We start from the raw sequence: 72,089 nt of genomic DNA, 5'->3' as shown, positions 1-72,089 counted from the left end.
TAAACATTTTATAATAAGGAAAAGTGGAGAGTACTTTTGCACAAGGAAGTCATACCTCACAAATTTACCAGTGATTTTGAAAGGTGCTCAAGAGCAGGCAGATGTGGGAAATACAGGTTATGTAGTGAGTGCAGATTTTAAAATAGTTTTAACAGCATTCATCTTCAAGAAACTAAGCTGGAATCATAGCATGGAAGATACCCTCAAAAATTAAGATCTGATCCAAGTATAGAAACCAAGAGAAGGAAAAAACCAAGTGATTTTACAGAAAAAGGAGATGCCCAGGATCTGTGCTAAGGGTTGCATTGTTCAGTATACTAATAAATGATTTAGAAAAGGAAGATTATTTTAAGGAAATTACATTTTCCATTAATTCAAGGTTTTAAAAATGAATATTCATATTACTTGCTGATTGGGTAATGAACTGTCAGGGAAATGTAAAGCATAAAAATGCAGGATCATAAACAAAACCTGTCCTAATGAGATCTATGCAGTGGTGGGCTGTAAACTAAATGTTGCTACTATAGAAAGATATCTTGGAATTAGTGAATAAGTCCATAAAATTCTGATCAATGCTCAGTACTGGTTACAAAGATAAATAGAGAAAGTCTTAGACTAGAGAAAAAAAGTAAAATCGTTGTTATGCAATTATTATAAATCTGATCGGTTGCCATTTTTTTTTAATTTGCTATTCATGTCAAAAGAATACAGGTACAGAGGCAACAATTCTAATCAAAAGTATAGATTTCCTTCTATATCAGCAGAGGTTAGGTAGGCTAGAACTAGTAAGTTTGGAAGAGAGAAGACTCAACAGATTATACTAGAAGTCACTGGTGATGATTGTAAGTCAAAGAAGGTGAATAGGATGCAATTATTCAGATGTTTATAGACAAAATTAAGGTGCAACAAATGAAGTTACTTCCACTAGTGTGGAAGTAAAAGGAAAGAGGGGTACATGCACTGTGTGTAACTGCTTAAGTCATAGAATTCACTGTAAAGAATGGTAGAGAAGCCAAAATCTGAACTGGCTAAAAAGTAATATTAAAAAATACAGTAAAATAATAGATCCATGGCCTTAAATTACAAAGATACAGATGTGAGTTCAGGAAATCTGTGGACTGCAGAAGGCTGGAAGAAAAGGCAGGTGACATCATGATGCCTTCTCCCAAGCCATCCACTGCTGTCGTCAGGGAGAGACAAGGTGCTTCACTCTGATCCAGTACTGGTTGTTTTAACATTATGTGCTCAATTGTATCATGCCAAATATCTGACCTTCTGTGGGAATCACATAAAAAAAATAATTTCCTTCTGACAATAACCAAACTTTGAATCACAAGTCTAAGACATTTTTTCTTTGAACTTCTTCTTGAGGCCACATTCAGATAAATCCTTTTCACTAAAGGCAGCAAGAATACTTCTAGTAATTTTAATGCAGAGGTCATAATTCTCCCTTTAGCATTTTATCACACATGTGTCCACACTACTTTAAAACAATACTGAATAGAGAAGGACCCCCCTGGAGCCTTTTACAAGTCAGAGACAAAATTATCCTTGATTGCTGTGGGTGCAAACATTTTACTCAATAGGAAGGGATGGGCTTTCAACAATTGATTTAAAGACAGGGAACTAGAATATGCAACGTATTATACTTCATGGCTAGTTCTGAGAAACTATTATCATAACATTTTACTACATTGCTTTCGTATTACTAAGTGTGGGCAGAAGTACAGAGTGCCTCAAAAGGTATGACGCTATTCCCACAAAAAATTAGCATTGTTCTTTTCTTATCTGTGAAGGCTCTGCCCAGGTTCCTGACTGATAACTCCACAAGCACATTCTGTACATTGCGTCTTATTAACCAAGGAGTAACATTTAAGGTAGGAAGTTTACTAGAATTACTTCTTCAGTCATGCCAACAGATTTTATCAGATATGTGAAGAGGGCCACCCCATATGGACACTTCTCATGAAGTCTGCACAGGTGAGGAGACTATCATAGCATAAAACTACATTGAAATCAAACTTGACCAGCTTACACTAAATACCTTTGTTCTCCTAGCTATCTAGACAAGACTGATATCAAAGAGTAATCCCACTAAATGAACGTCCTTTCCTATCATTTGAGGGATAGCTTCGTATTCACTGGGACAGGCTACCTTTAATATTGACAGCTGTGGAGAAAAATCTCAACCCAGTCTTGCGTTTGCAAACTCTTTGACCGAGTGCCCACAGTGGGCTGAACTTTTCCTAGGAGTCCATAAGACCACTGCCACGATGCAAAGACTTATTTTGTGAACCCTGGAATCTCGTGGCCCAAGCAGTAAAGCACTGCACATAACAACATCTGAATCACTGAAATCAGTAAGGGTAGTTGGTTACTCTTCACCCAGGTAGACTGTAAGGACTTCATGATTAGTGTTGAAGAAGCTGATCCTCTGACTTTCACAGAAGACATTTTGTAAGGATTTTGGAAAGTATTTATCTTATAAATCATCTGTCCATTAAAATAAATAAATAAATAAAGATGACTGGCTGAAAACATACTCTCTGTGACTTAATTTATATTCTCATTATAAAGAAGATGTAGCAACACTGGTACTGTACTGTGCAGTGGTTTTAGATTCAGTGGACTTTACTTAGGTCTTTCACATAAGAAAGAGAACTATCCTATCCAAAATTGTAAAGGCCATGTGAAGTGGATGGGAGCAGCTCATATTACTGTATAGTGAATGTATCCAGTAGCTTATAACTTTACAACATTTCTTTACAGAGATAGCAATGTTTCAACTGAATGCATCATAAGAAACAAAACACACTCCAAACAAGGGAGGAAAATACTTTATGATCCCAGAAAAGAAACCTAATTCATCAAAACTCTTCTTTGCAGCATGTTGTTAAACATAAAGCTGTTTACAAAGTACTCAATCATGCATATTATACAAGGCATGGTGACTTAGAAGACTGAGAAATGTTCACTAAGAGAGTAACTCTCATTGGAAAAGTAATGGGGAATAAGATCAAGATCTCTTTTCCTGCAGACAGGCCACACTGTGAATATGTATTATATAAGCTAGGAGATAGCCAAAACTCCTATGATTACAGAAGGGTAAGAGAGAAAAAGGGTGGACTTGTATCAGGGGGCTGATCAACAGCGTCCATCAGTTCTACTGCAGCTGTTTAAATTGTGGCTGCTGTCAATCCTCTACACTTCTCTGCTGCGGTTAGTCTGTTCAGACCAGATTCTTACTCCTTGTGTCATAATACAGTAGGTCTGACCAATTTCAGCAGAATGAGTCATGTTCTCCTCCAGGGACCCTGACATAGTTGATTGGCCATCATGCAGCTTTTATGGCTGGAGAGTATCTCTTATTTTAGACAAACAGACACAGAGAAAACAGCCATGAGACAGTCAGTGGTCTGCACACACCTTCGTCTTACTGTTAAGGGGTGCCAGTAGCTGTAAAACACAAATTCATTAACTGCTCTAGTCTGCCTCTTTGCCTGTCCTCTCCATCCACTTCAACCCAGAGACCTGTCTTCAGCCTACCTCTTCAAAAAAATTTTATGTTTATCTGGCTTTGTGAACCAGGGCAACTTTCCCAGAGAATGGTGTTTTCCCAGACTTGTTTACCTGTCGGGGGAATTTGCACTAAACTCTCACTCCAGTGATCTGGGAATATAATACGTAGAACAGCATTGGAAAGAGAACTTTTTTTTTTTGAGGTGAGAGGTGGTGAGGGGGAGTGTATTGGGTTAGGGGTTTTTTTATTTGTTTGGGGGGGTTTTTGCACTTGCTGATGTTCTAACATCTAAGACATCTCAGTATAATAGTTTTGAAGTTTCCAGGCTTCCAAGAGCTCCCATCTGAAACAAGTTATTACTATTTAATATAGATAGCATAGAAATGCTTAAAGGCTGAGGAGAATAGGATGAAGTTCCTGTCTCACTACTCATTACTATCTGCTCTTTTGTGAGGAAGCAAGGTTGCAGCCAGGGGACTAAACCATAGATGTATGAAATTTTAAAGCATAGCAGAAATCTGAACAAGTAACAATATTAAGATATCATATTATTACAGGTAACATACACGTGTAATTCTTAGGGGAAAAAATACATTGTTAATGTTTCCTTGATTCTCTTCAACATATTCAGGTAGAACAAGTTCTATCTAAAATTTGAAATTGATGTCCAAATTTTACCACAGTCTCAGAGAGAAGTACAGTCTGTCCTAATTTCCAGGGCTGTCTCATGTAAACTACATAAATTCATTAGGTGATACCCTTCTTAGATTAAATACTTCCAAGGTATTGCCTTTAGTCTCCCATGTATACACAGAAGTGGAAAAATGGATGCTTATCCCTCATCTACTCCTCTCATTTAATGGGTTAGTTGGATTGGTATTTGAACTCAAATGTCCCTAGAGAAGACCCAAATGTTAATTGTGGCTAGGATTACAACTAACCACATCTGATGCTATGGTAGCATAAGTGCATAATTGTTTAGCTGCTAGAATATTCACCCAGGAAGTGAGAGAACCAAAATTTAGCTCTTAATTATCCCAAGGGAGCAAACATGCATCTCCAGCACACCAATGGCACACTACTAAACAACAGGATAACTTAGAGAGGATCCCTGGGATGTGCAGTAGAAGTGCCAAGGCTAGGAGAGCAGACTGGACGTGTCCTTGCTGCAGCCCATGTTTGAAACTGCTCCCTCAATTTGGAGGGGTCTATTTTTGGCTTCTAGCCCCAACTTCCAATGCCACTTTTATTCACAAGACAGTGACAGTTTAATATAAACACCTATGCATTTCAAGATTCAGATGCATAATACCTGTTCTGACCTGATCACTGTTTTAGCATCTGGCACAATAATTTTTTATCGTTCTTGGTAATATGGAAATAAGGAGATGAAATGGACAAAGACCCATGTTATGTCCACTGAACAGAATGGTAGAGCTCCAATTCCAGTGAGATCAGCAATCAAACTTAAATTACGAACTCAGATCCTCAAGTTAACGGCAAAAGTGATATTAGAATAGAGGAATGGTTGGTAGGATTTACACACAGACAAACTAGTCATACTTCTGAGACATAACTTCGCTTACACAAAGCTGTGATCAACAAAAATAACACAGAACAATTGGGACTATTACAGTCCTATTTCTAAAGTCTAAAAAAAGGCATCCTGAATTTGGTACAAGCCACATGCTTGAAACATGGGCAAGATGCTTTGCAAAGTGCCAAAGGTTCAATTAATCCTGAAACAGCAATGTCATCAGAATCCCATTTCTTTTGTTTTACCTATCATGTCAGATTGTAGCCATTAATGTAAGGTCTGTGTGACATTTAGACTTCTCCTTACGTACGGAGCAGCATAACTTTGATTTTTTGTGCTGTCACAGGTACCTTTTGTGCTATGTAAATGGTAAAAAATTAGATGGAATCCTCTTACCTATTTATACTTTCTATTTAGTATAAATATGAACAATTCTACACTCAGTATTAGCACTGAATTCATAGAGAATGAAATTCTCTCTCCATAGAGACCTGGATTCAAGCACATAAAATATTTGGTGAGGGCATGTAAGTCCAAGATGCTGGATTCCAGAACCTGCTGCAGCAGCATCCTCTATTGAAGTCTGAGCTACTAGAAGGACGAGCATCCTTGATCACGGGGCAGGAGTAAAGTAAGATTATGATACTCTAGATGAAAATGTTTTGCAGATGGGTATTTTGAGGGTCCTTCAAGGTCCAGGGAAGTATAAGTCCAGCTGCAAAGTCATGGCTCCTGTGTTGATGCAGGACTCCTTGAAACAAGCACATACTTGCAGTTGAAATGAAACTGCAGCATTGGTTCTGGAACTGACCTGTGAACATCTCAGTCATCAGCACTGTGGCTGGAAAGCAGGGAGGCAGGAGTGGGTCCACAAAGCCTCATACAGACAGGTTAAATCTTGTTATTTAGTATAAAATAGATAAGTCAAAACCCAGGATACCTCTTTTCCATATGAGTGACTAACCACCAGACTTTAAAGCCAGGTTTGCATGGCTCACTGACTTGTGAAATTGCATGCTTCAGCTCCAACAGAAGGGTCTGTAAGCACTTTGTGTGCCTTCTTGCTGCTCTGCTCTTCATTCTCTGCCAATGTGTAGCCTGGGGGGGTTCACATTTCCCTGAGATATGCATATGAATTCTTTCAGGGTGAGAAGCAAAATTAATTAAGTGCTTCCTTTGCAACTGCTATAATCCCCAGACTGTTATGTAAAGAGGTCCTTGTCCAGTCAATAACTTTCAGAAGAAAAGCTGAACCATGCTCAATTACTTAAGGGAATGGTTTCAAGTTTCCACTGCAGAGGGAGGGGGAGTAAGTGACAGATTTTAAACAGGCAGAAGCACTTGTTGGCAGACATGCATTGAGCACCTCAGAGTTGCCATCTAAACGTATATATCTGACTTCTCTAGTGACTCTGAGCAGGGCTCTGCATAAGTATAAGGATTTAGGGTTCCATGTGAAGTATCTGTTTCCCCAGTCCTGTCAGGGGAAATAAACTGAAACTTTTGAATTTCATTCTAAACTTTGGACTCAAAACAGTTAAGTTCTATGGTGCCTCATTTATAAATAACTACCTATTTTCTTCAACTGAGTGCTGTCCTCTTTTAGTCTATATCAAGCACAGTGTTTGAAACATTGGTATTTTAGAGAATCAAGACAGAGATAAGATTTAACTCATGGCAATTAACATGAAGTAGTTTGCCATATTTCCATTTTGTGAGAGATAGGGAGGGAGAAGATAAAGCCAAATAACATGAACTCTCAGTGCCATTTCCCATGTAATGTCTTCTAATGCAGATGCCAATTCAAAGAAGCAGAATGTGCCACAGACTCCGATTTGTAGGTATAAAGTCATAGTTGGGACATGTTTGTGAACAGTATATATTAAAAACAGGTAGCTTTAAATAATGCTGAATAAATAGTAAGCTGGTTTTCGAATCAGAAAACCAGAACCAACAATGTTCTACTCTTTCAGCTGAGTCTTAATAGTCACTAGTCAGAACAGAAAAAAACAGAAACAGAAAAAACCAGCATGAGAATCATGTCTTCCAAGTTCTCTATAGATTTGGAATATATTGTCTCAACAACCCTTCTTCCCATTAAACTCAGGCTCTTGTTTGATGATATAGTAAACCTAGATTATGGATTTTAGTACCTTGTTCTAAAAATATCTTGGCTACAGTATAAAAAAACCTTTCACACAGCCTAAGCTCAATTCACTGTGAATTTGTTAAAAACAAAACCAAACCTGGGGTTCTTGTCTGTCAGGCTTTATGCAGAATCGGGTATTGTCTGTTACTCCACTCTAACTTTGTGCCAGATCAGGTAGCATCTTGCAGCACCTGCAGCTGCCAGAAAGTCAGCATAGAAGCATAAAGTCAACATACTTTGTTTGTTGTGTGCATAGATGTGATTATTTGCCCATACCTAATCTGTATCCTATTTGTAGTGCTGGGTCACCTGGTAAAGCAGAGGCTCTGTAAGAGTTATCACGAAAGCAAACTCTTATTTATCCAGCAAGGGAAGGGAAAGGAAATACAACAGAGTTTAAACAAAACAGAAATTAATTACAAAGCCCACAGGAGCTTAAGGACATCTTTTACGAATATCTGCACTCAATGGTATTGCACTTGTTATACACCTGGTTCACACACTCATAGCCACTGCATATAGGCAGAGAAGGTCCAAAGAATCAATCTTGCCATGTGAGGATATCATGACTGCTTGACACAGCATGTCTGGCACTGGACCAACCACATGCTGACTCTGAGGGTCTCCTCAGAACAGCCTTTGCCCCTGGGAGTTACCACTTGGAGAGTACCATGTGAAATACCTTCATGATTTGCCCTTCACATTTGTGTGGATGTGAAGAGAGAAGTGCTATTTCACTAATTCCAACTCAGAAGAACAATACCCTCTTCCTCTCTTTGAAAAAGGTTGTTAAATGGAATGGGGGAAAAAAAAAACAAAAACAAAAACAAAACACATTTTCATAGTTATGAACCTATTAATATGATTGTGCACTGGTAGAATGCATGTGTTTTCCCTTATTCTATGTAGATGGATGTTTTCAAATGCTTTGGAGTCTTGGTCCAGTTTTTCAGAAAATCCCTTTATTTTCTCATCAGGCTTCCTATCAGGAAAGTATCTCATTTCCTTCAATTTTTCCTCCTCTCTCTCTCCCAAACACATCCTATGATATTTCTTCTGATTAGAGAAGTTGATGCATCACTCCAGTGCTCCGGTGTAGTTTCTAATGTGTACAGTTTGGAAAGTACCTTAGGCTGGCACACTGCTGGATCTGTTCCCTTGTAGATGAAGCAAATCAAAGTGAGACAAACTTGAATGCCCTGCTGCTGTGGTTTCTGATGCCTCCTGTATTCACAGAAAAACAAAACAAAAATAAACCTCTGCTAAAAGCTGCTCTGGGTAAACTGAGCAGAAAATATATATTGAAGGCATTAATGAAGCCAGTAAAAGTAACCTACCCAAAAAAATAGATTTTTTTCCAGTGTGCTGTATTAATTTGAGGTTAGTGGTTAAATACAGAAGATTTATATCAGAGTTTCCACTTAATGAAAGTATTTGTGTAGATGATGTCTGTTTAGTTACTGCTAATAGGGATTTTGCAAGACGTAATTTTCAACAAAGCAGCAAACTATCTTATTGACACTATTATCAAAAGTTCAATAAATTAGGAGTGTTGATTGTGATACAACATAACTGTCATTTCTGATTTCTTATGGTTTTTTTGAGGCTGGAAGAGGAATGCATTACTAGAGAAACAGATACATCTGCTGTTCCAAGAGCACAAATTGCATCTATGACCTGAACATCCTGTACATATAAAAAATAACCAGCTATATAATCCCACTCCATGGTAGATGTGATAACATACAGGAAATATGAAACTGGAGAAATCTTATGGTTCTGCTCTAATACAGTTATTATGGTGTCATTAGAGGAGGCCAGACTGAACACAGGAGACAAAAATGAGGAGTCAGGTAGACATCCCTTCTAGTTTTGTAGGAATTACTCAGAGATGCCAATGTCTGAGGTGTTCAACCCTGACCATCAGGTGGAGTTTCTGCCTTTACACTCCTATCAGCACCACAGTGCTTCCTCTCTTGTGTTTCCCAGAGAGTCAGGCTGTTAACTTGGGGCCTGGTTTAAACTGTTCCTGTTAAAGCCCTACATTGTCCATATTGCCCTTAATCACATCCTTTTCTTTGTATACTTCCCAGGTTCTTGCCTTGTCACAGCTCCGGGCTGTTCACCTCTGCTTTACCTTCTCTCTACAGAAAAAAATGCCAAGAGGCATTTGTCTGCAACAGCAATTAAGTATTTAATAGCAAGCGAAATTATGGATTTGATAAAGTTAACAATGTAAATAAATCAAATATTATTTGACAGGACATCACACAATGTTATCAACAATAAACTATAATGCTGTAAAGTTAACAGGGCACACAGTAAATAGATTAGAAACCAGAAGGTCTTGAAATGCAGCTATAAACATGGAGTAATTTCTGAGTAAAGTGCCACAGGGACAATCTTTTACCCTAATTTTAATGTATATTTTAATTAACTAATTAAACCAGAAAAAACCCAAACAAACAAAACCCAAACAACCTAGAGATCACCACAGTTTGCTTTTGGCATTAATGTGAGAGGAATATTATAAAAAAAGATGCTGGTTTGCTGGCATTGTTTTATTTCATTTGCTTAGGTAGTTATATGATTTTTGTCATGATCAAAAGTAAAATCATGTACTTAAATAGGACAACTAATGACCATTCTCCCAGGACTAGAGGAGGGGAACCAAGAGGAGGGGACTTCTGGATCTGAGCCCCTGGTAAGTTAGACATCCCAAAGTGATTGTTGTTACCACAAAAAATTATAATAGAGTTCACTGACATTAAACAAGGGGATAACAGTTTAAGTGGGAAAATTCTCTGTGGTATGCTGCAGTTGAATCAGACTTGAAACAGGAATTAATATACAGCAAACAAATTGCCTTTGTCATGTATGAGGTCAGGTGAACAGTCTCTTCTGGTCTTAAAATATATTACTTTAGGTATAGGGGGAAAAAATTACTGTCACAAAGCTTTATCCAGATCCGAGAGAATCAGTGGAGAGTACAAGGAATAGTAATTAATTTTCTAGTTATTATTTTAACAAGAAAATTGCAAAGCAAATCTCAACAATTTTTCAGATAATTCAAGGTTTTCCAAACTGGAAATACAAAAATTTCAACTTTTTAAAACTTTGCATTCCTGTCTTTTCCCTTTCTGTCTCCCCTTAGCCAGTGAACGAATTATGCTTGGGGATTTTACTCCATTTCTAGTCCTCTTCCCACCACCGCCTTCTCTCTCTCTCTGTTATTCTCAGGAATTCCTCAGTTTTGAAAATATTACAGAGTAGTTCAAGGAAAACTGAAGGTCTCCACTCTGGAAGGCCCTGGATGTTTTCCCCAAGCCCCTCTCCAAGCAGCATTGCTCTCACCAGCTGCCAAGACCCACACAGGGAAACGGCAGACAAGCAGCAGCCAGACACCCACGGCCCCAGCAACACCTTCTTCCTTCCCTCTGCACCCTCTCTGCTGGCAACCAGTTGGAGCTTAGTTTAGGAGCAACTCCTGCAACCCACCACCACTTGCACTTTTCCCCAAGGAAAGGGATCTGGAAGTTTTATGGAGTGATTTGAAGTGGTCAGAGCACTTTGCAAAATCTGGGCATCTGTATTTCTCTCCTTTCCCCTCTTTTCTATGACATATTATATGGCAAATGCAAATTGTCTTGAACAGAAGAAAAAAAAATTAGGAACCTTTAACACGTCTGTAGAGTGAAATCCAGACTGTCTGACAAAAGGACCAACAATAAGTTAAATGATTGTTATAAACCAGGACTTAATCATATACTCACAAGTTAAAAAAAAAAATCGCAGTGTTGTCTTCGGACAGTTTGCTAATACCCAGTATGAAAAGTTTTCTTTAGAGTTCTGTGGGAAGAGGGTGGGAGAAATGCAGAGTCTACCATTAGAGACATTTAGGAGTAGTTTTATTAACAGCTGGACTATTGAATCTGTGAAAAAAATCACTCCAATCCTTTTGCTATGTATTTAACAGATGAAACATTTAAAAGAAAAAAGGTATCACAGAAAGAGTTATCTTATACTAGTAAAATCTGACATTGAGGAATTTGGAAGGTGTTTTATATGGATTTTTGTGTTTTTTAGCTGGATGGCTAAAATATACTACATTAATTTTGAGTCTGCACTTACAGACTGCAACAGAGTGGAGAGTAAACAATTAGGCTTGTTTGCTCTCTGAATTGTGATACTCTGGGTCTTTCATTGATTTAATGCTTTGATTTATTTTATGCTTTGACAGCACCTGCCAATCCAAGATCTCAAATGCTTTACATTAGTTAGTCAGCGAAACCCACAGAATATTTCTCCCTCTTGAAGCCACATACAGTAATGCTGAAAATGCAAATCTTTGTACATACTAATGAAAAAAATGCATAGTAATGAAAAAAAACTTTTGCTGTGACAGGTGTTAAGAATACTATCTTGTATACAGAGGTATAAAACAGTAGAAAAGTTGATAGTTACAGTTACCAGCAATGCAACATGTAAAAGCTATAACCACTCTAGCAGTAACCACAACTGAGATATAGCTTTTCAGAGGTGCCCAGTGGCCAGTTATTCCTGTGCCTCTTCAAGTAAATGCCCAAATACAAACAACCAAGCTGTAATTCCTTTTAAAAGCCATCTGGTGGTTCCCTTCTTTAGCTTCCAAACCAAGTTCCTTCCAGTCAGAGATTACAGGATATGAAAGGCTTGCTTCTGCTGTGATGGTAATAGGAAAATGTGGCAAGGAAAGGATGAGAGAGAGCATGTGCTGCTCCAGGTAATGCTAATGAGGGGACCACTCATTAGCACAGTAGCCTTCCCTGTCATAAATCTGCCCTGATCTGTTAACGTTTGCTAATATGTAGTTTACTGTAATAAATTAGAATAAACTGTACCAGCTAAATTGCCTGTGAAGTTGCAGTTTCTCTTTGCAAGACTGAAGCTGCCTATTTTAGTTCATTTGCTTGTACCGTTTGGTCCTGCTCTGCTCTGTGGGGCTCCCTGCCCCAGCTCCCCCTTAACAGATCCACATGAACCCAGGAGGTCGAAGCAAAATGAAATCCCAACTATTGAGTTTCACTTGGTTTCATTCTGAAATCATGCAACACCAGACACCTTATCTTTAGAATAGGTACTGGACGAAGTTACCCAAAATAGGTTTCTAAGAAGATTCCAGCCAGCCTGGGCTGGGATTTGGAGTACATGGGTCCAGGCTGAAATGTTAAGCTTAGACAGTACTGATTAGAAGTACCTCAAGCTCTTTTACAAGTGGATACAATAAAAAAATTAAACAGTTGCTCCTGAAGCTGTTCCTTTCCTTAGGATTAAGTTTGACATTGCAGACAATAGTAAAAGGAAGGGAAAATTACTGTTTTCGTTTGGCTGTGAATTTCCTCATACCATCAACACTCACATGATACACATGAGTGGATTCAAGAAACTAAACAAGAAAAATTTCTCTTCCCCCCCCCCCGCCAGGTTCAGTATGCTGCTGACCCAGAAAGCTGAACCAGTTCATTTAAGAGTCAAATGATTCACTCAAGTCACCCCAAACATCAGTGATTATGAAAGAGGAGGTGTCCTGCTCCTCTGACAAAGGAGGAACAGAAGGAACAAAAGTTGAGAGGTAACAGGTCTTTCTGTAAAGAAAAATTGCACCCTCAAAAATCCTATTTATTATTTAAATAGTCTATGATCAACGACATCTTTATGTAAATATCATTAATAGAATCCAGATGTAATATCACAGAATCACAGAATATTTGAGATTGGAAAGGACCTATGAAAGTCATCTGGTCCAACCCTTCTGCTCAAGCAGGGCCACCTAGACCTGGCTGCACAGGACCAGCTCTCCAAGGTCAGAGCCTCCACAACTTACCTGGGCAACTTCTGTCAGTGCTCTGTCACCCTCACAATAGAAGGTGTTTCCTGAAGTTCAGAGGGAACCTTCTGTGTTTCAGTTTGTGTCCATTGCCTCTGGTCCTGTCACTTAGCACCACTGAAAAGAGACAGATTCCTTCTTCTTTGTACCTTCCCTTTAGATATTTGTACACACTGACAAGACCCCTCTGAGCCTCTCTTCTCCAGGCTGAACAGTCCCAGCTCTCTTGGCCTTTATCCATACAAAAGATGCTCATAAAATTCTTTGAGGAAAACTGTATATATTCCTTCTCCTGTGAGGTCAGGTGATAGAAGACAGGATGCAATATGCATTAGAATCTATGATTCGATTATACCAAAGTGTCTCTCTTTATAATAACATGAAATCTTATGTATATAATCAATAGAATCAAACGAGTGATTCATCCTATCTTCAAGTAACTGTCTGAAACAGGTGAGATGAACTATGCTCTAAAATTCCCTACTTCAGTAAAGAAGCCATTTACACTGAAGGAGAATAAACATATTAGTGTCATAAGCTACATATAAGCTACGCAGACCTCTAAAGTAGAATTTGTTACAACATAAAATAAAAATACAACTGATGTGTTTACTCTGCACTGAAGGTATGCAGGGGGTATTCTAAGGTGCTAAATTAATATCGTGGTTCCTAAAAGTGTCACATTATTTTTTAAAAAATCTGTTCTTAACTGCAGAAATCTCATGTCTTTGACACAAAATTTACAAACAGACCTCATAAAAATATTCCTGTGGTAAACAAATTTACTACAAACGCCCTATTATTTGGTTCTTGGGGAAATATTACAAAAGTTAGCCTAGACCACAAAAGTTTTTATATCAACTACTGTTTCTGGGGTCATTCACGAAGCAGGATAGAACACAGAACTTGTTGCTGCAAGAAGGATATTTACTTCATTGGATAATGATCAGCTAGCAACGTATTGTAGAAATTCAGTTTTAGTACACTACTGTATTTGTTTTGCTTAATGAATAGCCCCCAGTTTGTCTGAAACTTCTTGCACATGAAAGAAGCATGTACAGTGGGAAAAAGGAGAAATTATGGATGAGCATCAGAGGGATTTTGATAGGATACAGATTCAGCTTCCTTTTAATCATCTGGATATCATTTGGACAGTCATCTGCTTCTTCACAAAAGAAAACAAACACTAGACATTTTTTGCATAAGATTTAGGTTGGTTGGTATTAAACAGCAGCTGTAGATCAAGTCCCTTCATAGTAATCCGTCCCTCATTGTGATTCTAATTTTAAATATTTGAGTTTCCCTGTAGATAAGATTCTGTACTTCTGGAGAGACACTCATACATTTGTTTATAGAAAAGGGGTTGAGGTGAAATTAGGTGTGTTTTGAAGACTTATTATACTTCGCCTGCCAGGAGAGGTTTAGCACTGTAATTACTATTTCCATGAATCAAACACAGGAGTCTAGTACATACAGTGACAGTATTTAAGTAAAATATACGATTGCTCTATCATCTGTTTAACAGACTTTGCCAGTTCATATTTCATGTTTATTTTGAATATTAGTGAATCTCTGGTTGTTCTTCCTTTAAAACACCATTGTTGCATTGCATGGGAAAGAAATGTAAATCTGTATTACTGCAAAGAACAACTGGTTGGGTTGAGACCTAACACTATGCTGACCAAGAGTTTCTTACTGCTTCTTTGCACTCCCCTGTCATCATTTCTAGTTATGTGCACTGGTTCTCAGTTTACAAATTCAGGCAGAGACTCTTTTGATCTTCGAAAGATGTGTAGCAAACCTGACTTGTTGAGACAACAGGCCTCCATGCCCCACCGTGGAACACAAATCAGTCAGTGTCAATTGGGAACTTAAGCACAAATTATCATCTAATCGTTGCTTTGAAAGCAAATGAAGATAGAGCTGCAAGACAGCCAAGAGTGTCACAGTAGTTACCAGCTATACAAGGAAAGACCTCATAAAAGGATGCATCAAAGAACAATGTTTTTGTTTCACACTAGCAGAAGAATGAATGACAGAACAAAAAAAGCGGTAAATTACAAGGGACAATAATGATCCAGAGATCCAAAGCCCATGTACTCAGGTCAGCAGATCTGGGTACAGCCCTCAAGAAGTGGAAAAATGCAAAAATCCGAGCTGCACTGGAACAAAGTGCATGGATGACACATGGCAGATTGCCTTGCAGTAGGCAAGGCAAGCAATAAAGAGTTATCAGTCACCTTGTCATATGCAGTTATGTCAAGGTTAGGATCTGAATTTTACAAGAATCTCAATAATCAGTGACACTGACTTTTCTTTAACATTTGCAAACAACATCAGATAATGGCAAACATCAGAAGAAATCCAGAGATTACATTAAATAGAACCCACACAATTACACAGAGACTAGTACAAGCATGATGACATGAAGGGAGAGAGAGGATGGCTTCCTGGAACATCTGCACACTGCTGAAGCCTGGCCCCAGCAAGACAAGAAAGGCTTGCACACAATAGTTACTAAAGGAACTTGTACATACAACTCAAATGGAGGGATATGGCCTGGAACTGTTCACAAGTTACATCTTAAACTGTGAAAGAAGTTCCCTTACAGCAAAGCTATTTACAAAGTATGTGCTAAGCTAGTACTGACTCAGTGGAGATAAGTTATAAACAATATGCAATGAAGACTATCTATATTTTCTCTGAAAAAGGTATCAAGTTGTGCATTTTTCAAAAACAGCATCCTGGAAACACCTCCAATTCAAACTTCATGCTTTCCATTAGTGCTAAAAGAGGATTTTCCCTGGGTCTGTCCATGAATCCACAAGACAATTCTGATGGTCATGTTGGAGGCAGCTAGCACTTTTCCTTCTCCATCCGGAGGCGAAAACAAATAGTGTGGAAGCACCCCTTATTAAAACAGAATAAGTTTCTATATAGAGCTTTACATTGAAGCAGGTTTACAGTTACCAAATGAGGGAAGTGTTGATAGATATAGGGAGATGGCTTAGGAAGTCATCACAAGTTTTTCAAGTGGTGGGTGCAGATGTTTGTCTATAAGTAACTATATTCTGAATCCTTGCTCAGTGAATTAACTCCTTACAAAAAACTCTTCTTAGCGTGCTGCTCCAGGCAGTGTGCACCAGGATTCTCCAGCAATCAAAATGCAGGCAGGATTTTGATAACAGCAGTCTTTGGATTAGGAACAACTTGACTGCTTTTGTGGACCTAAGTAATTTACTCAATGATGTACTGAAAGACAGTGGAAACTGAGTTTTGATTTATATGCTAGAATTCTGTACTGAGGCTATCCTGTGATGGAATGGAAGCTGAATTTATCAGGTTAATAATCTAGAAAATATATGTGCAACAGTGTCCTTGATTATCTTAAAGCAGAGATAAACTCTCTTTGTCTTTTTTTTCTGAGAATGACTTCATTCTATTCATCACTTTTAAGTATGTGCTTTTTCTTTTTTTTTTTCCCTTTTAGTTTTTTGGGAGAGAAGGGCAGGGAGGAAAGCAGGGAGAGGAGGACATCAGTAGTCCCCTTTCCAAATAATTTTGCAAATACAGATTTTACTCTTCTGTACTTAAAATTTTGATGAACTTGTAACATCCATTTTGCCTGATGCTAAGACAGTTCTTTCTGCTTATGTAAGGGAGAAAACTGAGACTTACTGGATTTGTCTACAGACATCTATAGTCTTTCCACGACCTTATGTCTCTTCACTCTGTGGAAGCTTCTACCTTTGGATAATACAATGTTTTGGAGATGGAAAGCAGGAGAGGGAATCCATCTGCTTTCAAGAGTCACAAGAGCTTCCCCTGATGACCCCTAACATTTCCAGTTGGAAATCCAAGTAAGAGTTTATGACTGCTTCAAAGCATGAGGCCCAGATAACTTCGATTTCACTCTACTCGGCTGCAAACCAGCCAGCAAACGAGCTGCTGGCCTCGTTAGCATGTGGCAGCCAGTAAGACTAGGGTCTAAACTGGACACTAGCTTTTCTCATTCCTGTGAATCAAAGAATCACAAAATAATTCCCTATGCCTAGACACAAACAAAGCACAATCTTCTATTGTTATTGAAATTTGACAACGTTATTCCAAAAATGAACTCACACTTCCACAAGCAATGTGATTCCCAGAGAGCTCTATGTCACTGCTCTGTAAGACCTGATTTATTATACACATGTATGAGGTAATTACCCTATTTATTATTTATTATTTTATTATGTGTTTATTTTGGATAGGCAATAGACTATCTGCAATTAGGTTTGTAACCATAACAAAGCTCTTTTTTAAGCTGTTTTATACTTTTGACTTGTTTTGGCTTGAAAATTACCACATTTATTCTGCAGGCAATGAGGAATGAGTCTCATTTAGTCTGAAAAAAATATTTTTAGCATTTCAGTTACTGAATTTCAACTCAGAAACAGCAAAGGAAGTTACTTTTCTCACTTATTTCATTAGGAAGGCAAAATATATGTTTTGTCCAGCTTTGACAACTTTTCTATGAAATCAAAAGCCTTACTCTAACCATGAATTCCATCCTTTCAAAAGTCTGAGAAGTCACAAAATCTGCATGAAGTAAATGGGCATCTGGCAATTCACAGTTCATCCTTCAGGCTCAGGTTTATGATCTGTTTTCTATTTCTTTCACAGGCATTGTCCACTGTCTGACAGATAGGCTATTTGGTCATAAAACAAGGAAATAAACTAGTTAGAATTGAAGCACTGCAAGTTCCTTACTGGTACCCATTGTTGCATTTGAATTGTGGGGTTTGATTTTATGCTTGTTTGTTAATTTGTTTAGGTGTTTGTTTGATTTGGTTTGTTTTTTTTATAAATTATTCTCTTACGAAAAGTTTGTGTGCTCTATTTTTCTTTATTTAAATGCAAAACTTTATTCCGCTAAATAAAGTGTTCCCTTTTTGGTGGTAGAGTGTTGAAAAGTGAAACATTTGATTAATATATTCCTTGGTAATTTCCCACCAGCATAACCAGAGATAGGATTGCTTTTCATAATAATCTTTTCCCTCAATGATTCTTACCAGAAGTACCCTTTAAACCTATCACAGTTGAACCCTTGTAGTCCTCAAGTGTAATTGGTTTTATGACAGTTCCTTCAAATGCAGTGGTTTTAATTATATTTTGCTATATTCCTTCAGGGGAAAAAATTAGAAATTTCAGCTTTTAAAAATTCTAATAGCAAGAATCATCCCACTGTGTTTCAAAATTTTCTGAGTCTAATTTCCTCCTTCTATTTCCTTTCAACAACTTGTAGTCATCCTAAATTAATTTTAAAATTAAATAACATCTAAAAAGTGTTAAAATGGATTCCCCCCCCCTTTCTTAAGCAATAAATATCTTGAGATTTCACAACAGGTCTCTCAATTGTTTCGTTAAAACACGTCTTTATTACCTCTTTCAGCTAACATAAAAAGGTGGAAGTATTTCGCCATACTAAAAGCTTCTTTCTGTGCCGAGTCGGAGGAATAAACAAACTTGAATTTGCCAGTGATGCTCTTAAAAAGTAATTACCAAGGGGCTTTCTAGAAGGATTAGTGTCCCCTAATATGTTGATTAATCAGCTTTTTAACAGTGAATTTGTAAAATCAAAAGTAGTTAATATCTGAAGCGTGTTTAATCGTACGAACTGAATTTTTTTTTAGAAAGGAAAAAGTGCTTGGTAACACCTTTATTTCCTACCTATTCCTTCTGGCCGGACACTTAATTTAGTAGTTTTTTTATCCTGCCAGGAACGGGCAAAAAACATCCCATGGACTCCAGTGAGAGCGCGGCCGGACTCTTTCGGTCCCCGACGCCGCCGCAGGGATCGCGACATCGCTCAGTGCGCGGGCCAGACCCGCGGAACCGCACCCGCCCCGCACTGCCCCGGGCACCGCAGTGGCACCACGCCGGGGAATTAAGTGCTAATCGGCCTCCTCTTTCATCTCCAATTAGTGCTATGCATTGGAAATGGCTCCTGAAAGTTCCTCAATAGAAGGAAACCTCAAAAAGCAAACAAATAGCAGAAAACCACCTTTTTATAAGCCCAGTTAGAATTATTATTCATTGTAACATAGGAATGACCTCCCTCTTTTCTAAAAGCAAATCTAATAATTTGCAAAGGCTTCTTAAGAGGATTGTCACACCCACGTCTTCATAGGAGGTTAATGAAAGGGAAATGTCAAATGTCCCGTTGGGTGAAACCGGATCGAACCTTTCCTCTGTGCTGCAGGTCAGCTAAGCAGTGCACTTCCCTGGTCTGCTGCTTGTACACTTACTTTTGTCTTAATTTTCTTGCATTCTAAGCAGTCTCCTTTATTGCAATCTGATTTCAAAGTACACCTTTATATATATTGATTTAACATTTTGTACAATTAAACTTCAGAAAACACCGTGCTTACGTCTTTTGTGACTTTAGATATGGGAGTAGTCTGCTGGAATTAAAAGACTACTCACACTCCTGAAATTAAATAGGTTTACAACTATTTGCAGAACAGAGGCCTAAATTACCTCATTTGTATTTCTAATATCTACAAGTTTCATTTATTGTTTGCTGTTATCCATTGTGTTTACAGTCTTTACCAATTATAAATATACATAAAGCACTTTTTTTTTTTTCTCATTCTTTAAGGCCAAAACTGAAAACAAGGAACACAAGCCTTGACATCAGGAGTTGGATTTTGGTGATCGTTGTGGGTCCCTTCCAACTCAGGATATTCTATGATTCCATGATCCTACAGGACATTTTTCTCCAGTGTTTATCCAGACCTTTGTCTTTCCTGAAGTTTCCAGCTGAAAATTTGATCTGTGACAGATAAATTACAAAAAAAAAAAAAAATAAAAAATCAGATTTAGTGATGCAATGCATTGAGCGCTCTATTTAATTTCCCAGAAGGGACCAAATATGTTCCCAAAATAATTCACCAAATCAATGGCAGCTGTAGAACTATGTTAAGGTCACTCTAAGATAATATGAGGCAACACTGTACTATTAACTGTGGGGTAATACAGAATCTTTCTGATGGCAGAGAAATGCCTAGCCTTTTCTTTCATGTAGAGAAACACCAGCCTCTTTAAAACCATGCAGTAAAACACCCATTAGGTTCAGTGTTATCCTCCTTACTTGATGGTTGTTTCGGGTTTTTTTGTACGTATGGCAATAACATATATTCCAAGTTTAGCATCAAAGAGATTCAAAGCTGCAGTTGCATAACAATTTGGTGAGTTTGGAAGAGTGACGCAAAGGTTCCTCATCTGGGAACTTCTAATGCCTCAGCAAAGGGGATGTTTCTATCAACACACCAAATCACAGAAATCCGTGGGGTGCAGCAGGATTTGCAAGTTTTCCTGCCAGGCTGTTGAGCCTGAGGCTGACAGAGAGTCTCAGTTGGAGGCGGCACTAGCTGTGCTTGGAACCTATTGTACTTCTGACAAAAACACATGCAGTACATGAAGTTAAATATCATATGCACAGAAAGTTAAAGAATATATAAAATATACTTATCTGTTTATATGAATTTACAGGTGCAATACAAAAATAGGAGTCTGAGCACTAACTGTACAACATTCAAATCAAGAAAGGAGGACAAAACTGTGCATTAAAGAACCGTAGCATGCATGTAAACTTTGTGGCTTCAGACCAGCTTTAGACAGCACCAGAAACGGAAGAACTTAAAGTATAAGCACTGATCCACGCTGTTGGGTTTGCTTTCAACTATTTTTCAGTTTTTGAGGCCCTATATGTTACTTACTGGCATTATGAATGTCTGCCAGGTTTATGAAAATGAGCTCATTTTTCTTGTACTGCAGGTTCCATAATCATTAATATCAGACCTGCACATTATTAGAGTAAATGGAAGTGCACATTGAAGACAGATCAGGTGTGAATACACAATTGCATTCCATCAAACTGGACAGTATGATGCTTAATGCTATCTTTAGGATCTTATACCAGCTTTGTTTGAAAAACAGATAGATCCATTCTGATTCTGCATAAAGTTAAACCAGGGAAGACAACATTTGAGACAGTAAAGCTTCAAAGTCTAAGACGCCTATGGAAAAATATTTAATTCATTTGAAGAGGCAGAGTGAGTTTTTTTAAGTTCAAGGGACTGTAATGTTCCTAGACTCAGACTTGGCACCCAAAGACTGCATTTACCACCACATTAAATGAGATTCTTCAGGCCACAATGAATTCGAACTGCTCTTTTCAGTGGTAACAACCACTTGAGGTGCACCCAGGACCCGGTTCATATTATGGCACCTGGCATCATTTGTGGGGTCAAATGACAAACCAAACAAATGAACAGAGTCAGGTTAAAAATAACTCCAACAAAAAAGTAATGATCTAGCTTCCTCTAAGGCACCACAAGCAGCTGTGCTCGCACCGTGGAAAGGGTGGTTGGGGCAGGTCTGAGCAGGCAGTGTGCTGGGTGGGAAAATCTGAAGCCGCGGCTGCTTCAAAAAATGGTGTGAGGAACTGTTCACAGGGATATTCTGTTTGCTCTATACCACCTCATCCTCCCCACTTGAAAAATTGTCCATGGGTACAGAAAGGTCCTCAGGCCACAGACAAAACGCTATTCAGGCACAGCTGATGTGCTGAAGGAGTAGTGATGGAGACAGCTTAGGGAAACAGGCTCAGAATTCTCACAGCTATAATGACTTTCCCCATCGACTGCAGTCAGCTCAGCTTTGTCACAGGTCGCACACTCAGATCCTCGTTCATGAAGGGGTCTTGATCAGTAAGGGTTCTCACCATTCATCCCTCTGGGCTTTCTATTCTGTGTCCAAACCTCCTTCTTAAATACATGCTCAAGTGCTCTTCTGAATCAGTTAATGTCACAATAGTCTGTTTCAGCTCTGGAGTTCAGTGTATGCTACTAAATAAAGATGATTACAACAAAGCATTGTTTGCATTTGCAACGTAGTCAGTAGTAGCTTCTTCGGTAGAATCATTCATTTCTGTGAACTGCTCTTACATATATTATGATTAATTATAGCCTTAATTTTAAAACATCTATTTAGGAAAATTAAATTAGAGAATGAAGTATTTGGAAAGCATAAGAATAAATTTAAGAGATTTAAAATGCAAAAGAAGTCAGGCAGCTACACTTAAAAATTTCAAAAAAATATCTACTACTTCATATTTGTCTGTTGCCATTTATTAGACAGTGCCATATTTTCAAAAGTCATGTAGGAGATTATGGTTTTAGTTTTAACTCTGCTCTCTTCTTGTTGATCTTATTTTAACATACTTTATGGTTTACTTTATATGAAATGCAGTCATATGTGTAAAAAGCACATTTATTTATAATTTATGAGATTAAATTATATATGAACTGAAATATACACAAGACTAAATTTCTTGGCTAGATTTCTTTTGATACTATTTTTAAATAGTATTATTTTACTAATGAGATGCAAGTCCAAGGGTTTAATATTGCCCAGGAGAATTACAGTCTCTGAGGCACATATTGCTCACAGTTGCAGTGAAATATCCATCACTGAAGATTTCAGCACTTTTAATTCCATCTCAGTGACATCAGTGGGATAACTGAAATATTACTTACATGTGGTACTCGGTAAGGGCATGTACGATTTTATCGAAATTCTAGAAAAGTAATTTTGTGTTTATCATTAGCAGTTTTTCCTAACAAAAAATCAGAACAAAAAATATTAGTATGGATAATGTGGTGTATTTGTGGTGATTTTTTTTTCATTACAATTAAAATAAGATGTAATTTTCCCAAAGTTTAAAATGATCAGCAAGTCTCTTCCTGTTTACTTTAGTTTTTAGCTTCTTTTTTTTCTCCCCCCCACCAAAATTGGGAAATTTCTACTGTAGCAGTAGCTTAGCCAACCTTACAGAGACTTTGTTTATTATAAGTCACTCAAAAGATAACTCAGTTATTGAGTGTCTGCAATTCAGTGAAAGCCATGGTTTCTTAATCACCACTGCCAGACTTGAGCCCAGCCTGATCATGCATGTGGTAGTACTGCTTTGATTTTGACACTGTACATGTGGGCCAAGACACATAATACCCCACACTGTGGCACTGTGTCTTCTTATCCACCTAGGATGTGGTAGGATGTTGACATTCTTGCTGATGTCTCTCTAGAAAGTTGCTTTTTCTAATGCTGAGGTCAGTACAATCCGAAGAGAACTCTACACTGAGCTATTTGCCTTGTAGCAATGCTAACGCATTGCAGTCTTTTATCCTATTTATTTCCTCTTCATAAGCTGAGCAGCAACAGAGAATACAACTGCAAGGAGAGTCCCTGAACCAGAAGTTTCTTGTTTGGAGATGACAGCACACAACCAGGAAAGTATTTCAAGAGTCAACATGTGCAACTCTCTGCACTGCTGACTATTTCTTTTGATAGATTGGAGAGGCTGGTGAAAGGGAGAAATGACTAAGAGGAGAAGACTAGGCTTCAAACCTAGGAGGGAAAACAACAAAGGAAAAACTTCACAACTGACAACATTGCGGAAATACGTGCTGTGGAAAGCTTACCTTATCAGAAAACCCACTTGAAAAAGTTACTGATGGTCAAAAGAAGTGCCATGACCATTAGGAAACGGACAAACCTCAGCTTCCCAGTGGCAGGTAACAGGGCTATTTGGAAGGTGACATCTGCGTTTCAGAGACTTCCCATACCGTGTTGCCTGAATGTCAGAGATGTAAAAGAGGCCACAGAAGGTTTTGCTTGGATAAGGTTCCCCAAAAGTGTCAGAGCCATGAACAGGATTCATACCAGTATCCCTTGCAGTTTCTCCTGATTCCATGCTAACAAGATCAAAGCAAAGAGTGTGTTGCAGACCATTGTTCATCAGTCTGGCCAGCTGGTGCACAGGGCTGGTGTTGCTTGCAACTCCTGCTGGGCTGTAGCTGGCACACAGCCCATCCAGATCTGCACGCTGTGTTTGCTGCTGTCGGATCCAGCCTGCTCCTTTGATACTCCCGCTTGGAAAGTCAGACTTTATTGGCAAACATAGCTATTGCAAGTAACCACTCGAGCAGCTCTGGAAGTGGTGCAATGTGTGTTTGGCCAACTTCTTACTGGGATAGTGCTTGCTTATTTTGTTTTATATAATAATTAGGAAAGCAAGAGGCAGCAGACAGCAGAAGGGGGGGAGCAAGTCCAGACGACACTACAGTCTACTATGACTCACTGGTTTCCCAATGATGGCAATGGGATAGCTTTGTGCAAAATCTCAAGTGTTGCTTGCTGTGTTGCGACACTAGCTGTTCATTTTGTGAGAGCTGGAAAACAAAGCAAACTATAACAGGGCTATAATAAAATTAAAAACTACAATTCATATTTATGATAAACTTTGCACTGATATTTAAGGTACCTATGATAGAAAAAAAATTAGAAACATGCTTCTATATTTTTCTATTAAGTTATTTAATATGTATATTTGAAGGCACAGATTGAGAATCATCTGGAAATCCAGGGTCTAGCCTAAAGCAGTCATAAGGCTCTTTCTAGTCAACAAAGAAGGAGAAAATCGTCCAGAGACTGATTCATTCTAAATGCTTTGATTGCCTATTTTAGAAAGGTAGTAATCACTCCTTGGATGTTTCTTTCTCCACTGACTACAGAAGAAGCCAAGACAACTGCTTTAGAATAGATACCAAACTTCTAAATTGCTAAAATTACACAAGATGAGTCCCAGCTGCAGCTCATTCTCCCCCTGGAACAGACAATCAGACAATAAATTCCTCAAAGATTTAAGGTCTGACTCCCATTGATTTCTCACTGTGAGATTCTTTAAGAAGTTGACTTCAATGAGTTACACACCTAAATGTGGTGAATACTTAACATGGGGGCTGCAATGGGGGCCGCAAAACATTGACAAAAATCTTACCAAATTGGCCTCTGACTATTTAAGCAGATAACAACCTTCAAGCACTTTCTCCTCTGGCAGAAATTTCGATCCCTGCTGCAGAAAGGAACATATGTTTGAGTTTAACAGTACCATAACCCCCATCCCAAGGAAGAGGAGGAGGGGAACGCTGAAGACATTACTGTCTGGGAGAGCCACTGCTAGGTTCGACAGAGCACTTCTTTCAGATTCCCTTTTTGGCTACTTCTTGATCTTTCTTACCATAAAACGTTTGCTTATTTAAACCCCCCCAACAAACTAAAAGAACGGGTAGAACAGACCTGGCAGGTGTTTTATTATAGTAGCACCAGCCTGACATTACATCTACTTATTTTTATTCAAATTGACAACATTTCAATTTGAGAGTTCCTTAATGACATAAAACTAAGTCTTCTTTTTCCCTCTTTGAAGTTACATCATTGTAGATGTTGACTGCTTAATCGTCCTTGCAATCATGCACTAACTTCCCACTTAGCCCCACGCAGGACATGACTTGAAAACATTAACAATCTTCACTAATGTGGACTGCCTTAGGATGTTTTAAGTTTATTTGTAATGGAGGCAAACACTCACTGTTTGGATGAATTCTATAAAAGCTGAACATATTCTGCCCTAGGCAAAGTTTTCAGAAAGAGTTCATATGGTTTTTCTGTTTGTAATCAGTGCATTCAATTATGCATAATTTGGTTTTCATGGTTTCACTGTTGGATCACATAAAGTCAAGTATAATTACTACCAAAAATAAATTTCTGTATGCACCTTGGAATATTCACTATGGACTTATGACACACTGGTAGGAGATTCACAATTACTGGGAAATTATTTAAGAATATTTTATTGTTTTCCTCAAAGTGAAATTGCAATTGTTAATCACAGGGATTGAAATAAATGGCCATGAAGTCTTAGTGCTATTATAAATTAAAATTAAAATTAATATCAATTGCCATACTAAATGGGCAGAAGAAAAGGAGGGTGGGAAAACTCTGCATTTAGAGTAATTTCCATGAAAAATATTCCATGATATTGGATGAAATTGTTCTTTACACACAAAGCAAAGAAGTGAAAAGGGTCTCCTGCATCCAATAAGGAGTTTTTGTGGGACTCCCTAGTAACTTCCAGACAGGTGCCTGAGGCAAAACTTCCTTTTGCCTATTGCAGGTTATTTAATGTATGCAAGCAGCCTCCACAAAAAGCATGTCGTGCTCCACTTTTGTTTTTTAAGCAGGATGGGTCTCACTAGTTCATCTCTCCCTCCAGCTGTGGCTTTAGTAAGAAGTTTTGCTAGCGTTAAGATTGTTTTCTACTGGACTATATTGGAGAACTTGCAATAGGGAGTGATGATCTTGAGAGGATGACCTCTTCATTTCCTTCTCCCAGACAGCCTTAAACATATTCTTTGACTAGAAATAAAATGGAACTGTGAAAGTTTAGAAATAAATAGACAGGACGTTAATTCTGCCAATACTCCTACAAGATCATTTACCGGTAGGAAAGTCAATAAATGGGCCACTATTTTCTACATCACTCTATCAGAACCGAGATGTGTCAGAGTATAAGCAATGTCATTCTCCTTTGCTTCTGCTTTTTGCTGCTGAATACCAACGAAACCACTTTATTTACCCATGAAAAATAGAAAATCCAAAATGAATACTAGACATAGAATTGGATTATGACATGATCCAGGAGTACAAGGGAAGACTTTTAATTCCTGAAGTGGCCCGAATGGACAAAATCATTTAGTAAATGTAACTGTTCACTCCTTTTGACCTTCTGACATAAATCCCGCAGATTTAGCTATACGTACCTACAGCTATATATAATTGTCTGATGTAGTGGCTTGAGACTCCTTTAAAAACTGAATAAAAACCTGTATTTAGATTAATCAAATTCTTACTTGTGTTATAAAAGATATTCTAATTTAAACTCAGAAAATGAATAGTATCTTAATTTGGTTTTGCTTAACTTAGCAATTGGTAAATTATTTTTAATAATCTGCCAAACCGAGTCTGATTTAGGGTTGAACTTTTCTGGAGGTAGGTTACTTGAAAGTAGTCCCTGATTTCAGTGCATTAATGATATGCAAAAAAATCATACTTAGATTGCTTCTGGGTGTGTCTTTTGCCTGAAGTGAATATATATTTTAAACAGCATATGTTTGGACTTGAATCCATAAACCTGTGTTTATCTGATTTAAAATAATCCGAGACTGAAAATGACACCGTTAGAATCAAGCCCTAACATCCCAAAGAATGGTCTACAAATCTCTACACAACCTCCTTTTCTCCACTCCCAACTCACCCAGACTACTATGCTTGGTAATATTGTGGAGGAAATTAATCTCGTTAGCCAAAGAGAGAGCTTGAGGGTCTAGTTTTACAAGAATTTTTCTGTGCAGCCATGCTTCCCCCTCCTCAACATCATCCCTTCAGGCTGCCATGGAAAGGGCCTGTCTTTGCATAACCGCCTTCCTTGTGCAGCTACATGGAAAACTGAAGGATGAGGAAATTACTCCAACTCAGAATTAAAATGTGTGTGTGTGTGTGTGTGTGTGTATGTGTGTGTGTGTGCGTGTGCACAGTGGTTTTATTTTTTAAGGGAGTTCAGTCAAATCAGTCCCCTAAAACTGCTGAATGTGCATTTACACTAATGTTAATGCCAAACAAGGGTCAGCAGACATCCCTTGCTACGTGTGGAGATAACCAGGTAGAGGAATGGGAGACCTTTTATTTAGATATAAGCTTACTTAGGACAGGTATAGGCTAGCCAAACCTGTGAAGGAGGGATTTGTATTTGCTTATGTACAGTCACAGTGCACTCTCAACCTAAAACCAATGATAAAGAGACCCCTGGGATTGGGGACTGCCAGCCCTTACAGTGTTCATATGAGATGCAGAATCAGTCCCTGAGACTTCTGAAGAGAGCAAATTTCCCTGTGGGAAGAAAGACTTTCTGTCATGGACTCTGAAGTGCAGCATATAAGCATTTTAGGATTCATAATACATAATCAATTTAAAAATGTTTTATTGAGTATTTTGAGAAAAGAAGACAAATGGATTTTCTGAATTTATTTACCTTGCTTAATTTAAAACAGCTTCATATATTACTAGCACTAAATATGCATTAGGTTTTTCTAAGGCACAGTATTCCCTGCCTGCATGAGTGGTTTTCAAAATTACAAAACCAGAAGTTCCTGCCCTTTTCATCTTTTTTTTCCTACCTTTGTTTCTCAGATTCTCTTGTTTCATGGTTCACATATGCACTGCAGATATTATTGACTGCTATGATAAAATAAGTTCAAAATACTTTGTTTCTAATTTTTCTTTTCCTTGGATGTTAAAACTGGCAGCTTAATGACTCTGTTGCCACCTACCAGTCAATCCCTGCCCTTGCCAAACTCAAGATAAGACAAGCTCACTTTCCCCAGATAATTGAGGCCCTTTGCTGTGCACTCTAGGAACCATAGTACAAGGTTTAGTTACCTCAAATCCATTTTAATTTTAGTAGATTGTTCAATAATCACCCAGAGCAACATAAACATAAAGATCTTCCTCTTGAATTTTTGATCACTTTGCAAAAGTGGCAAGTATGGTATATCTTACCTAAATATGAACAAAACATATTCAAGTGTCTCTGTACCTTGGTGTAATGGTGTGAAACACCTGGACAGCTAGAACTTTAGAAAGAGAAGGAAGCTTTCCCATTGACTTTGATGGGAACAAGTACAGACTAATGAGGGATAGCTTCAAAAATCTGAATTTGCCACTGTCCTACTGTCTGTTTAGAATAGTTCAGTGTTTCACAAGCTTTGTTGATCTAATGTCACCCTAATATTTTCCAAAGGAAGAAGGCTGCAAAAGACATCGAAATATTGACATGTCAATGATGCCAGGACATTTTCATTCACAACAAATAAATGAAAGGAACTTGTAAAGACATACTAATTAATTTTTATCCTGTATTTTGTTTCTTTACTTGCTTGCTTTTATAGCAAAAAGAAAAAGTGTAGGAAAAAAGTGTGCTCCTTCAGTATTTGTTTGTTTTCCCACAATAATTTCCTTAAGGAATACCAGTGGTCAACGGAGCACAAGCTGACAAAACACCGCACAGCTCCGCACACCCTATGCACCCGGAACAGTTATGTCAAGAGTGGCACGTGAATGTTCATAGTTACTCAGGACTTGCTTGCTTGGCTTGCAAATTCATGATTCCTGACTGAAATGTAGTTTTGTTTCTTTAATAAAATCCCTGTGTCCTTAGATATGTATCGAAACAATAAAAACAGGGACAAAGTTTCAGCCTTACAGATCTTGCTATTGGAGCTGTAAGACTTTGAAGGGTTCAGGTTCACAGTGTGCAAGATGTCTACAATCCTTCAGGTGAAACATACAAACCTGGGAAGGAAAGAACAGTGTCTGTGAGCAGTTTGATGGCTGCTGCTATGGAATAGGGGGGTGTGAAGCCTACAGTAATTGAATACATTGTAGGGTCCGGCCTTACATATGGAACTTGAACAATAGGTATTTACTTAAATTACACAGATTACCTCAGAGATGTGGAATCTGTACGCCCTGCCCACTCCCCTGAACCTTTGGAACTGGGATCCTGTGGGGAACATAATGGGCTTAATTATGGTGTCTGGACTAGCCATGTAGGACCCAGAAGGCAGGAGTTAACCTCACCTCACCTTTTACATGCCAGTGACCCCAGGCTTGGCTGGGAACCCTCTGGGGCCTCTGGAGCAGCTTTTGGATTACCACGACACGCGCTAACTGGCGCGACGGCAAAGGGAAATCTCGCGCGAGGAAGACCATGGTGCCCGTGCCTTCTCACCACGGCCCGTGCGCCGTGGCTGCCGCTCTAAGCACTCAGGGCCCGCTGCCCGCTCCCGCCCGCCCACGGACAGGCCGGGGACAGCAGCAAGGTCCCACCGTAGCGCCCGCCGTGATGCGAGGCCGGCCATGTGCCGCCGCCCGGGGCAGGCCGGGACGCCGGGGGTGCCGCTGCCACGGCCGCGAAGCGGCGGGGCGCCACGCCAGCCCAGGCCTGGCACCCGCTCTCCCAGCCCCCGCCCCGCGGGGCCCGGACGCGGCGGAGCGGGCAGGGGCTGCGGCTGTCACATGGCAGGGGGAGGGGGCTGCGGCGGGGCGGGCGGCGCTCGGGGCTCCCCCGGACGCGCGGAGGCGGGCTGAGGCGGCGGAAAGTTTGCGGAGTGGCTGGCGGCGGTGGCGGCGCTGCGGTCCCCTCCCGCTTTCTGTCTTTACTTTTTTCTACACCGCCCCCCGCTCCCACCGCCTCCCGCCCTCGGTGGCCACTCCGGGGTATGAGCGGGAGCAGCCACCCGCATTGAGAAGCAGGAGGTCGCGCCGCGCCCCGCTCCGCTCTGTCAGTGGGGGAACGCCAGGGACGGGAGCGCGGGCAGCGGCTCTGAGCGCGCCATGCCCCGTCGGCCCCGCGGGGCGCCCGCTGCTCTCCCGGCGCTGCTGCTGCTGCTGCTGCTGCTGGGCGGCGGCGCCGCCTCCGCCCGCTGCCCCGCACCCTGCCGCTGCGCCGGGCACCTCGTCGCTTGCAGCCGCCTGGAGCTGAGCTGGCTGCCCGAGCAGCTGCCGCGGGGGGCGGTGCAGCTGTGAGTATCGGGGCGGCGGGCACCGCGGGGGGCTGAAGGCGCCGGCCCGCGCCCGTCCGACCGCCATATTCTGCCCCCAGGGCCGCGGTCCCGTCCGCGGGCGGGCTTTGAGAGGAAGCGCGGTGTCGTGGCGGCCGCGAGGTGCGGGAGGGGCAGCGCCGGGGGCCGCGGCCGGGCTGTCAACGGGCGCGGCGAGGGCGGCGGCGGCCGCAGCAGGACAGCGTCCCTGGGGCGGGCTGCGGTCCCGGGACGCGGTGGCGATAAGCGCCTGGGCGAAATGGGGCCCGGGAGCGCTGATCAGTGTCGGAGAGAGCGAGGAAAAAGTTCTGTTGACTTTCTTGGAAAGCGTTCAATAATCATCAGGCTAACACTGATTTGTGTGTCGGGAAAGCTGATTTGTGTGTCGCGTTTCCTCGTGTTACTCTTCGCCCCTGTAGTTTTGGTTCTAGCGATGGTGCGCGCACCGGAGCCCGCTCGGCCAGGTGACAGCTGCAGAAATATATTTCCAGTGAAAAACTTTTATGGAAAAAGCATACATTGTGTCAGCTTTCTAAAAGCCTGAAAATAGCTGAGGGACTTGTCACATTTGTTTTTAATCCCTTGTCACTGAATGATCTTCTATATTAGTCGTATTAATTTTCGATTACGTTTTCAAAGCAGATTGAGATAAGGGCTTTAAAGTAAACAGGAAGACTTTCAATTAGTTGTGGCTAATTCTGTTCAATTGCCTTGTCTGGAGGTCATGCTGCTTTACTCATGAAATGTGGATGGCTGTATTGACACCATATGGAACTGAACACAGACATGGCTCTGGGAGTTGAATATTTCCAGGACTGGCGTAGGAAAGTGTGAGAGGAAAGAAACTTTTTTTTTGTTGGCTTATATGATTGAAGCTTATGGATCAAACACTGGATCTGCTTTACATTCAACAACTGGTTTTGCTTCCTGTTATATTTCATTCTCCTGTTCTTTTGAACTATTTCAGGATAGTTTTGTCACAAGTTTTCTGACAAAACCTAAGGCTTTTTTTGATACTAAGCTAAGCTTCATAGTTTAGTTTCTTAGCTTAGTTTACTTTAGTGCTATTAAGTTAAAATCCACGTGTGATAAACAAAAAAATAAGGGGAAAAATAACAACACTTTTGTTTTTTAGACTTACCTTAAAAAACATTTTGCATTAGCAGTAATTCAAATTTGTCTTTTCCACTTATGTTCCCGAGAGACAATAATACCATTGCAGGGCTTTTTTGTTAGCACAAGGGAGATTTTTCTAATTAGAATTCCCTTGGTAGTGTAAATTGTCCTTATGTAAGTTCACATTCCTTTAAAAGTGTGAGAAAATAAGTTCTGCTTGTATAAATAAGCTTTGGCCTGTTGTAAGAAACCCTGCTGTGATTACTCAGTGGACAGCTGTGTCACTTGCTTTTAAACTCACAGGAGTACATCTTCTAGGTGTCACCAAACCATGTGGTCTGACCGCTTTTGTGTAAATATTTCTTTTGATTGTGTCAAATGCCTTAGAAGTATCCAGCTTTCTTCCTTCCCCTCTTAATAAGAGAACACGGAAGAATGTAGTGTTGCCTGTTACCTCCAGCTACCCCAATACTTCGAGCTGGGATTGTGCAATCTGTAAGGTTAACACGTTCATCTTTACATACGCAAAAAAGGTTTGCCTAGTCTAGATTATTGTTGCAACATTACAAATTGTAAAAGACTGTTTATGAATTTTATTGCTATATGTTTATTGTGTTTTCCACGGAAGTCCGTAGTGGGTATAGCTAAAGGCTAGTAGTTTAATTGCAGGCTTTCCAGTCCTCTTGAGAAAATAACTATTACTCTGTGTTCTCAACATACGCAGGTGAGGTCTCCCAAGCAGCAGAGTGAAAGCTTTTCTGCCTGAGAAGATCTAGACCTGTGTTATGCTTTACACCTTCCTTTGCCCATCTGTCTTAACCATCTTGCCCAGATGGTTAGCAGGTTTTTGAAACTCTTGTTTCATTCTTTCATGCCTTTTGTGTTCAAATCCCCTGTTGAAATAAAATAAAAATGACCTCACAGTGGGCAAGGAGGGAAATAAAAAAAATAGACCCTGAGTTCTGTCCTCTTCTTTTTGATCATGAGTCTACTGCTTTGTACAGAAGTGGCTTCATAGAGTGGGGTGTAAACAAGCCAGCTTTACTGTGATTTTAACCAAAAATACCATATTCTGTTACCCTGCTTTTGTGGGAGATAACAGTCTGCTGAAAACTCATAAACATTTTTAATGGCTTTGTGTACAAATAGTTTTTAATTTAGATTTCCATTTAATTCCAGGATGTGTGTCCCAAGATTGTAAGAATGTGGCTTTGTTAGAACTGGTGTAGCAGAGCTGGAAGAGGAGGGAGGGAGGGAAGAGTGTTGAGCGTTGGCCAGTGTCTCCCAGGTGTGCAAACTCCTGCTGGCATTGCTGTACCCTTCACCAGGTTCACGAGGAATGCTGAAACTGTTGGTGGGATAGGAGGGAAAGTCTGAAAGATGGTTTTCACTTGTGTTTATATTACATCTTTAGTATTTATATTTTATAAATCCTCTAGTGGTCTACCAGAACTGCCAGAAAAAAGGCCGTATGGTTTTCACAGCTGTTTTTCAATATTTTCCAGACTAAAACTTGAACATAGCAGGCTGATTTATGAGTCACTTTGGATCAGTGTCTTTAAACAGCTACAGCCTGGCTTTTTGTTTTTCAGCTCTGCTGATTTCTGCTGAATTAGCAGCTCTATAGGCCCCAGTGGGACTGATTAAGGAGCTGTTGCTGGATTTGCATTTTAAAATTTGACTTGGGGCTCAGGTTTCTGAGTTCTCTAAGGAAGATGATAATTGTGACTAAGTGTTTTATATTAAGTTAGAGTCTAAAAGTTATATCTCTAAAATGTGTGAAGAAGCACTTGCTCTCTCTCTCCCTCTTTGCGTTAGGCCTTCCTTTCAGTTTTTGATCAAACAAATGTGGTTCAGAGTTACATTTCAGCTAATGTTGAGACTTGTGACTTACGAAAGATGGTCATACAAACATAATGGAACATAGAAAATAGTTTCTTTCGTAGAACAGGTTCTTAAAGGGCCTCCAAAACTGTGGCATGTTTTTTCAATTGGGGCAATTCTACTTAAATGTCCAATCGCTTTTATTAGAACTCTGAAGTGAAGTACGGGTATATATGCTTATTATTTTTATAAATAATTTCTTAATATAAATCTGGTATCTAAAGTTTCAGAGTGCATTCTTTATATCTTTAATGACTTCTGAAATTCTAGTAGCAAAAGTAATCACAGAGGAAATTTTCTCCCCACGTGTAATGTGATTTTAACAGACAAGGAAAATTCAGAAATGGAAAAAACACACAGTAATAGTGTTTTAACATTGTCAGTTCCATTTCTATGAAGGAAAAATACTGCTTAATTTTCCAACCTTTTCTTCCTACTTGTTTTAAGATACGTTGAGAAATGCATTGAACTGAAATGTACTTGAAGCTTTGCAACAGAGATGATAGATTTTTATATTTAAAAAATGTCTCCAGCCCAGTGCTTATAAGTTTGAGAAACTTCTGCAGGCTTTAGCTTCACTTAGAATGTTAGTAAAAGGCAAATATTTTAACTCCTGGTTCACTTCCAGCCACTCTGATTTAACTTAAAATGTGACTCGCAAAGCTTTTTCTTTTCCTGAAGTTTCTCATGCCAGTAGTACTAAAATAATGTTTAATAAAATATTGATAATTCATATTCTATCCAACTATACAGCTTTATGAAGCAGGCAGTTCAATATTGTCTGGAGGGCTGGTGTTTTTTTGTTGTTCTTTTGCTTCAGGTTGGTTTTTTTTTTGCAACTTGTATTTGACAACCTGCTGTAAGTAAACCAGGCATGAAGAATTTGTATGTATGTATTTTTTTAAAGTAGATACTACTTGGAAAATGTGAATGTATCTTTAGTGTTAAAAAAACAAACACAAAAAAAGTAGTTTGAAACTTAGTGTAAGTTACACTCCTTGATAGACTCCAGATGGATGTGAGCTTGAGCTATGAGTGAAAGTGTCTGGCTCCAGTGTGGTGATCATGCACAGCAGTGGTTGTAATTGCAGGATTTTTATAGTTTAAGGACTCTGCCAGATTTTTTTTTTTTTTTTAACATGTTATAACTCCAGCAGAACAAATCTGCTCACGTCTGTTACTGTCTGGTAGGTCCTTTAGGCAAACATACTTTAAATAAACCTTTTGCAGGGTTTTTAGATGAAATGAAGAAATGCAGGTTTTTAGCACTAATGCTGAAAGGTCTTTGTTGAAATAATTACTGATTCTTAAGTCTTGTCTGAAGCATGAAAAACAGTAACATATTGGGCATTAACAGCCATAACTTAACTGAATTTCATCTATTTATTCGCATAGTTCTTATAATCCCTACAGATTAAAGCCAAATATTGAATTAAGTTTAAGGGTAAAATTTGTCTCTACTCTGCTTTAAAGAACCAAGTTAGATTCCCGTATAGATCTTTGTAACAGCGTATTTTTTCAGTATTTACACTTAAAAATGCAGTATGAGAATTTCAAATCTTGCAGTTAATGCCTTCAGATGTTAAACAAAGGGATTTTTTCTTCATTCTATGGCTAGGAGAATGTTTACACTAGATTGTTAAGCAGTGAAAGATGCAGTCCTCTAGCTTAAGTGTGGTTAACCTAATTTACAGGAGAACTCAAAATCATAATGGTGAAGTTAACATTTGTGGGTTTTAGGAAATGTTGACACTGTATTGGTTTTCCATCCTTAAAAGGAAAATCTTTAGGGATTTAGACACCTGGAAGAAGGCACAGATTTATATTAGGTGCTTGAGTCCAGAGCTGAGTCTTTGAAAACATCCCCTCTGTGGCCACCTGAAGGTGGTGGAGGATGCTCTCTTTCTCTAGGTGGCTCTCCTCCAACCTTCAGCCTCATTTTTTTGTGCAGGAAAATGCTGTTTGCACCTGCGGGTCTGCCCTATGCACACTCCTGTGCAGCCCTGGTTTGGGAAATGCAGCATGTTTTTTGTCTCTGCCCGTGGCCCTGAGCCAGTTGCTGGTGCCACAGCTCAGCAGCCCACTAGGCCTGGTGCAGTTGGCTGGCTCAGAGCACACCTCATAACTGAGTATTGGTGGTACACTCGTAATACCCATACATGCCTGGGATTATTTTTTATAATTGAGTTTTATTTACTGGTTTTTTAACCACCAACTGCAGGAGAGGACAAAAGTGACAAATCTATCCTGGCAATGTTGAACAAATCAGCTGGGGGAGACTAAACCACAGTTTTACTATCCACATGTGCTGTTGAAGAAATGTGCGTGCCTGGCTGGGTTGCAGCATTACAGCTGTGTTTCAGGGTATGCAATGGTGGGTGCAGAGAAATGAGTTTTCTGGGTCTGCAGTCATGTAGGACTTAGTCACAGAGCGGAACACCTAGCAGAGACATTGAACTTGGCTTAATTTAAGCTAGTTTTGGTCTGTGTGCATCAAGGATATGCTGTTTGTCAGGTTTCTTCACTTCCAGAACTGTAGAGGGAGAGTAGACACATCCATGGCAGTCAGGCCCGTGTTTGGCATGCTCAGTATGGGTGACTGTACTGAGTCATCTTGCCTGGAAAAAGTAAGGAATCTTGTAGTTTACTCACAGATTCAGCTTGAAGTACACTTCATGCCTGTGCGGCTTGATGAGAACCCCAGGCATGTTGGATGACTGTTGAGTGCTTAATTAGCACAGAGAAAAGTGTCATGAAATGTGAGAAACTTCTTTTTCAAAAGGCTGCTTTTTAAAGCACCTTTTACCCATTCACTGCTGAGGTGTGCTGATTCATTTCTTTATATGCCTACATTACAACGCTCACTGGAGTGAGTTTAAGAATTCCTTAAAAATAATGTAGTTTTTGTTTGCTGGCTTGGATAAATGCAGTGTTTTTAAATGCAAGAAATGGTTGCAGAGGGCTGGAGTGATGAAGATGAGGTAGTGACAGCGTGGTAAGGGGGCAGGGAAGTGCATGTTTTGGTGGATGAGTGACTGAGAAGGGGGAGGCCTTCAACAGAGCTGGTCTTGGTTAGATCGGTTGTGAGACTGCTTGTGCAGGTGTTTATAGATGTGCAAGTTTGTTCTGTAGTTGGCTCTGCGTTTTACTGTGTGATCCCTCATATTTCTTTGATATTTCTAGTACTTCTGAGTAAAAATTTCTTAAGTCTCTATTGTGTGGTGTCAAAAGTTTGAGAGCACATATGGCAAATATGCATGATAATGTAAGGAAAAGCATTTCTTGACAGTGGTAAACAAAATGCGTTGCATTTTTAGTACCTGGCTTGTTTTGCAGCACACTGCAAAGGTGCTAACAATATTTTTTTATGAATTGCATCAAAAGATATTTGGAATCTTCAATACAAAGTGGCACAAGCTAAGTGCTTGCGCTGCTTCTTCGAGTGTAGTTAAGTGTGGTAATAATATCACTATTATATAGACATCTTAAAACTCATAACAGAACTGGCTCTTCCTATGTCTGTTTTCTTCTGATACTACTGAAGATCTCCATTAAATTTGGTTATGTAGAAATGGTGTCCTGAATTGTGTGAAAGCATGAAAATACAGTTTAGATTTATGGACAGTCCTCATTATATATTTGTGATCTGTCTGTTGGTGTAAAGAAGGAAGTGAGAAGAGTAAATGGTACAAATGTTATGATTAGCCGAAGGAATAAGGCTGCAATGACTATTGGTTTATGAATTTTCCTTGTTTAAACAACAAAGAGGTTTTTTTAGCCAGACCTCTTGTTGTGAAGGGATGCAGGAGGGAGGTTGTCGGTGTATATGACTCAGAATCTTAAGATGTTTTTCATGGGTCTTACACACATTCCAGTGAACAGTTCTAAATTGTTCAGAGATAGAGAAATTTCTTTGACAGCGATGGCAATGATTGAGGTATTTGCCCTTACTTGTGCCGTGTATGCTCAAACGAGTTTCTATTCTGATTTTACTAATATAAAAATATCTCGTTACGTACTTGTAGACAAGTGATAACATTATTTGGATTGAAATAGTATTGCTTTACCCGATATTGTATGGCAAAACTGACAGGCTGTTTGTTTTTGTAACCTCATAGGGACTTAAGTCACAACAAATTATCTTCAATCAAGACCAGTCTCTTGGATCACCTTCATAGTCTTCAGGAAGTGTAAGTTAATTTGTCTTAATTAAAAACCTAACCAAAACAAAAAACTCCAACCAAAAATACCTAACCTCTATTTGTGTATGCTAATTGTATAGCTATTTCTCTAGGGATAGTTGGTTAAACAACAAAGATGTTTGCTCTTCTGATATTTTACATTAAGTGAAACTGGAATTATTTTTATTTTTGAGGTGACACAGTTCAGCAATTTAGCAAGTTCAGTGTACATACTTTTGATTAACATTAAAGCTAACCCTTTTGTCATATTAATAGGAAGCTGAACTACAATGAACTGGAGATCATTCCAGATCTGGGACAAGTCTCTGCGAATATAACTCTTCTGTCTTTGTAAGTAGATCTTACTCTTGTCCCTGGTTAGTGGAACTAACTCTGCGGAGTTCATAGGAATTCGTGCATTACAGAGATTAAAGTGAAATAATTGGAAATAGAGCAGCATGCGGTTAGGAAGTTGATTATGTCATATTATTTAGCAGGTTGTTTAAAATGTGTATAATTGAGCTTAATCCTGGCAGTTTTTGGGCTTCTCTCAGATACAAAGACTGCATTAGAATTAATTTATGTTGTGGTAGTGCCCAGAAGCCTCAGTCCTGTTGCACTAGGCACTGTACAAACATCAGTAATCGTTATACAAACTTGTACAATGCAGTCTTTAAAACAAGAGTTATACTCTATCATTATGCATTTTGGCTGAGATCCTCGTGTGTTAAATCATGGTAGAATTCCATTAATTTCAGTGGGCAACACAGGGAAATCCCCTCGAGACACAGCTTCAGGACAAGTATCTAGGTTAGAAGATGTTTTGACAATGTCTCGAAAATGTCTTTCTGAGCCCATTTTAATGTGTGGCATGTTTTTTTTATGGCTGCAGTTAATACATGTAATTGTGGCACGCAATTGTGTCCACGTTCATTGTTTATTTGAAAGAAATGAGTAGGTCAGTTGACATAGTAACATTTGTAATATGAGTATAAAGTTGCAAAAGGCATATAGGGCCTGTAACCAAAAAAGTTGATTTTAAAGGAAATCTTAATCCTGAAGTTTTCACTTGAAATTAGTTGGGTTTTTTTCTGTGATCTAGTTTCAATATGAACTTGTAGAAAAATAGTTACTATCATACTGTTAATTAGAAAAAAAAGAAAAGAAGTGTTTTTCATGTGTGTGATTTGCGTGTTATCAATGAGAATCTAAAGTGTCTAAAGCTGTCAACATGTAGCCCTCTGGCCAAATCCTGTCCTTGAATACAAATTGCAAGTTACCTTGCTTGAAGAAACCTGAAGGGTTAAAACAATACAGTAAATTTTGGAAGGATGTTCAGTTAATTAAATTGATCACTATTCAATTGCTTACATCTGGTGATTTATAGGGGTTTGTTTTTACTCTAGGCCCAGGTCAGCTAAGTCAGCTGGTGCAGCCGCTGTGTCTGGACTGCTCTGTTTGAATAAGAACTAAGTGACATTTGATACTGATGTGGTTTCTCACAGATCAAAATCTGAAAAAAATGAAAGAAAAAACAGATGATTTCTGACAAATAAGTGTTGCATTTAAGCGCATCTTTTATTTTGCAGTACCATTGACATTATTTTTACACTAACATAGCATTCTGTACTTTAAGCATCTAATTGATCTAAAGAATATATACTTTTTTTACCGCCTTGCTAAGGTTCTTTTTACCACAAGGCTAGAAATATTAACATAATAAAGTGGTTTATATCCTCCTGTTTTACTTCTGATGAATACAAAGTTGAGAATTTATCTTAACGTCTCCTTTAGTTCTTCTTATGGAAACCTAACAAGTTTAGATGAACCTAAAATCGTCCTTCTGCCGCTGTGCAAAAATTTTTGTATTCCTTTGAGAGAATTATCAGGCACTGTTGAATTGGTTATTTCATATCCTTAGGTCCCTGGCTTGGTTCATTTACTCAGGTGGTCAAACATGGAAAGATCTTCATTAGATCTGCTCTGTACTGTATATGCTGACGCGTAAGAGGGGGAAAAAAAGGTATTTCTAGAAGTGTTATCATACTACCAATGCGGTTAAAGTTGGTCTGGTTGGGTGTTAGCTTGTTCTCGCTCTAATTCTTCGTGTGGAAAAGGAGATTACTGAATATAACTGTGCTACAGCTGAGAATTAATGACTATTCTATGACTACATCAGAGATTCCTTGAGATTAATGTGGTAGAAATTAAGTATTTAAATATTATATGTTAACTTAGGAATGTCGATGTACAATAGTTAATTGTTTGTTTCGTATGAAAACAGATGAACATAAAACATAAAATTAGAGTGGTATTGTTCAGAAATAAAGCATCTTGTTTGTTTTGCAAAAGTTATCTTTAAAACATGGAATAGAATCACAGAATCTTTTAAGTTGAAAAAGACCTTTAAAATCATCGAGTCCAACTATTAACCTAGTGCTGCCAGGTCCACCACTAAACTATGTCTGTAAATGCCACATCTGCACATCTTTTAAATGCCTCCCGGGATGGTGACTTAACCCCTTTCCTAGGTACCCTGTTACAATGCTTGAGAACCCCTTACTATGATGAAATTTTTCCTAATTTCAATCTAAACCTCCCCTGGCACAACTTGAGGCCATTTCCTCCTGTCCTATCACTTGTTACTTCAGAGACCGACCCCCACCTTGCTACCACCTCCTTTCAGGTAGTTGTAGAGAGTAATAAGATCTTTCCTGAGCCTCCTTTTCTCACTGGTTAGATGTTATATATTAAATCTCATTTTACAGAAAATAATATAAATGAAGATAAATAAACATACAGCAGTTGTGTAGCATAAAAATACATGTAATATAGTGGTAGCATAGAAGGACAAATATTCAATATAATGATACCTTTTTTTGGTAAAAATGAAAAAATATGTTCATTTATTTTTTCCTATGGTGGATGTTATTTGAAGGGGGTTGAATCAAACTAAATTAATATATCTATATATATGCAATATATATAGATAGATATATATCTATATATCTATCTATATGCAAAGAGAACGCATAGGGAACAATTAGAATATAATTTTTAGAACCACTCTTCAAAGAAACATCTAATGACTTTCTCCAGGATTTTAAACTTCTTTGTGAAAGGAGCTTGTGGAGACTTTCCAGAGCAAACCACTGTTTCCTTGTTGCATCTTTGTTCTGACTTCCAAATAATAGCAGAAAAGAGGGTGCTAGTCTTCTGAAACTTGATTTGATTACATTTCTTATGAGATATGTATATGTTGGTTCATTACTGTCAGTTGAAAAGCCAGTTCTTTTTTATCAAGGAGTCTTCAAGGAATGCTGTGAAAGTGGTGCCCTCTTTTCTTGCCAATATCTTTATTGTTGAAGAAGCTCTCTCACAAGAGTTTTTTTTTACTTCTTTATAATTGTCACTCAGCTTGGGAGCCTTCAAATTTTACCTGTTCTGCAAGAATTTTCTTGCCCTACAGAGAAAATTTTACTGTTGATATGTCTGCATAATATAGTATGGGTATCTCCACACAGCTGTGTATATCTAAATTCTTGGAGCAGTATAAACAAGCATAGGTGGATTATCATGTTAGTGTAGTTTCCATTTCTGGAGCTGCCTCATTTCTACCTACCTAATTCATATATACCTAATGGAGATATTTACATACAATGAATTATTCAAGGTAAACCCAGAGCAGCAGATGTTCCCGGTCTCATGGTCCCAGTTGTCTGTGACATGAAACAACAATGCCAGTATTTTGTTTTTACAGATGCCAGTTGAGAGTTGACCACCATGGGAGAGAAAAGTATCAGGCAGGCATACATCCCCTCACCACCCTGGGAAGACCTTATGTCAGTGTGAGCGAGTATACAAGCATATTCAGGCACACTCTTATTACATGGCTGGAGATGCATCTATGATTTTATTCATGTGATGAGTATGTATCTTGTCACATGGAATAGGAGAGCTTGTGAACCTCCTGGGAATCTGGAAACTCCTGTGAGCTATATGGCTGGTACTTTGGGCTAAATCTGGTCAGGAGGCCTTATGTTGTGAAACTGTGTTGGCCTGCCTGACATAAACAGATACAATATGTTCCAGAGAGAGCAAAGAGTAGGATTCATATTCCCTATCCTAATTTCTTGAAAGTTTGACTTTGTAAGTATGAATTACTAACTGTCAATCCCCTTGGAGTAGTGTAGGTGTATTTATCTATCCCTAGAAGAAAAATGTTAGATGTTTTCTAATTTATGTTCCTGAAGTGCATATAAAACCAGTTAAATTAACATAGAATTACTTTAAATGATTGTAGTAGAAAATTGTGGGAAAAAACAATTTACTTTTTACCATTTCAAGATAGGTGGATTGCTTTTTGTCAGGTATTAAAATGGGCACTAATGCCCTCATTGCAGGAGAACAAGCAAAGATTCTGAATTTGGCTTCCATTCTAATGGCATTCCTTATCCAAGATATATCAGTCCGAATAGGTGATGTTGATACATGAGAAAAAAAAAACAGTATTGCATTTTAGGTCTATTACGGTTGTAGTTTTATATCTAGGTTGAATCCAGAAATTGAGAGAAACCAAGTAATAGAAATAAAATAGCCTTGTATAGAAGTCCTGCTTGGTGTTTAACTAACAACTACCATTTGCATGGGGGTTTTACTTTAAAGTTCTTCTGAAAGTGTTGCCTACTTTTAGTGTTATTAGTGCTTTATAAGGAAGAAAGATATTGGTTTGCAAATTATTTGATGCTCTTTAAAGTTTGTTCAAGGATATATGGTTTAAATAAGAAACCCATGCTACTTGCAGAATTTTACAAATATGTAATTGTGGGCTCCATCCAACGTCATCAATGCACTGTATCCATGAGTAAGGTGGAAAATGGAAGGCAAAAGTGACTTTGAAGAGACAGAACAGCCTTGAGTATTAAAGTATCCTGACTCTCTAACTGGATTTTATTGTTCTAATAAAAATACATGTGTAGAACTAATTTTAAAGACACGTTTTTTATTACCCATGTCCAGGATATGTTAATGTAGTAATCATTTTGCTGTCTGTAGAGACTAGATAAGCTGTACATAGCCAAGTCTATAGTGCACATAGTGAAATTCCAGCATTAGACTAGTTTTCAACAATGGAGTGTTTTAAACTTGTGATTTTAGATTTTATTGGATAGAAAATATTTAAAGGCACTAGTATATATGGTGCAGGTGATTTAAATGAAAATAGCCTTGTGGCTTATGTTGTAAAGACTGATCATGTTAGTCTAGAACACAAACAAATATTTGGTCTTAGTGAAGCCAGACTAGAAAATGCAAAATTCACCGTGCAGAAGTTAAAGGGAGCATGGATGATTCACAATTCAGGAATGTTTTTCAAGTTTTACATTAATGTGTGGTTTGTATTAGGTTTCTACTTCACTTTTTTTTCAGAATGTGAAATCTTGTGTTCATAAGAGAATTAGAGAATATGCAACATGGTAGAGGTTCTGCTGATGAAACCTTCTAACCCCATCTGTACAGGAAACCTTTAAAGCAGTGGCCATTCACTTTTGAGTTTTGATATAGTGAAAAGAGCTACCAAAATCGAGGTAGTTTCTTGAAATGTTCTCACATGTTTGTTAGGTGATGGACGGAATCCACAAACCCCTTTGCTGAGGGTTTTCTACAGCCTTGAAATGTCTTTCTGTCGATATGTGCTGACTTTAAATTCATCATCTGAAGACATGTCTTGTGTTCTGGATGTTTAAAAAGGTAAATGAACAAAAAGTATTAACCGAAAAGATAGGTCTGGAGATAAAAATAGGACAAAAGGACTGTAAAGTAGCCAATCCTGGGTGACCACAGGGGTCACAAGTTTTCATAGTAAGCAAAATTGTTTCGACTTTACATGTAGCCTGATCAGCCACTACAAAATTAGTCTGATTACTTATCTAACTTTATGTAGAAACATAGTTACTGGAGAAAAGTGGCAATTAATCATTGATTCTATTTAGAAGGGATTTTTTTTTTTTTTAATATTGTATGTTCATTTCTGTTTAAAATGTGGAAAAGTATATTTATGTATGTTATGTTATAATGAGCATTGTAGATCAGGCTTCAGATAATCATTTTGAAAAGTACAATTCGACTAATTGAAGCAAACATGCAAAATCTATTATGCATTTGTCCCAGCTGGCAATTTGGAAAAAAGAGTTATAGTTTGCACTGTGAAGGGCCCTCTGTAAAAACAGAAGTTATTTTCACAGTCCATGTGTGCAAGGTTATTTGGAATAGGGGTAGATATGAGAAGTCTACCTCTTTGTTATCTCACAGTAGTCTGGGCACGGAAACTGTGTGCAAAATCCAGGAGAACGCTGTCTCAGTTTGCGTTTAGAAAGCTACAGTCACAAGAAAGATGTTTAGATGAAACTCCTGAAAATGAAAGCTTACATTCAGTAGAAGTGGTTGCCTTTCCCTTATGTGCTTGCCAGAGAAAGTGGTATTGTGTGTTTATAAAGCTAGCATACTAAACTTAAGTTTGGCTCCCAATATTAAGAAAACGTTGGTCAAATATTTTACATCCTTGTCATCTCTTCAGCTACCACTTTATTATGGGAAATATTAAGATTTGGATGCTGCCTGGAAGAGTTTGTTTTGAAGAAGGATTGAAAGAAAGGATAGAGGAATGCCAGACTGGGCTTCTTGGAGAATGTCCCGAAAATGAGAGTGGTGGTAAACCATGTGTGACTTAGGCTGAAGTTGTGAGCAAAAAGCTAGAGCGAAGAAACTTACTGGAATTAGTTCTTGCAATCTTTGACATTTGGTGTGGAGACTTAAGAGGAAGTAAAGGAAAGAATTTGAAAAGGAACCTTTCTTAGTCAGACTTACAGACACGGAAAGTCAGTTTTTATGGCAACAATTTAGGCCCTGTGATGGGAAAGGGAAGTAGTATGTAGAAACCTAGTTTGTTGTAGTAAAAATATAAAGTAGTGAGAGCCTAGATGAATGCTTTTGCAATGAAAATGGAAAAGAATGCAAATTTTATGATGTATTTCCAGTGGAAAAATGTGTCATGATTTTCTGATCACAGTGTTAAAGAAAATGATGAATTAAAAAGAATAATAATGGACCAGAAAAATAGAGACCACTGTTCTGGTGTGACAAAAAGGAAGAATGGTAGGAATTCTACCAAGAAGGAGGTACAAGTTGTGGGACATACAGTATGGAAAATACGGGAAGTGAGAATGAAGCTAAGAGGTCAGGCATAAGTATTTAGATTGTATTTTAGAGGACTGGTATGTGGTGATTGCAGTAGAGCAGTGAAATGACTTGTGCCTTGAGTGAAAGGATAGGAGAACATTCCTTACTTGTATTAACAGTTGAGGTTAGGGGGTAGGTCTAGAAGAGTGTGGAGTCTAAAGTGCCTAGACTTTGGTCTGCATCCTCCAAAAGGGAAGTTGGCTCTGTAGCCATAAAGTATAGGTGTTTTTACTTAGCGACTCTATTAGAGTCTATTATAGCAACTCTATTAGATTAGAAAGATGATTTATAATACTGGAGGACACTATACTGGGTTTAATCTAGGTCATATTTAAAATTGTCCAAGACTTTAGCATTAGCTAACAGTCACAGAGTATACCAAATCTGCAGTAGGATATTATTCCTGTTTTCAGTTCATGCCAAAATAGTTATGCCTGCATTGCTTTTGTTTACAGTTGTTAAAATAAAGGAATGAACTTATACATTCACTTGCCCATCACACACTAAGGTCATCGTGATTATTTTGGAAAAGCCAGAAAACTGAATGGGAAACAGACTTCAGGATGTTAAGGGAGTTTGGAAGGACAGTTTTATTAGGTTCATATTGGTATGATGGAATGAGAAGAGAATTGCTATGGAAGTATCATGTGTTTGAAAGTTTGGGTTTGCCTTTGTCTTATTTTTGATGATGGAAACATCTCCAATCACAGAGTTGTTTCAGTCTGCATCTTTCTCTTTTCCTTTTCTCAGTTTGTTTGATTTGGGAATCAATAAACCTTTGGTTTCAGGTTTTGGACAGGGTATCAGTAGCCTACAGAGTTCTGAGTTTTCAATTTCTGCTTTATACCTGCATACCAAAAAACCCACAAAATATAAAAGCAGAGACTTGCTGACATCTGGATCGAAAGAACAACTAGAGGCAGGGATCATGAAATGAAGGAGACCTTCAAAAGGAAGTACAACCGCTTGCCTCAAGAAACTTGTGTGTGAAAGATGCATCAGACTTGTAGACCTACCAGTTGAACTGGAAGTGAGCCAGAATTCTGGCTCCATTTCTGACAGCTTTATCTTGGAGAAAAACAGTATCACTTGAAATATTTCTATGTTTAACAGTTGCAAAGATTAAAAAAATCCTAGATTTTCTTAATTCAGTGTGGTTAAGTATCTTAATGGTGAGATAAGCATGTAGTCTCATTAGGTATTCAAGATAACCTCAGTTGGTTAAAACTTGGTGCTAATAACACTGAGGTCATTGGTTCAATCCACTGTATGGGTCATTCACTTAAGAGTTGGACTCAATGATCCTTGTGAGTCCCTTCCAACTCAGAATAACCTGTGATATCAGGGGCTTTTTGATAAGAATAGTGTTCAGCTTGAAACCATAATTTCAGTATTTAAATGATGTAATTGTTAATTACAGTCTGGCTAATTTTAGTAGTCAAATGAGTAGAAATTGAAGAAAAAAAGAACCTTTTTACTCTTTATTCTTGTAGTAGTTACTGAGATTCTTCTGGTATGTGCTCCTTAAAATTGTCCAGTCTTAGGCTAAAAGCCACAAAGCATATATATCTCAACACTTTCAATTACAGTCTTGATCTTTCACCTTTAGTACCTTTTTTTTTAACCTTTTTGCTTAAATTTGCTTCTGCTCAGTGTGTTGACGTCATTGTTTCTTACAGGAGTTTGGAGTTCGGGAGGGCAGGAGTGGGAGTGCAAGAAACAATAGGTGATATGCCAGGAGGCGTATGATGTCAGTGGGTGAGTGGAGAGAAGAATAGATGAAACAACAAAAATTTAAAGGGAGGCTGTGAGCTGTAGTGGCACATAGTGGAGACCACTGGGAACATTCTCGGATGTGGACAGTCAGGTCTGCTTTGCTTGTGCTCTGATAAGGCTACCTCCAAAGTAGCTCTATTCTGGAAGTCATGCAAATGCAAAATGGTCAAACTAAACATCTGTGAACCCCAGTGTCTTGGATTCAGCACTGCTCAGAAGGATACATCTAACCCTCGCAGAGTGCTTTTTTTCTCTTTACCTAGCCTCTTAGTCTCCAGCAAGAGACTCTACTGTGATTTCGTTTGAGATTCAGATTCAGTATATCTTGCCTCTCAAAGCTTAGCTGAGGGACAGGAGGTACTGTATTAATCCAGAATCACATATATGTTAAAACACTTGTTTTACATCTTACGGTTTTGAAGAACAGTCTGCACGAACACAGTTCTCCAAAATTGTCTTTCTAGACAACTTGTTTATTCCAGGTTGCTTCACTTCAAGGCTCCTACACATTTTCCCTGTCAGGATGATAGTACTAAGAGGTTTTCAAAGCACAGCAGATCAGGATCTCTCTGGAAGAAAGAGTTATGCTGAGGTGGAAGTGCAAGAGTGTTATTTTTATTCTGAGATTTCAAATAGAAACAAAAGATAGAACGTTCATCTGTTCATGAGTTGCGTTTTCCATGTTACAGGATCAGAGTTATAAAGCTTACACAGTATTTCTCTGAGGTAGAAAACATTACATACTGGCAACCTTTATCAAGAGATAGTCATACTGTCTCAGATCTTAAAAAACCTGGGGTTTTGTTTCAGCACTTAAGAACTTTTATGTCTAAAAAGGTGCTAACTAGATCCCTAACAAAATGGTTACAGAAGTTTATGTTCTGCTTTGTATTTCCCCAGAGGCAAGGAAAGTACAGTCAATATGTCAGATATGTTGTAACTGTTGTTTATATAGAATGAATCTTGAGATCATGATTGATAGGGCTCTTTTATATGTTTTGGCCTAGTGGTGTGATAAAGTTATGAATACTGAGAGGCAAAGCTAAGGTTTTTCATACCCGTAATGAAAAACTGATATTCTGTCTAAGGCTGGTATTTGCACAGGCTTAAGTAAAAGTAATTAAATCAGGCTGTATGCACTCATGGGTCGTTGACTTGTGGGGTTTTTTTGCTCCAAGTCAGAGTATAGGCACTCAAATAGCAAAAGGCTTGTTCAAATTCATGCACATATTTTTGGTGGGTTTATCTTCGTTGCTTGGTGCTCCTGCTGCTTTAGCTGTAATAGGAGAAGTTGAAAGGAAGCTGCAGCATGTTGCTGTTCCTTGCACATGAAGAAATGGTTATCAAATTGCTGCAGGTCTGCTTCTGGGAGAATTTGATGTGCTGCTTCTCTTGTTGCAGAGGATCTCTGTTTCTCTAATTTCCCCTTAATGTCTGTGAAATGAAGCCAATGGGCTGTGTGCAGCTCCTTTTGTCTGAGCACAGCAATAACAGCATTTCTCTGGAAAGGTTTTGTTTTGGGGTTTCTTCCCCCCAACCTGCTCTTAGTGAACAAACTGTTATGTCATTGTGCTGATTTTCAAACATCTCCTTCATGACTAATTGTAATGGTGATTTGGCAGTTATGAGGAAGATGATATGTTGTTTTTATTCGATTTGCTTAAGTGATGATTATAAAGAAAAATTAAATTAGAGTTGAAGTTTTCCATTTTAACTAAAGTTGGGCCTTGAAGTAGAACTACTTGGATGTCTTCAGTGCTGAATAACCTCTTTCCAGGTGTGAATAATCACACTTAAAATTTTTTTGAAGAGAAGCTGGACGAGGCTGTTGGAGCAATAGGGAGTGAACCATTGAGCTATTTTGGAATTGAGTAACTTCTACAAATATGAGTAAGCAGGAAGGTGCAGTGAGGGCTGGTTTGTTTTTGTTTTAAGATGGACTAGGACTTCAATGTGTAGTGCAGTTTCAGTGAACAAAAGAAGTTGCTTTTCTTTCCACAGTATGGCCTGTGGAAAGTATGGCCATCTCTGATTAAGAAAAATGTTCCCTGAAACAAAGGGTTGTTTTTTGTGCAACCTGGTCTGTGTCAGGTAATTTGCCAGTTAGTGTAGGTGCTAATCTGAAGGCTGTGTATGAGTTTTATTCGGTACCATTAGGTCCAACTAAACTTTGTAATACAGGAGCTATTATCCTACCAGTTGTGAGGAATTTCTGTTTTATGGAGCAGTGCTGACACAAAGACAGCACTGTGCAAGCCGTCTTATAACTGAACACTTTCACACTGCAATTTAGGAGGCGTGCAGTTCAGGAAATTGCTGGCTTCTGCTGGAGCACACTTTTACTGCAAGGAAAATTTTATTCGTCACTCAAGTAATTGGCAGTTTTAATACCTTGATAGTAATTACCTTATAAACAAACTAATGCATAAAGGCAAGGCTCTGTGACCTGTTATCTAACTCACAGTCTTATTTGGCCGGTGGAACTGACATATGGTGGTGGTGTTTGTTGTTTTTTATTAAAGTAATTTGTTTCCATTTGTTATAAATACTTTCAACTAAGAGTTAAAAAATGCAGTGTACCTCTGCAGACAGCCTGAGGAATGAAACATGATACAAGCTCAGCATTGGAGGGGCTGCAAGATCACTTACCTATTCCCACATGTGGTCAGAGGGCCCATTAATCTAACTTCTGGTTCAGTTTCTGAGTTAAGAATTTTTTGTCTCGAGCAGTAGTCCCCCCACACCCTTTGAATACGTGAGGGTTGTCCATGCTATCCTAATGTGTGGCTTACTATTTGATCCAGAGCAAGTATTTCCAATAAAGGCAAACATCTCCCAGAATCAGCATTCTTGTTGATAGTTTTACTGAAAGTGCTTTTGCCTATAATCTCCAGGAGCTGGGGAAGCTCCGAAATTTTGATAGTTCATCATACAAGGTACAGGATATACCACAGCTAGAACTGACTTGAACTTCCCAATGTAACAAGGGTCATTTCAGGTAACGTTTGTTTAATTGGTCATGGTCTGCTTTCACCTATGTACTGTTAGCTCCCCCAGAATAACTCTGTTAACGTTGCTGATATGCATGTATGATTCTGTACATGCAGCTGAGATGGAAAAACTGGTAGATTGCTGGGTATGAACCGGAAGTATGATCGCTGGAAAAAGTACATGCCAGTGGAAGTGAAAGAAGGGGTGTTCCTTATAGCAGACTAGGATATCCATGTCTTTAAACAGTTGCAGGCTTCTTGTTGTTGAATTGGATGTGATGCTTAGCAGAAGTTTGACCAGACATGAAGTCCGTAACCCCTGTAATGAGCTCTAATAAGTGGAAATCTTGTTCTTTGCCAACTCGCTAAAAAAATCTATAGGATGAAATACTAGGTCTAACTACACAATTATAGAATGTGTTTCAGAAGGGGTGCACTGTCATCCATCTTTTCTTTTCTAGCTCTGCTTTTTTTCTGAAAATTCAGTCTTGACTTTCATGCCAAGGGAGTTTTCAAGAAACCCGAAGCACTATGTCTAGCTCTTATGATATTAATTTGCTTAAAATAGAAAACAACTCTCATTTCATTTCATTACAGTACTGTGACATACTGTTCCATGCAAATACCAGGTATTTCTACTGTTCAGAAACAGATGACTATAGGGTTTTGCATCTTTTTTTAAAAGCAATGAATTGCAGTTATTGGATTATGTTGCAATTTTTTTGTTGTTTACTGGGATTATATTTTAAGAAATATTAATGAACACTTAGAGTATTCCAATTTGTGATTTTAGGTGGCTAAAAATGAGTGTTATGTATAGAGAATATAGTTTATTAGTGTTATATAACAAGAAATTATTTTCAAGTAGGGGAATTAAGAACTAACTCTTGTCAGGGTTGTGTGGTTAATATGTGTTTACTCTGGAAATGACAGTCTTTTGTGTACTGCCCTTAAATTTCAGGACCAGTAACAAGATTACCAATGTTTTGTCTGAACATCTGAAGCCATTTCAGAGTCTAGAAACTTTGGACTTGAGCAACAACAACATATCAGAACTAAAAGTGTCATCATTTCCATCATTACAGCTCAAGTATCTGTAAGTGAAACTTAGTATTATTTTATTTTTCTTTCGGGTTACTTTCAAAAAACTTGTTTGAAAAGTTAGATTGGCAGCTGTTTGTTAATGTACTCAAATCTTTTAATTAGACAGACATTAAATATTGCTATTTTCACCTGTTCACCTTAATATCAGCTGCTATCTTGAATATATGAGTTGTTACAGTAAGATGTTTTTGTTCATAAAAAAAGCAAAGGCCATTATCCTGAGATGAAACAAATAGATGTATCTTGAGAGAAATAGTTATGTAACAAAATGAATTTAAGTTCCCCATGGCTAGGTTAGTTTGAAGTTACATGGAGTTTGATAGACTTTGTGTGAATCTTTCTTAGGAATAATGCAATGCCGGAGCTATACTGAATGAGAATAAAGTAATGGTATTGCAATGGTATCTTCCTCTATTATCACACTCCTGCAGATTAGAGCAGGGGTGTTGGTGAAATAGTATTTGACTATAGAATAAGCTGTCGAGCTCTAATTAATATGATAAACAAAATTCCATTTATAAATGAGTAAGCACTGCAAGAGCTTTGTGTCTTACTACTTGGTATTAAGAATTTAATAAATAACTGTAATAATTAAATAACTTCTAGGCATTGTTTCAACAGGTATCTTAACAATAATCGAATAACCTCCATGGAGCCTGGTACCTTTGATAACTTGTCTACCACACTTCAAGTATTGAAACTGAACAGGAACAAAATTTCAGCAATCCCTCAAAAGATGTTTAAACTCTCCCATCTGCAGCACCTGTAAGTGCAAACTACAATTGACTAATTGTTTTTGGGTTTTCCAAAACACTGGCAGTGCTTGAACTTTAGCCTTTAATTTAAGCAGAGGTAGAGTGAGACAGATACAAAAAATATATTACTACAACCCTTTGTAACTGCAGCATTGTAGTGAACAAAACTAGTCTTATATGTTCGTGAGATGTGAGTAGTCTTTGTGTTTAAAATTGTTTGCCTATTAAAAGAAAAAAAAACCACAAAAGGCTGGAGAAGGGCTAATAGCGATACTCCTGTAAAAAAACATGAGGAAAATAGTAAGTGAAGTAAACCTTTATAGTTCACTGCAGCAGTCATTTACTTTTGTTCTTTCATGGTGAAATGAAGGAAATTCACTTACTTTCAGAAGGTATGACTATAAGCAATATGCTTGAGTAAATAGACCTTCAGCTTCATTGATACAACGCTGTCTATAAATGTTTTATCAAATAAATAATGAAGTTATTTAATAAAGTTACTTAATATGAAAGAGGCTGGGGAATTTTTTTTAAATAAAAACTTACAAAGTGTCCAGGAAATAGACAAGAGGATGGGCTATACTTTGCAATACTGGATAATTAATTCCCATATCACATAGTCAAGAGTTAAAAATTACAAATTCTCTTAGGTTAACCTTGAAAGTGCAAGGTCATGAGAACACTGCAAAGGCTGTGTGTAGTGGCAGAAGGGTGAGTGCCAAGACCGTCTGAGAAAGAGGGAAGGTGTTTTTGTGTAACTTGTTGTGGAGAAGGAGGAAGAAATTTGTGAACAGGCTTAACCATAACATTCTAGGTCTACAGAGATTCTTGAAGTCTGAAAATCAAGGAACTACCAAGTACTTGTCCTCAGTATCAAAAAGGCAGAACAGTATTAGCATGGTTAAACATAATGGATTACAATAAAATTTTTGATTTTTATTACTTCTTGTCTGTGTTTTATGTGCAAGAAAAGCATTTAAATAAGGTTTTTTTTCCAGAGAGGGAAGAAAGGTTCTTGGCTTGCAGGTAAAATTACTGTACTGTAACTGTAAATTTTATTGATGCAGGGAGCTGAATCGCAACAAAATTAAAAAAATAGATGGGCTTACTTTCCAAGGACTTCCAGCTTTGAAATCATTAAAGCTGCAGAGAAATGGAGTTACGAGGCTCATGGATGGTGCATTCTGGGGATTGACCAACATAGAAGTCTTGTAAGTATCAAACTTCTGCTGGGAGGTTCTGCTGATAACATATTAAGTAGAATTACACAAAATTAATAGAATTTCCTGGTAAAATTTAGAGATGTCTTTGAATTAAATTGTTCTGGTGTGGTTTGAAAAACAGCAAGCAGTCAGTAGTCAATGTGTAGGGCAGCACATTCTGAATGCATGTATACAATTCTAGATGTAAATAGAGGCTGCAGCTATCTAGCCAGTGTCATGAAGTCAGATGTGGACCTGTGGCAAAGCATGCCTGCTGCTGAGTTTCTGAACCTTATGTCTTTTGTCTGTTTGTGTGTGTTTTTAGGCAGCTGGACCATAACAACTTAACAGAGGTAACCAAAGGCTGGCTTTATGGCTTGCTGATGCTGCAGCAACTCCATCTCAGTCAAAATGCCATCAGCAGGATCAGTCCTGATGCCTGGGAATTTTGCCAAAAACTCAGTGAGCTGTGAGTAGCTTTATTCTATTCCAGTTTCGAAAGCTGGGTACATGTCAAAGCATGAGCTTCTTACTACTGATCTGTGAATTTTTCATAACAAAGTTTCCAAGGTGACAACAACTTTTCTGTATGAGAGAGTTGTATTTTGTTGAAAGAAGTTGTAGTCAACTGTGACTGCTTTATTTCACTGTGGGAGTTGTACAAAAGCTGTAACAGTCGCTTTCAAATGAAAGAAATTCATTCTGCAGTAATTTGTTGAAACAATTGTTTGAAACAATGCACAAACGGTGTGGTCAAAAATGGTGTAGTAGTTTTGTGATAACTGTAAGGGGAAAAGATGTGCTCCCCCCAAAAATTCACCTGGGTTGATCTGAGTTAAATAAGCACTGCAGATGAACATTAAAATGCTTTTTTTCCCCTTAAATTTGCAGAGATTTGACATTCAATCAATTAGCAAGGTTAGATGATTCAAGCTTCATTGGTTTAAGCGTGCTGGTTGGACTATACATTGGAAACAACAAAGTAAATTACATTGCTGATTGTGCCTTCAGGGGACTTTCCAGTCTACAGATTTTGTAAGTTGACAAACTCAATTTGTAAGGTTAAAAATCTTAAGAAAAACCCTCAGCATTTATAGTTAGTTCTTTTCCTTGTGAAATATACAAGAACGTTTTGTTACTTTACCCTTACCAGTGTATGTTTCTCTTACAGTAGGATTTATTTTCAGAATAGTTGGGAAAGGGAGGAGTTCGTCTTTTGTTAAGGCTGTGCACAATGGATTGTGGTAATTATATGAATTTTCAGTAGCATTATTATGGGAAAGGCAGTGAAGGCAGTGAGCAGCACTGCTACCCACAGCTTTAGGGATCTGGGTCATAGTTGTGTCTTAAATAAATCATTTTCCCTCATAGTACAAATAAGAAGACAAAACTCAAACTGTGTATTACTATGGATGCTGATGCTTATCTTGACTGGACAATTGCTCTAAGCATTTGAGCATGTTTTGAAATAGCATTTCTTAAAGAAGGGGAAGAACAAAGTAAACTAATCTAAATATATTCTACTTCGTTAAAATTGCTCATTGCGTACAATTGACCCATCTGTTAGCCAGATGAGCAAAATGATTGCCTTTCCCTCTAGGTTTTTAAAAGGATGCTAAAACACTTTACTTCCAGGGGTTTGCTCACATACTGATACTTTGGGGGTCTAGCACAGATGCATTTCAAAGGGACGTATGCTATGTTTTTTTAAGAATACAGGGAGTTGTAGATCATAAAGAGAGGAAGTCAGAGAATTTTGAGTTGTCTAGGAATTGTTAGGCTTTTCCTCCCAGATTTTTCTTTCTCCTCTAGTCCTACCCTGTTGATTCTTTGCTGACACACCACTGTACACAAATATCTAATCTCTTTATCCTTCATAGATAACTGAATGTTGTGGATGTTTTGGGATGTAGAAATGATTCTCTGGGTGTTCTCTGGGTATTAATACTATGAATGTAAAAAGACATGAATGTGTTTTGGGCATGATCCCTTCCCTTCCTGTGATGCTCCTTCTCTTATAATAGTCCTGTATTTCAATAGCCTTGGAGGGGAATGGGGGTTTGTTTGCTAATGATTCTGAAAACTTTTGAGTTTGTGATCTTTTTAACTATCAGTCAGAAAAGTACTAAGAATCAGTCTCTCAGTAAAAACTGAAATAGTTAGTCAGGAAAAGTTTCTCTTAAAAAACACAAAAAATGACTAAACAAAAAAACAGCCTGCCAGAAAGCTATTTTAGAATTTATTTTTTTTTTAATAAAATGTGCTGTGTTTATTATATACCTTGTTCTTTTTAATAGCTTTTGTGGTTTGATTTCCCCATCCCTCTTAAACAGGGATCTGAAAAACAATGAAATATCCTGGACTATTGAAGATATGAACGGTGCTTTCTCTGGCCTAGATAAACTTAGGAAGCTGTGAGTATTGCTACGATATTTGTATATCATCATTCCTTAAAAAAAATTAGCTTAACTTGTGTGTGTTTCAGGGTACAAGCCCAGCACTTAATGATGTTATGTTTTCCATAGGTGAGGTGATTTTTTTTTCTCCCTTACCATTTTGTTCTATATAAGATGTTCCTTTTCTATAAAAGAAACTTCAGATTTTTCAAGTCAAACTAATTATATATTATATATATATATATTTTAATTATTACTACTACTTCTGGAAATATTTATCAAAGAATGAGGCTTTCCCATAATACAAAATAATAAATGTATCCTATGACAAAGGCATAGTGACAAAGATAGTATTTGTTAACGTAATGCAGCATCCAATGGAAGTGGCTTCATTTCATTGAGATTTTCAAATGCAGATCTATGAAATAAAAAGATGTTTATATGTATATATTTAGAATAATCCATGTCACTTAACTGTACACCTTAAATGTTTTCTAAAATTATGGTAAAATCTAGATATTTATTCAAGGTAAATAAATTAATATCTTTTAGATTTGAGAGATTTTGCTGCATTGGAGGTGGCTTAATAGTGAAGCCATTGGAGGTGGCTTAATAGTGAATATTAGTCACGGTTTGGAAACAAATGCCAAAACCACAGTTATTCAGCTCAAAAATAATCTTGATTTAATTTCATCTTCTTTGCATTATGTGCTTAAATTTTTCAGGATGCTCCAAGGAAACAGGATTAGATCCATTACAAAGAAAGCATTTTCTGGTTTGGATGCACTTGAACACTTGTAAGTAGTAGAAATTGACATTTAACCCAAAATTGGAAAAAAATAATTTTGATACTAATTGAAATAGAAGTGGGACTAACAAACTTTACTTGTGACTTCGGATGAAATACAATTACCATGGTTGCTACTGTGATCTTTAGAAGGTTCTTCGGTTTTGGAGTTATGCTGAGTATTTTGGAATTAGTGCAAAAAGTGTTATATATTAAGCGTTCTATAAAACTCCTTAGTTGTGTCTCCTTCACTTTTGAGCTTGAGGATCCTTTGTATATCACTAGAATAGCAATCTATTCCTTGAGTCTTAAATATATTCAGTTTAATAAATTACTGCTTTCCTCTAATGTTATTTTTCTTTTGTTTTCCTAGAGATCTAAGTAACAATGCAATTATGTCAGTTCAAGGAAATGCATTTTCACAAATGAAGAAACTCAAAGAATTGTAAGTTTCTACCAAAAGGCATCACCTCTATTAAATATATATATATATAAATATATAAATATATAAATAAAAGCTTTGTAAGATGTCACCTAATGCAGTGATAAAGTTGTGCTGTAATCTGTCTGAAGTCACGTAAAAAGTTTGTCAGTGTTTTGGGTTCTTTTATTTTTTATATGATGGGTTGTATTTAAGTGGGAGAGTGTGGGATAGGAGGCATTTGTTTTCTGCTACATTTGGTGTCTATAAAGTCCTTATTTTAAATTGACTGATCTCTGATGGGTTTTAAATAAGAAAGACTTTGATGTAATATGCTACAAGATCAGCAGTGCTATCAGTGAGCTAAAGCTTACTGACCAGTGAAATACAGTGCTGCAATTCTTTGTAAAGACCTGGTTGTCAGTGCTTGTAATTGAGTCCTTCTGTCCTATAGTAGCAAAGGGACAGATCTTCAGAGAAGTTGTGAAGCAGTCACTGGGAAAAATGTATTCTTCTAGTGAGGATTTTCTTTTTGTCCTCTTACCATTTTTTTCTATTGATCGATATGGAACAACATTGTCACTGCTCCCTGTCTTTTAAGTGCAGCTAATTCTTCCTCTTGCATATATATCTTGTGTCTCCTCTATTACTATCAGCATTCCCTAGTCAAACCTGTTGCCCTGAACTGCTCTGTAGATAATCTGTCAGCAAACAAAAGAATAACAAAAAGATGCTGCTCTCATGAGTAGAAACTGCTTGAAGCTCGTCTGGAGCTTTTCATTTGTGTTCTCCAGACTCCTATCAAGTATCCACTGGGAGCTGGCTCTCTGTTCATCTTACAGAATTACTCCACGTTGAGTACCATAGAGAAAGTAGCAAGGAACCTTGCGTATTTCATAGACTTAGAGAACAGACCAGGTTGGAAGATACCTAAAAGGGTCATCTGGTCCTACCTTTCCTTGCAAAGGGCAGCTAGATGAGGTTATCTAGAACCATGTCCAGTTGTGTCTTGAAAGCCTCCAGTGCTGGGCACTCCACCATGTCACATGTTGTTCCAGTGTATGATTGTTCACACTGTAAAATATTTTTTTCTTATATCTAGACAATATTTGGTTCATTTGAAATTCAGTTGAATGTTACCCATATTGTGCTCTAGAAAACAGAAGCCATGGTTCTACCCGTATCCAGGGGTTTTCTGCCTTTCCTCTTCCTTGAGTTGGACCTGGTTGTATTCCTTGATTAGTTGGCTGAACTCACTCAGCCAGCTTCAAGGCAGTTGCTAGTTTGGCACAGGAGAACTGGGAGCACAGTGCTGACAGTTAGGAATTGATACAGATGATTTGAGGAGTGATCAAATGTGATGGAAAGACAGGCTAACACTGCTCCAGGAGGTGTAAGATGCTGTAAGATACTAGACTGTAAACAACTTCAATGAAATAACTATTGAAGAGTTGTCTGTGTTGTTTTTCCTATACTTTTCTTGAAACACCTGGTAGACATACATTATGTCTGAGGAAGATACAGACAGATGGTAGAAAGTAGTTTTCCACAAGTAAGATTATTTAGCATAACTTCATATCTAGTAGTTTTATTCTGAGGCCCTAGAGGAAAATAATGACAGATACCTACCTACTTCATCAGGATAGCAAAAAAAGTGTGGTTTGTCTGCTCATAAATATAATAAGAATGATTCTAAAACTTAAGTGAAAGATGACCTGTTTCATCTCAATGTAAACTGGTGAGCTGGCATCCCTAGGTTTTTATGCAGTGCTAATGTGAGAAAAGAGCACAGAGACACTCTTCCTTTTCTTCAAGAAAAAAAAATCAAGAATTACTATGTCTTCATTTATCTTTAAAGCTTTATATCTCCCTGGATTCATAAATTGTTTTTACTTTTCTTTCAAAAACAGGTGAGATTTAAAGAGAGGTATTTTACTACTGAATGTGGTTTTTTAATATGTTTTTTTAAGGGTGATTTTGAGTTTTCAGCCAAAAACGAGAACTCTTCCTGCTTGAACTCCTGATTCTAGATGCTTACCAGAATATTTCTTTGCTTTTTTATTTTTTCACTCTGTGAGTGTAGATATTCCCACAGGTTAGGTAAGTTCTGCACAAGTTATTTCAACAAGTTACTGTTCTCTGTCTCCCCACTCCCCTTTTTAAATATCTTTGCCAAGATAAATTCTGACTGAAAGGGAAATGAGAGAATGAAGCTGTCTCAGATGTTGATTTCCAGAGTGCCTACCTTCTGGACTGTTTTCCTGCATGGCCATTCCATGTGTCCTACTGCTGACTATACTTTTGTACCTGATACAGCACAAATATGCCTGTTTGCCTGTACTCATATTTGTAGCAGAAGCTGGGAGTTCAGGATAACGTGTCTGTTTTGTAGAATGTAGGAGTCATGACAGTAGTGTCACTACACCTGAGCTGAACAATATTGCTGTCTTTTCTCTTGTGATACATGTGTTTAGCCTCAAAATTTATTTTGTTACTAATGTGTGCTCATATAGATGTGTAATACAAATAGAAAAACCAAACAAACCAGTTTTGAGTGTGTAACTGCTTTCTCTCAGGCACTTCAACACATCAAGTCTCTTGTGTGACTGCCAGTTAAAATGGCTACCACAGTGGATGTCAGAGAACAGCTTCCAGAGCTTTGTAAATGCCAGTTGTGCCCATCCTCAGCTGCTAAAAGGGAGAAGTATTTTTGCTGTCAGCCTGGATGGGTTTGTCTGTGGTAAGTATAGCCTCTATTTCTCATTCCATAGAAAAATTTTGCTGTATGCTTAGTTTTTGTTGTAGTTTCTTCGATATGTTTTGATTTCTGTAATAAAATGGAGAGGATTTGATATTTATTAACATTTTTTTCTATTCCCAAACTGTGATGTAGATGCTCAAAACTTGTAGCTTTGTACAAGTTGGGGAGTGACAGTCTTTTGGCTTTTATTTTATGTACAGCTTGCTTACATAGTACGTAGCATAATGTACAAGGGAAAACTCAATAGTTTGTGGTGGTGAGTGTGTATGCCTCCATTTACACTGTTGATATTTTGTATTTCAGTTTACCAGATAGTAAATGCTAGTAAAATATTTTTACTTGAGAATTTGAGGTGATAGTATCTACCTTAAAAATAAAAGTTTTCTGTGTGTGTTTAGTAGCATTCATTATTCACATGTATGTTGTGTTCTCTATTTAAAGCAAAGTGAAGCTAAGCATTCAGAGTAAAGATGTGTGTTTAGGTACTCTGATACATAAAGTGGGAACTGCAAAAATATTAGGAAATTAAAAGCTAACTGGATTTCATGTATTTTTGTTGAATACATTTTTTTTTTTACTAAAAAGGATTCAAACTTTGTATTCTTCGTAGACAAAACAGTAACTATCTTCTCAATAATTTTCCTCTCATAACAAATATAACTACTTAATTTTTACTTTTGCTGCTCATATACTTTTTCAGTGGGAAAGCAGGTACAGAGTATAAAATAGTATACAAAAATGTTGTTTTCTCTCTTTCTGTTAGCAGTCAAATATTTAATAAATAATGAGTAGGTGCTGTCTACTGCTGAAAAGGAGAAGTTGACAGTGCAGAAAATTACAGATTACTTGGTGGTTAAAGGAGTGTATATGAAGTATACATTCTTATTTATGAGAAACTCATTCTGTCAAAAAATGAAATTGGGAATTTAAATATATAACTTTTATTTGTTAAACCAGGGGCTTTAACAAATTGTGACCTTTCTTTTAGCTGCTGAATGCCATTTTTAATTAACTCATTTCAAACCCTTTTAAGATGTATTAGCAAAAGGGAATGTACTAATAGTTGTTATATTTAATACTTAACGTAATTGTCATGCAGAAGTAACTAAAATCTCTTAATACAATCAAATAAGTGATTCACTTAAATCTTTAAAGTGTGCCATCACTAGACGTTTGGGTGTACACACCTTGCCTTACGAGTTTACAATGACTGCTTTTACTTTTATAGAATTTTTAAGAAAGTGCTTTGACTCCTGTATGAAATTAAAATGTGGGTATAAATGTGTGTCTCTGTGATACATTCATCCAAATACGCATTCAGATAGTTCTTTTCTGACAAAACACAGTGCCTGTATTATCCTGCTGTGTTCTTCTGTATTCTATACTGTATGCTTATTTGAGTGACCTTTTTATCACCCCCTTCCTGTCAAATAATTAAGATTGAAATATATTCTCCTGTCCTCTCACAAGGCTAATTTAAGTATTCACAGTGCTTTACTTTAGTTATCCCTGTGCAAAGTCAGTGAAACTATCAACTTAATTTTCAAATTGTATAGTTTGTCATGGAGGACTTAAGGCATGGGTATGAGGCATGAAAAACAAATGGCCTTGGAGATTCTTAAGGTCCTTGCTTAGAGTCCCAGATTCACATTGCCCTGTCACTGGAACACAGCTTCAGACCTGCGTGTCTTTTGCAGGCAGCTCAAGGCTAGGCTATCTGCACGTCTTATTTTCTTTTGTAACATACAGCGTGAAAGTTCTTTTAGGAAATAACACTTTGACCTTGATATGTGATTCCCAAACAAATGAGATGTAAGGAGACAAGGGGCTAGATAAAAATGGACTCTTGTGCAGGGAGGAGTATTTGGGGCACAGGCCTTTTCCTGCAGTTCCTGTGAAGTTTTTCAGGAGATTGGAGACATCTTGAAAACTGGGAATATGCTAAGGCTTTTGCTTTTGGGAGACCAGGCATTTAATTGCCCACTCCTTTTATACATGCAGTGTACATACAATTGAATAAATAATTCAGAAGGCAATTAATTCTGTAAACTCACAACATGTCACTTTGAAGGTAACTTTTCAATGGTAAAGAGACCTCCAGAAATTAATGTCTTGAAGTTCTTGTGTTCTGTCCTGCTTAAGGGATCTTTATCCTCTCTGGACCAAACAGCCACAGGTCACTGAAACACTGACTTCTGTACACAATTTTTTGTTTATGGGTTTGGGTAAAACCCTTGACTATAACTTAACAGTTTCTGATGGCAGAAGGACTGTGCTTTCAATAAAGAAAAACCCACAGCAGCCTCAGGTGTTGTAAATATGAAGGGTAGGCTTCTTGACTGATGTTCAGAATAGTTCTTACGGATGTCAGGGGGTAGTTCTTCCATCTTTAGGGCTGCTGTTAAACAAACTGTACACATAGTCTGATTTTAAATGTGCTTTTTTTTCAATGAGAGATGACTTGGCACAATAAACTCATAAAATATGACATCTTTAATGCACTAAGGCTAGTGAAATTTAAAACTAAAGCATTGTGTATCCATTTTATAAACAGTTATCTGACTCCTCTCTCAAACCTATAAAACAAGGCTTACAAACTCTTTCTGAAAAGAGTCCTCAGGCCTCACCTTTATTTTTTTTTTGTCTTGCCTTGCGTTACTTTTTCTCCCTTCTGTGCAGATGATTTTCCTAAACCACAGATCACCGTACAGCCAGAAACCCAGTCGGCAATCAAAGGCTCCAATTTGAGTTTTGTCTGTTCGGCAGCCAGCAGCAGTGATTCCCCAATGACTTTTGCATGGAAGAAAGACAATGAATTACTGCCAGATGCTGAAATGGAGAATTATGCACACCTCCGGGCACAGGGTGGTGAAGTGATGGAGTACACTACCATCCTTCGACTGCGCAATGTTGAGTTCAGTAATGAAGGGAAATACCAGTGTGTTATTTCAAATCACTTTGGTTCATCTTACTCTGTCAAAGCCAAACTCACAGTAAACAGTAAGTATGGTACTTTTTGCTTGTGGCCTTAAAAGTAGAATGATTTTAATCAAGATATGTAAACATAGTTTTTCCATTCTCATCATCTGCATCTTTTAAGAGATCCCTTAATATGCTGAGATTATTTCTTGAAATATATCTACTTCCAAGATCAGACCATTCAGCTTTACATCTGGTCCCGTTGTGTTGAAGCATAGTATAGGAAAAAACAAGTAATAAGATTCATAGTAAATCTTATAGATAGACAAAATCTATCTTACAAGATGGAAAAAACATTAATCCTGTCTTCACAGGAGGTAAGTGTGTGCTTTGTTTCAAGGTGCTGTGGAAAGGTCATGTAGGAGGCTGTTCGCAGAAATGAGATTTGGATCTTGGGGGTCTCGCATACTTCACAGTTCCCTCTGTTTCTTTCTGCTGGATACTGATAAATTTAGGTTGTGTGCTTCTCTGGCATTGTTAGGCCAACAAAGGGTGTTAAGAAAATGTTGTGCAAAAAAGAAAAAGTATGTTTCATGTATTCATTTTGGTATCACTAACTTTTCTTTAGTGCTGCCTTCATTTACAAAGATCCCCATGGATTTAACCATTCGAGCTGGAGCAATGGCACGTTTGGAATGTGCTGCAGTTGGGCATCCTGTCCCACAGATTGCTTGGCAGAAAGATGGTGGAACAGATTTTCCTGCAGCGCGCAAGAGGCGCATGCATGTCATGCCTGAAGATGATGTATTCTTTATTGTTGATGTAAAGATTGAGGACACAGGTGTTTATAGCTGTACAGCTCAAAACACTGCTGGAAGCATTTCAGCTAACGCAACATTAACAGTACTAGGTAAGATATTGGCAATCCTTCATAGTGTAATCACTATTGTGATGCGAAATAATAAAAGTTAGTTATGTTTCTCAGTGTGTTCACAGCTCATATGCCAGGGGGAGTGGGGCAAAGGGGCTTCTATTTGCATTCAGAGACAGTAGATTTTGTTTAGCTTTTGATTTTGTTACATTTTGTTAACCATTTTTATTCTAGTTCTCTGCAGCCTTAAGTGTGTATGATTTGGCCTTTTTGCCTTCTGAGGTAATCAAGCATTTAGGTCTGATCAGATGACAAGTAAATTGTAGGCTCTAAAATCAGAGTCCTTGAGTGTTTTCTGAGAATCAGAGTAAGCTTCATTAGGCCTTACTGATGCATTTAATTTAGCTTTTCCTCTTGAGCTTTGAAGGAAGGGGACATGTTCTCATTTTTGCAAGGTCATTTAGGATATAAGGCTTGTGCTTTCTTTTCAGAAACACCATCATTTTTGCGGCCTTTGATGGATCGAACTGTAACAAAAGGGGAAACTGCAGTCTTGCAGTGTATTGCTGGTGGTAGTCCTCCACCCCGACTGAACTGGACTAAGGATGACAGCCCTCTCGTGGTAACAGAAAGACATTTCTTTGCTGCAGGCAATCAGTTACTAATTATTGTGGATACAGATGTAGAAGATGCTGGAAAATACACCTGTGAAATGTCTAATACACTTGGGACAGAACGCGGCAACATCCATCTTAATGTAATTCCTACTCCCACTTGTGATTCTCCTCAAAATGTTGCCCCATCACTTGATGATGATGGATGGGCCACAGTTGGCATTGTGATCATAGCTGTGGTTTGCTGTGTGGTGGGCACTTCCTTGGTGTGGGTAATCATCATCTACCACACAAGAAGGAGGAATGAAGATTGCAGCATCACAAATACAGGTGTGTAAACTGAAAGTTTGCCTTGGAAAGGAAAAAAAATGTTTGTGGTTGCTTTGCAAAGACTTTATTGTAGGAACATTTGAGTGCTTTGACTCAGAAGAGCGAATTACTTGTTACTTTCAGTGCTTTGCTGACAAATTTATAAGTGCTTCTACAAACTGAAGTATGGTGATGGCTTTTGTATGTGTTTTGCATCCCCACAGATGAAACAAATTTACCTGCTGACATTCCCAGTTACCTGTCATCCCAGGGGACACTAGCTGAAAGGCAGGATGGATATGGCTCATCTGAAAATGGCAGTCATCATCAGTTCCTCTCTTCTTCTGTGGGAGGGTATTTCTTGCAGCAGAGAGACAGTAATGGTAGGTATAAAATGCTAAGCAGATTTTCTATGTTGCTTGAGTAGCTGTAGTTTTGCTATTGTCTTTCTGACTAGTAGAAATAACACTAAAGAAGCATCTTTACTGAAGTTTGAGGATGTGAAATTTATTGCTTAGTATTGCTTCAAAAAGATAATAGCAGGAACTTGGATCTGTTCATCCAAATAACGTTATGACTTTTATTAAATTATGAAGTTTTTCTCTAATCTCAAGGGTAAATTTAAACTGATGATCACATTTCCAAAAGAAGAGTGTCCAAAGCAACAGCTTGTCTTCAGCTCTTACAGCTTGAAAAGGATCCTTTAATGGCATGTGGGCAAATGTGATAATACCAGTGTAACTTTAGTTTAACTCTTTAAACTTGCTGGTTCGAAAAGTCATTAGGGTCAGAGTCAATAAGAGATTTAAAGTGACTGCAAGTTACCTTATGCTGCAGTACTTGATATTTATACATCTGGCACCTGAAAATCTAGTGTAACATACCTGCATTAGGGAGGAAAAGGCACTTTGTTGGGAAGAGGTAGGGATTGAGATACAGTCAGGAGTTGGAACAGGTGGCAGTGAAATGGTGGTTGAGATAGTGCTACAATTGTAGGGTAGTGAGAGGAGCAGCCTCTTTGTGGGTCAAGAACCACAGACCATGTCCACACCTTCAGGAACATTTGAACTGAAAATCTCTATAGCTGTTCAAGTAGCCAGTGACTCCTTCAGATTCTTCCACGTGGGACTTTTGTGTTGACAGTCTGGGCTCCAAAAGGTATCTGTGAGACAGAGCATGAACCTGGCTTCCAGTGCTTTAGAAGTCGTCCCTGGCTTTGATCCCTGTGATGGGTTTTGTTTTGTTATTTGGGGGTTGTATCATGAAGCAAAGTGTGACACATTCTCTGTTAAGCTAATTAATTGAACACTTGCTGGAATTAGAATTCTCATCAAAAGGTTAGGTTGAACCTAATCAAACTCTAAAATGCACTATGAAATACAGCTGAACACATGCGGTTCTTAAGAAACTGTAAGCCGAAGATTCAAAAAAGATTTTATACTGACATGTCAATTTTATTTTTAAGGCATTTGCCATCTAGATAACAGCAGTGAAACAGACTTGGAGGGTGCTGCAGATCCATTCCTATGCCACTATCTGGGGACTTCAGGGACTTTGTATTTAAAAGGAAACACATATAGTTCTGATGCATTTGAAGCATACAATGCAAGTAAGTTTGCAGGGGGAAAGTTTTAGTCCTAATTCAATCTTGTGTTATGATGAATCTATATGAAAACAATTTTTCATTTTCTTTAGGTTGCAGCCCTGACCAAAGAACAGCATGCTTGGATCCTTTTGAGTCTGGATATTTAAGGAAAAAGGAATGCTATCAATACTTGCCTCCACTAGATGATCCCTTTGACCAGTGTGTTGGCATTATTGGGATGCAGGCTACAAGTAGCAGACTGATTAATTCTATTTATACTCAAAATGAAGGAACTGGACTAAAAAGCAAAAGTCTGAACTTGGACACATTTGACTTAAACAGAAGTTTGGAACCCTCATCTGTTATGAGCAACAGTACTTTCATGGGTATGTTCTAGCTGTTGTTTTTTATTCGAGCTTACTACCTTGCTTCCTCCTTACAACACTAAGCAAAACTGATTTCTCAACTTTTTCTTCCCAAATGTTTTAAGCTGAGGAACAGAGGAGTGGTTATAGTAAAACTGTGTGATGAGAATATTTAGGTTACTGGGATGTCTTAATAGCTCACACTTACATGAAAGTCGCATCAGTGATGTGATTCTTATCTTCTGTCTTAATATAGATGGCAAATTTCCATAAATGTTAGGATACATAACAGGCAAAAGGTATGCAAGGTCCCAGGAGGGCTCAGGGCAGGTGGGGAGACTTGAACTTGTATGAGTATGTATCATGTAACATAGGGAGCCAGAACTATTTACCCTTCAAAGTAAGGCACTATGTAAAAATGCTCTCTCTACCCCTTCTTTGTCCTTTTCTCATGGTTTGTATGACATAAAGAATTCCCAAAGTTTGGTTCAGGGTTTACAATTTTAATCCAGATTGCAGGAAGAGATAGGGGGAAGGAGAAAAGCTTTACCTTTGAAGCTTCTTAAGTTTTGGATATTGGTTGGGCTGGTTGGTTTAAAATGCATATAAAACCACATACTGCTCTCATCCTTGTGCTATCTTTGCACCAAGCACAGCCCTGGCACTGTGGATTGTTTCCCGGCTGGTGTGTCAGCATTGGCTGATCAAGGCCTGGGTCTGGTGGCTCTGCAAGGGGACCTGGGGGAGAATGCGCGTCACTGGGCTCTTTGTTCTCAGGGGGTGGGGAGGGAGGCACAACCTCTGAAGTTTTCCCCTTTCGAAAGCCAGATGTTTGAACTATAAAATGTTGCAGATGCCAGGACATCTGGCAGAGGCCCTGTGTCCCGCCCCCTGGCTGCCTGCCACTATTACTGTGGTGGGACTGTGTGGATAGGGCTCCTGCAGGAAATAGTTCAGCTGTACATTGGTATACCCTGGAGTTAATGCCATATCAAGGGCACATAGTCCTCTTCTTGCCCTAAAAATCTATACAGAGCTACTCTTTTCATCAGTTCTCTTAGGCTACTACCCTGCTTAAGTTGCATCATCACTGCCTTGGATGCTTTTTAATCATTAGCGCTCTTGCCTCAAAGAACCTATGGCTAGATCTTGGAGGTGGTGGCTGTGGAAGAAGTTGTGACAGATTTCTTGTCCTTAGTTGTGAATCCACTTTTTTCAGCATTGTCTTCAAATTCAACTCCCCTTTTGCTTGTACAATCACAATGAAGAAGACAACTGGAATTAACTTTACTGTCAATGCATGAATCGGGAAGTTCATAGCTTGGATTTTGGTTTTTAAGATAGGACTCATTTGTAGCTTTGCTGTTGTGAGGAACATACTTTCATATTGTAGTAGGTTAAAATTGCTCTACAAATCATTGATGCAAATGTGGATCTTGTCCAATTCCATTTTTAGTAACTTCTCAGATGACAGTTTTACTGGAAACCCTTGCTTCTAGCCCCTAAGCAAAAGCAAAAGTGTGGTGGTTTGGGTTCAAAATTTATTAAAGATTGTAGTGTTAAGTTATTAATAAAAACTCAAGTTCTTCAAAATCAGCCTGTAGCATGTTTTCCTCTAAAAATAAGTCCTTTGAATGTCTCTTACAGACGCTGATTTGCGATAGCTGTATCAATGAAAAAAGAGAAGGCCCTTCTTGCAAAGGTGTTGGTGCTAATTATTTTCTGACTAGTAAATCCAGATAATTATTTATAAAGATTGAACTGAAATGCTGAATTCTCGTTGGGTTACGACTGTTCTCTTTGCCCACAAATGGCTAGATGATCAGTTATGAATGGAGTGTGTGGCTAGCTGGACTTTTATTATTAATGAGACATGCTAGCCAGAAAAAGATTTCTTTAGCATTTGGATTGCACTGTGGGATGATGTTGCATAACGCAATACAGGTCAGGAGTTAAATTTTTTTAAAAACCTGTTTTATTTTTTCTGAACTACATGGCAGATGGTATGTGCCATTCGTTCACTGAAGAACAAAACAGGGAGACTGCTGTGACTTTTGCATTGGAAAGTGTCTTGTGTTTGCAGTTTGGTCTGTGTTCCCACCTCCCCCCTCACCACCCTCTCCAAATTAAAATGGGTATGGAAGTAGTCATGAAAACAAAAGAAAGTTGTCGGTGGCTATACAATTGCTTTGGAAACGTTTTTAATGTCTCAGGTGGCAGAGTCTTGTTTTATGCTTGTGATCACATCGATGTTTTCTTTTAAGGGGTAAACCAACAGTGAAGTAAAATTTCACTTTGGTGAACTTTTTCTGTCAATCTTTGGCTTGCATTCCAACATGCAGCCCTTGGTGAGGCACGAAGCTGTTAGCATTGGTATTTCTGTACTCACTCTTTTACTGTCTTTCAGGAACATTTGGAAAGCCTTTATGGAGGCCTCAGCTGGACACTCTTTCAAGTTGTAGGCAGCCAGCAAATTGCCAGCCGAAAACCTCCCGTAATAATCATCATGCCTCACTGGACTTTGATGCAGAGGCAGATGAAGAGGGAAAGGAAAGGACAGATTCTAGAGGAGAAAATAGCTTTTATACTTGCAAACAGTCATTTGAAAACTTTAGGACTTCTACTTTCCAATCCTGTGATTTGGATACATAGCTCTTTTTGGACTTGCTATTGATTTCTGGAACCAAAGAAATACTTTGACATACTACTACCTCAGTATGAAACTTTATTTAAAAAGGGACTAAGGAAAAGAAGAAGGAAAGAAACAAACCACATGATGCTATGAATTCTGAAGAAAAAAATGTATTTTTATTCCAATAAAGCATAATTGCCAAAATGCTCTTCATTTGTTGTACTGAGAAAACATTCCTTATAAAAATACTATATTTGTAATTATTTTATAGCTTTTTTAATGCAAATATATTTTGTAAATTAATGGTGTAAATAATACAGCATATGTATTTCTATGTCAGACTTCATTTTATTGAAATGAGCAGTAAGCATTCTAATTTTGTACTGTTACTTGTACCTTTTTACAAATGGAAACTCCATGCTGTTTGCAGGTATCATGCATCTTATTTGCACATTACTTTTAATAAAATCTGCTGCTGTGTGGTCTCTGACCCACATTAGTGTATGAAGAATGAACAGTGTGAATTACGTTTCTAGACAGTGTTTTTCTGATGCATGTTTGCACCTTTGTTTGACCTAAACCCGTACCTTTAGATTTACTGTGTAAAATATGTTCATCTTCAAAGAGTTGGTGTGGTCCTGCCATGGCTGCTGGAGAAGTGGCTTGAAGCCATTTCAACCAAAATAAGTATGCAAGTCTTTTCCACTTAGCGAATTTCCACTGTGCGCACACGCTCCCAGTTTTCATGCACACAAGGCTGTAGTACCGCCAGTTTTTCCATGCCTGTGTTGCAGTGTGCCTGCATCTGTTGGAGGATATACACACTAGATGCACAAATTCATATCAAGCTATTTAGTAGAAGAAGAAAAAAGGCACTGTATATCTGCTTGGTAACACTGCTCTTTTCTGAGTGGGTTAATGTTCAGTGTTTGCCAAATATGCAGTGCATGCCTGAGTCTTTACTTTCCCATACCCTTTCTCCCTCCTTTTTTGCCTCTACAGCCACTCCATACCCAACATGAGAAGGTAATCCAAGTACAAGATAATGTTTACTTTGGTTTAATTTCTGCTTCTGTTCCTTACTTGGCTGCCCTTCTCTGGTTATAGATGAGATCTGTGCTTTATTTAATTGCTCGGTCAAGTTGAGCAATTGTGAGTTCTTGCTGGATTATATTTGCAGTAATGAACACAATATCTTCAACTCTAAGAAGTTGGAGAAAGAGGATTGCTTATTATAACATAGTAATTAAAACTAAGTGAAAACACTCTATTTTGGTTTTCTGTGTATGGATACCTACTATTTTAAAAATACGTGAATCTTGTTGTCATCACTCCATTAGAACAGTGAGATTCTAAAGTGGTTAGTACTATAGGAGATTGGCTTTTTAAATCTGCCTGCTTTGAAGGTGCAAACTTACATGGTTGCCAGATATCTTCTTTTAAACTAAATCAAATGCAGCTGTTAAAGTAGGCCATCACAGGCATCATGGCTAAAGCTCAAGCAAAGATTTCGTTGCCTGGTGTAGCAGAGCTAAGGGCTTTTAGTTGTAGCCAGAAACCTGGTACCCAGATTGCAATGCAATTTCCCCTTACTTTAGGCACCAGTATTAGAGACAGGAAGTTAATCCATCCTTGGTCGCTGGTGGTCTAAGTGTACAGAATGGATTTTGCGTGCTTTAGTTGATCATATTGCCAGATTTTTTGACTTATTGTTAATTTGTCTTCAGTGCTGCCAGATGTGCTGATGTGCTGACAGACATTGATATGGGTGTTTGATTATAATTAAGTGCATTTGAAAGAGATTAATTTTTCATGAGTTAAACAAAACCTCTAAGTCGATAAGGCAAGAAATCTTAAATTTTATTCACTCAGTAGCTCTCCTTTTGCTCCCCCTCAACCCCCTCCCCACTGACCCCTTTTTTAGGGAGAGAAGAGCTGGGGGCTGTAATAAGCTTGTGTTTGTAACCAAACATTGCCTTTTTGTCATATTAAAAAGCATCAAAGTTATAAATGGTAAGTACATTTTTCATTCCAGAGTTAATGTTTATCCTTAATAACTCCATCATAAAAAACAAGCCTTAAATTTATTTTCTGTAGTGGGGGAGGGTTGGCAACAATGGCAATACCATTTATTACTTTTTCATCTTCTTTGAAAAGATCCTAATCTTCCAAAGGCTTGGATCTCTGCACCTAAATAAATGTTCAGGGTCAATGAATTTTAAATGCTTTCTATCGAATTTCATTTAGCAACCTAAACATACAAATGACTTAAACTTTTATTTGATGCCTTAAGTACCCAGAAATGGAAGTGAAAGCTCCAAAGTCCTCTTTTTCTGCCAGCCAGTTTTTGTGTTTAATTAATGGATTGTGCTTAAATAGAGTGGTAATCTGTAAATTTCAAGATAGTTGCAATATCTTAGTAGTTCTTTTAAGGCCACTGATGTAACCAAACATCTGTTTTAAAGACTTGCAAGTTCACTTGCATTAGTTCTCTTCCCCCCCCCCCTTCTTTTTTCCCTCTGAAGATGCAGATGTTAGGGAGTTGGGAGTTGTTGGATGTTTACACAGCTGAAAGCTAAATTTTAAGTTGATGTGATGGGAAAATAAATTGCAGCCAACAGTAAGTAAATCTTATACTGCATCTCAGAGTCTTAGAATGAGAAACAAGTGTTTCTGAATGACAGACATTTTGCAGTTTCATGACCAGCAGCAGTTGAAATCTTGTCATGGACTCAAAACTCGTAGAATGTTCTTTAAAGGCAGTATGCTTTTAATACTTTACACAACAGAATGTTTTGCTTGTTGAACTCATGCAAGCGACTGCTGAGGTATAGTTTCTGTAAGCCCTGAATAATAATTTTAAAAATTTTAGATAAATAGAGTTACTCATTTACCAGAATCTCTCTGGAGCAAGCATTTTCAAACAGTAACCTAAATGGTGTGCATAAGATAACACTGGTGGATACCTGCATACTGGAGGCTGTTACTATTTCAAATACAAAACCTTACAGAGTGCTACAGTATTTCAGCACCAAATGCTTTAATTTAGAGTTCTTTACTTCACTGTAAATGGATCTTGACAAATGGCAAAAAGCTAGGCCCCAAAGTTTCTGCCAGAGAATATTGCCACCTCTCCAACCGAGGACTCATTAGTGTCACCAAACATTTCAGTTTCGGGGATCTCTTGAACACTTAAGCCTTATTCCTTGAGCTGCTTCAAAGAAGCTTAAAACTAAGAGGTAGATTTGCGCTGCAAAAATTTGTGTTCTGCCAGCCTTACAGGCCAGTACCGTAATTGGGGATTGTGTTGCTTTTTGAATATAAATATAAGCAGAAATTGTACTAGCTACTTGTAAGACTTCTTGTTGCAGATGTGATACATCTCAGAGAATTACAGGTTTTGCCTTTTTTTCTCACTTTGTGTATTGCTTTGTCATAGAGAATGTGACTGACTATTTGGATGTCAGTTTACCAGCCTTATGTAATTATTTTATTAAGAAAATAAGGGGAAAAAGGAGCCTCAGCCTGTTTAGTGAAGGGAAGAAACCAATGTATAACAAGATGCAG

At 38.1% G+C, this 72,089-nt stretch overlaps 1 protein-coding gene across 2 annotated transcripts; it reads left to right on the top strand.

The window, feature by feature from the left end:
* Positions 1–30,192: 30,192 nt before the first annotated feature.
* On the top strand, positions 30,193–70,632 carry LRIG3 (leucine rich repeats and immunoglobulin like domains 3). Of its 2 annotated transcripts, XM_032689229.1 has the most exons (19): positions 30,193–30,600; positions 37,737–37,808; positions 38,076–38,150; positions 50,763–50,897; positions 51,527–51,670; positions 52,728–52,871; positions 53,188–53,331; positions 53,754–53,897; positions 55,196–55,276; positions 55,984–56,055; positions 56,419–56,490; positions 59,043–59,206; positions 61,907–62,227; positions 62,775–63,056; positions 63,509–63,961; positions 64,165–64,323; positions 65,406–65,549; positions 65,636–65,911; positions 68,298–70,632. In XM_032689229.1, exons 1-19 carry the CDS (start codon positions 30,413–30,415, stop codon positions 68,540–68,542), a joined length of 3,315 nt encoding a protein of 1,104 aa, XP_032545120.1. In that variant the 5' UTR covers positions 30,193–30,412; the 3' UTR covers positions 68,543–70,632. The 2 variants fall into 2 exon arrangements, with proteins under 2 accessions (XP_032545120.1, XP_032545121.1); XM_032689230.1 differs by lacking the exons at positions 30,193–30,600; positions 37,737–37,808; positions 38,076–38,150 and adding an exon at positions 48,834–48,902.
* The last annotated feature ends 1,457 nt before the right edge of the window (positions 70,633–72,089 follow it).

This window comes from Chiroxiphia lanceolata, chromosome 5 (assembly GCF_009829145.1).
Source record: "Chiroxiphia lanceolata isolate bChiLan1 chromosome 5, bChiLan1.pri, whole genome shotgun sequence".
In the NCBI taxonomy this organism is placed as follows: Eukaryota; Metazoa; Chordata; class Aves; order Passeriformes; family Pipridae; genus Chiroxiphia; species Chiroxiphia lanceolata.
The sequence above is the reverse complement of the archived record's forward strand: the minus strand, read 5'-3'. Positions and strand labels throughout refer to the sequence as shown.

Coding starts and splice junctions, on each gene's coding strand:
- LRIG3 (XM_032689229.1), top strand. CDS start 30,413: ATGCCCCGTCGGCCCCGCGGGGCGCCCGCTGCTCTCCCGGCGCTGCTG. Junction 52,872..53,187: donor TTGACCAACATAGAAGTCTT/GTAAGTATCAAA, acceptor GTGTGTTTTTAG/GCAGCTGGACCATAACAACT. Junction 65,912..68,297: donor GAGCAACAGTACTTTCATGG/GTATGTTCTAGC, acceptor ACTGTCTTTCAG/GAACATTTGGAAAGCCTTTA.